General features: G+C 34.0%; 7 protein-coding genes, 1 long non-coding RNA gene and 1 pseudogene across 8 annotated transcripts; 6 read left to right on the top strand and 3 right to left on the bottom strand.

Moving 5' to 3' along the window:
• The first annotated feature begins 3025 nt into the window (after positions 1-3025).
• On the top strand, positions 3026-6645 carry LOC110729843. Its single transcript, XR_002512961.1, has 2 exons — positions 3026-3711; positions 5181-6645. It is a non-coding gene; the product is annotated as an uncharacterized LOC110729843 (long non-coding RNA).
• Positions 6646-17941: 11296 nt separating this feature from the next.
• Positions 17942-26125, top strand: LOC110729841. The gene is made up of 11 exons (XM_021909621.1): positions 17942-18306; positions 18831-18907; positions 19592-19820; positions 19929-20083; positions 20265-20310; positions 20391-20482; positions 20580-20676; positions 21093-21149; positions 21315-22508; positions 24329-24388; positions 26036-26125. The coding sequence occupies exons 1-9, from the start codon at positions 18166-18168 to the stop codon at positions 21384-21386; spliced, it is 966 nt and encodes a 321-aa protein (XP_021765313.1). The 5' UTR covers positions 17942-18165; the 3' UTR covers positions 21387-22508; positions 24329-24388; positions 26036-26125.
• Positions 22381-26847, top strand: LOC110729842 (cytochrome c oxidase assembly protein COX19-like). The gene is made up of 5 exons (XM_021909622.1): positions 22381-22508; positions 24329-24388; positions 26036-26124; positions 26257-26354; positions 26465-26847. The coding sequence occupies exons 2-5, from the start codon at positions 24379-24381 to the stop codon at positions 26553-26555; spliced, it is 288 nt and encodes a 95-aa protein (XP_021765314.1). The 5' UTR covers positions 22381-22508; positions 24329-24378; the 3' UTR covers positions 26556-26847.
• Positions 26848-28184: 1337 nt separating this feature from the next.
• LOC110729840 (VHS domain-containing protein At3g16270-like) lies at positions 28185-37152 on the bottom strand. Its single transcript, XM_021909619.1, has 5 exons — positions 36451-37152; positions 35395-36153; positions 34683-34838; positions 30448-31386; positions 28185-28615 (listed from the first exon to the last, which is right to left on the bottom strand). The coding sequence occupies exons 1-5, from the start codon at positions 36655-36657 to the stop codon at positions 28574-28576; spliced, it is 2103 nt and encodes a 700-aa protein (XP_021765311.1). The 5' UTR covers positions 36658-37152; the 3' UTR covers positions 28185-28573.
• A 1396-nt stretch (positions 37153-38548) lies between these two features.
• Positions 38549-44012, top strand: LOC110729838 (annotated as a pseudogene).
• A 47-nt stretch (positions 44013-44059) lies between these two features.
• Positions 44060-45677, top strand: LOC110729839. The gene is made up of 2 exons (XM_021909618.1): positions 44060-44852; positions 45342-45677. Exons 1-2 carry the CDS (start codon positions 44580-44582, stop codon positions 45444-45446), a joined length of 378 nt encoding a protein of 125 aa, XP_021765310.1. The 5' UTR covers positions 44060-44579; the 3' UTR covers positions 45447-45677.
• Positions 45678-46165: 488 nt separating this feature from the next.
• On the bottom strand, positions 46166-61354 carry LOC110729836 (tRNase Z TRZ3, mitochondrial-like). Its single transcript, XM_021909617.1, has 13 exons — positions 61032-61354; positions 53890-54472; positions 53391-53480; positions 51353-51397; positions 51130-51184; positions 50943-50986; positions 50444-50854; positions 50099-50367; positions 49802-49946; positions 49670-49708; positions 47909-48309; positions 47161-47797; positions 46166-46683 (listed from the first exon to the last, which is right to left on the bottom strand). The coding sequence occupies exons 2-13, from the start codon at positions 54256-54258 to the stop codon at positions 46363-46365; spliced, it is 2826 nt and encodes a 941-aa protein (XP_021765309.1). The 5' UTR covers positions 54259-54472; positions 61032-61354; the 3' UTR covers positions 46166-46362.
• A 4285-nt stretch (positions 61355-65639) lies between these two features.
• Positions 65640-67334, top strand: LOC110729809 (photosynthetic NDH subunit of subcomplex B 3, chloroplastic-like). Its single transcript, XM_021909585.1, has 6 exons — positions 65640-65988; positions 66367-66477; positions 66600-66656; positions 66814-66876; positions 66984-67046; positions 67161-67334. Exons 1-6 carry the CDS (start codon positions 65725-65727, stop codon positions 67233-67235), a joined length of 633 nt encoding a protein of 210 aa, XP_021765277.1. The 5' UTR covers positions 65640-65724; the 3' UTR covers positions 67236-67334.
• Positions 67335-68739: 1405 nt separating this feature from the next.
• Positions 68740-70436, bottom strand: LOC110729835 (aquaporin TIP2-1-like). The gene is made up of 3 exons (XM_021909616.1): positions 70227-70436; positions 69682-69932; positions 68740-69343 (listed from the first exon to the last, which is right to left on the bottom strand). The coding sequence occupies exons 1-3, from the start codon at positions 70348-70350 to the stop codon at positions 68975-68977; spliced, it is 744 nt and encodes a 247-aa protein (XP_021765308.1). The 5' UTR covers positions 70351-70436; the 3' UTR covers positions 68740-68974.
• Positions 70437-71388: the final 952 nt, after the last annotated feature.

The raw sequence follows: 71388 nt of genomic DNA, 5'->3' as shown, positions 1-71388 counted from the left end.
ATCTTCTTGATTGAATTTCCACAACTCAAGTCTACCTTTTTTTTCATCCACAAGATTCCCATCAAGACTTTGTTGACTAAGGGACAATAGTTGCTGATTTTGATCAATGTTTGGGGGGTATTCCTTACACCGCTTTATGTGGTTCTTCATGCCGGAGGTACCTTGAAGTGATGCACAACCAATTAATGTATGACAATAGATACATTCAGCCTTGTTTTCTCCATCCTTCTTTATAAAATGCTCCCAATGAGGAGAACGCCTTTTTCTAGTTTTTTTTGAAGTTTCACTTAAGGGGGCAACAACATCAGCAGCTTCAGAAGGTTGGTTTAATTGATTTTGCTGCTCAAAAGGGTCATTATTTTCCGTCATTGGACAAGGGTCATACTCCCAAGGCTCGGGAGGAGGACTTAGAATTGGAGGAGCTTGAGTTGTAGCCGATGAGTCTTCCATATCCCCACTACTTCCAGATTCTATACACTCCTACAAATGAAGAAAACAAATAAGTACAATCATGTATACACAAATAACAAGAATGAAGAGAAAATCTAGTTAGTAACCAGGCACAAAATAATGTTCACCAATGTTATCTTCTTTCTGCAAAACCAAACTAGTCTCATGCTTCAAATTCTAGTCTTTCTCCACTCTTACCTCCATCGTCTCTTCTCCTTCTTTCGAATATACTCCTGTTATCCATAACTATTTTAACCTAAGAAGGCTTCGTCTCCTCAAACTTACTAACTACAACTAAATATATTAACTCATACTTTGTATGAACTACTCATATTTAGAAGAAAATAGTCATAAGTAAGCTAACCCGAACTATACTGGAAAAAGAGCCTCCAAGCTAAAATGGCTATAGCTGAACACATTCCTTGAACTGCAACAGCTAATAAAATCTTGAAATGTATCCTTTCCTTAAAAAAATCTCCAAACATCTACTCTCTTCATATTTTAATTCATATCATATATCTGTACAACACTAGAATTTCACAATAGCGAAACTTAACCCGAAAAACAAACATGCATTAAGAAAATTTCAAACCTCCCATTTCCTAACCCCAACTAATCATACCCAAAAACAATTAGCTGTATCTCATTCAACCTAAACATCACATACTAAGTTCCATAAAATATTAAAACACATAACAAAAAAAAAAGTAACCGTGAAAATCACTATAACAGGGCTAAATTTAGATAAACGCATACATGAGAGATAGACTTAGAAGAGTGATGAATGGTCCGGCGACATTATATAGCACATTAGCAGCCAAATTTAACTCAACATCAAATTAAATTATTCTCACTTAAGAATATGGAATTGACATTTACTGATTTTATAATAATAATAAAATTACCTCAGGAGTTGCTTCGACGGAGGAGTGAAAGCTCAAAAGCCGCTTCAATGGAGAAGTCGAAGTTCGCTTCAATGGAGGAGATGAGGGGTTAAGCGACGCAGCGTAAACGTGAAAAGGCCCCAAAGTTCGAAGAACCCTAAATTGGTTATACTAACTTTTATGAATCAACTATCTGGGAAAACAAGAGTTTAGGGTTAATTGAATTCATTGCAAATAATTAGATCTGGGAAAGGGATAATTACCTGAGGTAACCGGCTAACCATTGGAAAAGAACAGACTTGGAGAATGGAGATCAGAGAACCAGATATTAGAGAAGAGGAGGAGAGATAGAGGGAGATGGAGGTTGAGTGAGTGAGTGAGAAATGAGAAAAGAACGAAGATTAGGGTTTTTTGTTTCATTAATTTTCTGTTTCAATTTTTTTTTTTAAAAACTGACATTTGAGATTTTCGGGTAATAAAAAAATTCGGGTACCCGAAACAGCGTTAACGGGTACCGGCTACCCGAACCGTTAATTTTTTATTGGTTCGGTTACCCGACCTGATTTCTTTAAACGGTTCGGGTACTCAATTTTTCGGTTCGGTCACGGTTCGGTTTTTTGGGTTTTCAGTTTTTCAGATAAGTTTGCTTAGCCCTAACTAAGACTGCCACCATTAGAACCTTGGTAGCCCTTGCGTCAATTCATGACTCAGTGGTTCACCAAATGGATGTTAAAACGGCTTTTGTTAATGGAGACTTTTGTTGATGATTTAGAGTGTTGTATGGTGCACGCTCGCGCCCTTGTTAAGCGCGGCCGCGCCAGGTAGGCGCGGCCGCGATGAGAGCGCGCCTAAACCGCGCACCTCTCTGGAAATCAGCATTTGGATGACAGCGCCACCAGGCAGCGCGCCCGCGCTTCAGGTCACGCTAAAACCGCGCCCCTTACTGTCTTCAATTTGATTTTGCAGGCTTTTTGGGAGGCGCACCCGCGCCTGTTTATGTCGCGCCCGCGCTACTTCCCAGTTCTGCAGTTATTTGCTGACGGTTGTTTCTCTTATAAAAGAGAATTTTCGTGAAAACGAAAAAAGAGACAGAACATTTATCTCATCCTCTCCAAGAAAGAATTTTCCATATTTTCTTCTCAATTTTCTTGCAAACTATTGTGGGAAAACTCTTGAAATTTAGGCTTTTTTGTGAATTTTTCGTCGTACTTCGATTCTAGTGCAAAGAACGAAGTTTTGCTGTCAATTGTATCTCAAAGAGGATTTCCGGTTTAACCCAAGCACCGTGTGGGGGAAATAAACCTCTTTAGGAAAGTGTTACACGCCTTTGACAGTGTATCAAGGTTTGAGACTCAAGTGGTCATCGTTTTTCTCATGTTCATGTTCATCTTCTTCAAGGCTTGGTGTTGAGGCAAATTTGTATTCTTTACATTAGTGTTTTCATTTGTAATTTTCTGAAATATATTGTAATTTCACTAGTAGAAAAACAGAAATAGGCAACCCCCCTATGGCAACGGTTCATGAAAACCGTTACCAACTCTACCCCTTTTTTTTAAAAAAAAAAATTGGCAACGGTTAACCGTTGCCAATTGATTAAATTATTTTTTTTAAAAAAAAGGGGTAGAGTTTGGCAACGGTTAACCGTTGCCAATTTAAAAAAAAAAAAAAAACCCCAACACTCTCCTCTCCTTCGCTCTCTTTCTCTTCTCCTTCCCCTATTCCCCCTGTTTCTCTGAATCTCCCTAACCTCTTTGAATCTCTTTCTCTTCTCCTTCCCGTTTCTCCTTCCCCTTCTGTTTCTCCTTCCCCTTATTTCTCGTCTTTCTCGCCTTTTTGGGGTAATTCAGATCCGTATTTTTTTGGGGTTTTTGGGGTACGAATTGCGGAAAGAAGGGGGCGAAATACGAGGCCAGAGGTTAAGTTAAGTTATTTTTTGTCTTTAATATTTCATTCGGTTATTAGATTTTGTCAAATAATTTTACAGTTTTTTTGGTCAAAATTGGGAAAAATCGAACAAAAAAACCCTAAATTTCGAATTTGGGAGTTTTCAATTCGGTCCATTATTCTTGAAATTGTTTGTTCCATGTTGTTATGCTATGTTTAAGGAGTGTTTTGCAACAAATTTCATGAAAAATGGTTAAGTATTAAACCTTGTATGAGCATGTCTTTGTTCGAGTTCGTTCTTTGTATAAATGGTTAGGTTTATTTGTTATTGTGGGTTGTTTGTTGAAATTCCGATGAGGCTAAGCTCAAGGTTAAATTCTATGTCCCTCCTTTCCTTCCCATCATCCCTGTTGTTGGCGACTATTGGATTCTCTTCCTCGACGACGATTATCAGTATGCCTTGATTGGCCAGCCTTCTCGCCGATATCTCTGGGTACACACACCTTTCTTAATACTATTCTTTTTTCTATTTTTTAATTGCAAATACAAAATACCTAACTACAATAGTGTTTTTTAATTGCAAATACTGGTTTCCTGTTTGCATGTAAATTGTAAAACCTCCGATCGATCAGGCTCAAATACCGAATCATTATAGCATTTCAATATCATCAGTTACTCACAATAATACGAGTATTGTACTGGCCTGGTAAATTAGCTTTAAACAATGAATTATGAATCACTTTGGCTGTTTGATCCATGAGCTTGAGCTTGAGCTTGAGCTTCAGTGGTGCAAGCCCACCCAAACCCAATTACGTGATTCAAGCTCCAATTGACTCAAGGGATGGAGAACCCGCTTTTCTGTATATCACCTTAATTAATTTGCTTGCTTGTTCAGAAAGTTGTTAGGAGTGGTTTTGGAAATTATATTAACTGTTGTACTGTAAGTTGATTAAGACTTGTTATGTGGGATTTGTTCAGCTAGCTGATTAAGATTATTATGTGGGAATTGAAAACAGTGATATATACATAAGCTGAGTCGAGTTTTGATTATAGGTAATTGTATGTAGTGTATGTGCTATTCTGCTCTCGTAATTATTTTGGGTGCATTTGTAATAGCTCTTGATAATTTAGCCAGTGACCTAGGTCACCCCTTTTAGTTCAGCCATATTTTTTCACATTTATGTGCAGTTTGGCTAAGCGATTATGTGTTACCATTCCTCAGTGTCTTCTTGTTCCTTTCTTCCGTTGTACTGATCCTGTTTTCCTAGTCCTTTTATGATTTTTTTTGTCGGCCTTAACTTATATTGTTCATTACACTAATACTATTCTCAGCATGATTATTGCTGGTTACAGCCTTACAGGTTATGGCTGTAGAACCGAACAGAGTCTGCATTCCTTTCCTACCGCTTTTAGTTCAGTAGCATACCCTCACTTAATTCCTATGTGTTCTTTTTCCTATATTGCTTGACTTCATTTTAATTTACGTTGATTCTGTAGTGTACATGATTATATCACGATTATCTATTTTCTGTTTTAGAAGGGGCTATGTCTACTTTTTTGTGTGCTGAAGTTGTTTAATTTTTGGTGTTTAATTTTTGTGTGCTTACTAGAAGTGTATATGACTATGACCTTCAGGATGGGCTACCATTAATTTGATTAATTTCTTGGATAATGTTATGCCCTTTTTTGTTCATAGTTTTTTTGTTTTTGTTTTAACCTAAAGTAGATGAAGGGCTAAGAAGTCAGGAAAGAAAAGCCAAACTGTATTTGATAGTCTTTTTATTTTCTCAGATAGTATTGTGAGCTGTCTTTCTTAGTTGACTGAGTTTTGGCTCCTTTTATCATTAAGCCTTTTAGGTGTAACAAGATTCTTGATCAGGAATATTTGTCATGTTGTAATGAGCAAACTTTTTTTAATTATCTACTCTGTATAAAAATTGATTAATTTGTTCTAAATTTCAGGCTGCCAACTATCTGAATATTAAGAGCTTGCTGGACTTGACATGTCAAACTGTTGCTGTCAAACTGTTGCTGGACTTTATTTATGTACTTTTCATTTACCTTCTCATGTCTAGGTGAATGTTAATCAGTCTTGTGTTTTGGGATCTTTGGATCCATACATGGGGTGCGAGTTGTGTGTTTGCATTGGTGAAGTCAGGTCCTGGTTCGAATGAGGGGAAAATTGACCCTCCACCGGTGACGATTTCTGAACCCTTATCTTTATTGATTATTTTTTGGTTGCATTGAGAAGGAGGTTTGTATGTACTTGTTTGGTTGCCAGTAACATTAGTTGTTGGCCAGGGGGTGTGTGAATTTTGTTGTTGGTATTTGATTTGCTAGACTAATTTGTTGTGCTTGATTTGGTTGCCAATAACATGCTTTGTGAGTACATGCTTTGTGACTCCCTGTTGGGGTTGTGGTGGTTGATTTTGCAATATAGTGAGTCCCTTTGCCGTGGTCTGATTTTGCAATATAGAGTCCCTAAGATCTCAATGATTTAATTTGAGAGATCATTCTTGTTACTAAATCTAAATGATGAAGGGACTCAGCTGATTTTGAAATGGCTTGTTTGATTTGCTCCAATTATAACATTGTTGAGGTAACAAACAGGATTTCATTTCTTGTGATCAAATTACAATCTCTCTGATGGATTTAAGATGTCACTCATGATTGGTTCAATGTGTACACAAACCTCAAGCCTTCAAAAATATGAGCTTTGTCCTTTGCCATCCGGTTCTCCATGGTTGACTGATTTCCTTTAATTTTTTATTTTTATTTTTGCTGTCAATATCCTATCTTTACTTGCTGCTACGCTTGTTCTGTCTCTGTGCTGCTGTGCTACTTTGGTGCAGCTGTATGTGACTGATGATGCTGACAGTGCTGCTGTGAGAAGCTGGTTAGGCTTGTTGGATGATTGTGCTGCTGTAATTCTGCTGCCTAGTGCCAAGAACTGATCCCTGTTAGCTGCTGCCTCTGTTTACTGCCTGCCAGGTGCTATGCTGGCTGTCTGAAGCTAAAACCCCACACCCTGCTGTGATTGGTTTTTGGTGCTGCTGCCCTACTTTTTGTCTGGTACGCAGAGGATTTGTTTGAGCTCTGGCTTTCCGGTTTGCTGTTGTCACTGCTGCTGCTGTTACTGCTATCCCTGCTGCTACTGTCCCTGCTTGCTGTCGCTGCTTTTCTTTGCCTGCTGATGCTGTCTGCTTGCTGCTGCTGCTGATTCTGGAGGTTTCTGCCCTGCTGCTGTTATTCTTTCTTTTTTTTCTGGTTTGTTGCTGTTTGTAACCTCCAAGTTTGGAGGGGTTTGTATTTTTTTCACGTAGCGTATTTATTTGTGTATGAGGACACGGTGCGGCTGTACTTTATGAGGGCTTGCCCTTTTTTCTTTTAGTAATAATATCCCTTTCTTACCTACCAAAAAAAAAAATTATTACCTCCTAAAATGTTGCCTTTGAGATTATTAGCTTTTTGCTTACTTACCAAAAAAAAAAAAAAAATTACAGGTCAATGGCAACGGTTAACCGTTGCCAATTATTTTTAAAAAAAAAATGGTCAATGGCAACGGTTAATCGTTGCCAATTATTTTTTTTTTTAAAAAAAAAAAAATGGGCAATGGCAACGGTTAACCGTTGCCAATTATTAAAAAAAAAATGGTCAATGGCAACGGTTAACCGTTGCCAATTGCTTGAATTGGCAACGGTTTTGAACCGTTGCCAATTATTTTGGGATTTGGCAACCCTCAAATACGCAACGGTTCAAAACCGTTGCCTTTGGGGGGGTTTGAACCGTTGCCAATTTGCCCTTTTCATGTAGTGTTTTTTGTGCTTGGTTGTAATACTTTGACTAGTATTTGGTTTGTTGTATAATTGGTTGTTATTATACACAATTTAGGTTTTGTTCCCACAAAATTTTAAGTAACTCTTTGTTATTTGAATTGTTGTAAAACCTAACAAGTTTGTTGAAGAAATTTATGACTTAACCGGAAGGTTTTGCGGTGAAGGGACAAGAACACAAAGTGTGTAAGCTTAGAAAGTCTCTTTATGTTCTTAAGCAAGCTCCTAAGCAATGGTTTGAAAAGTTTGATAGTAGTCTTAGGTGTTGTGGCTATGTGACTAATTCTTCGGATTCTTGTTTGTACTCTAAGGAGTTTGGTCCATTCCTCTTCCTTTTTAACTCTCCCTTAACACCCATAATCAAGTGGTGTGTGTGTAGAACGTACCGGTGATTACAATTGTGCACCCCGGTTGCGTCGGATTTCGTTTTCAAGTCAGTGATTATTATCGCGCCGCATTGAAATTTCTTTGAGTATTATTTTCTCTTCCCTTATTCATTTTGTTGATTATTTGTTTTAGACCCTCTTTATATTACAACAGGATCATGGTGTTACACAACTCAAATCTACGAGAAAATCATACCCCCGAGTGTATTAAAAATATCCCTCAAGAGGTTTATTCCTTGGAGAAAACCTCCTAAACATCTATACATGTTAAACTGTCGCTTGTAATTTCGTTGGTCTTGGTTTGTTATATTTGATTGATTAAATGATGGAGCAGTGGACATGAAGGAGGATGTGAAGGGAGATGGTTGTGTACTTGTGTTTAGGGAACCTTGGCAACCATAATTATTGGCACCTGGTTGAACATAATTTTATTGAAGAGCAACGAAGTCAAGCTAGTACTCAAAGTTGGGTGGCGTTGGACACTGAAACCATGGTTTTCAGAGGTTTGAAATAGGGGGGAATATTGTTTGGGAAGGGGGAGGATAATTAAAAAAAAAAAAAAAAACCCCAAGTGCAAGTTAACACGCCACCCTAATTACCTGTTTATCAGGTAAACATACAATTCAGACTGTTTTGAGAATGTTACCCTAATAGTTGAGATTATTCCCGGTTAAATAATAGTTGGGATTAAAATGGGAAGGTGAGCAATAGTTGGGATTATTCTCATTAAATTTTCTTTAAAAATATAAACATTTTTTATAGGGAAAAATTAATTTAATAATTTTTTTTTATATATATTCAAGTGACTTAATACCCTTCAATCTGCCACTGAGAGGGATTCCTTATCCCCCACGGCCCCACCCACTCTTACATGCTTAACCTGCTAACTCGAGTCGGATGGCCTTATGAGAGGTTCCGAACCGTTCTCCTTAATACAATTATTCATTACTTTTATAATGCATAATAATTAAAGATATCAATTATCAAATCATATTTTTTTTTTTTTTTTTGGCAGCTGAGAAACAGACAAAAGTCAGGGGCTACACGCCCTTTTTGCTAGGACATGAGCTTGCAAAAGCAAATTCAAAAAAATAAAAAATGTGAAACAAAGTGTCATTTTTGAAGCTCATTTTACTTCATTCATCATCTACCAAAATAAAGTCATCTCTCTCAACAGTGTTCTCGAATTTAATTTCTCAACCGTTCATCCATCATCAAAAGTCATTTCAATTTGATTGATTTGAAGCTTGCTCATTAAACATACATTTTTCTTTTTTTATTTATCATTTTAATGTTGACACTATATACATTCTCCACTTTGATCTTTTTAGTTAAAAAAGAAGTAAAAAAAACAGTCATATATAACTTGTTAATGTTATAGCCCTAAACCTGGCAAATGGGTTGTTCAGGTCGGATACGGATCAAGTCAATTTCGGATTAGTTAACATTTCGGTCGGGTATGAGTCGGGTCGTTTCGGGTTTCGGGTATGAGTCTGTCAGGTATCGGGTCAAGTTCGGGCTGGGTCCATTTGGGCCGGGTATGTTCGGGTCAAACCATTTTCAGGTCAAGTGTATTCAAGTCATATTTGGGTCGGTTCAAAATCAGGTCGGGTCATGTTCGGGTTGTTCCATTTATGAATCAAACTCAAATCAATTATTTTCTATTTTGTTATTGTTATAATAAGAACTATCAATTCGTTTTATAAGCTTGGTTACAGTTGAAGATGAACAATTTGAGTTACTTTTGGCACCAGACATTTTTAGTTCAATTATAAGGTAATTTTAGTTCGGGGCATTTTGGGTATCAAGTCTGTTCGGGTCAATTTCGCCTATCGGGTTTGTTCGGGTCAAACACTTCGGGTCAATTTCGGCCCGGGTTAACTTCGGGTGTCGAGTCAAGATCGGGTTAACTTCATTTTCGGGTCGGGTACGGATAGCAATGTCAATGGGGCGGGGAAGGCGGGGATGGGTCTCGGTTTGGTGGGTGGTGAGGTGGGGTGGGGTGGGGATAAAAACTATACCCGCCGTTGGTGATGGGGCGGTGCTGGATTTTTAGGTTGTACCCGACCCATCCACATATTAAAAAAGTAAAACTATATAATTTTATAATTTTAAAAAATAAAATTATATATTTCATACCTTCCTAATACCCACATCCTCATATTTTAAAAAATAAAATTATATACTTTTATACTATTTTTTTTAAAAAAATTAAGTAAAGTATAATGCCAAGTACTTTGTAATAGACATATATTATTAAAAAAAAGTGTAATATTAATAATGATTTTTTTTTTAATTTTCATCAATATTATTTGTATTTGGGAGGCAAAGATTAGACGGGTTTTAGGTGGGAATTAGGTGGGAATGGATATCCAAGTGGAGGGTGGGGCGGGGATGGTTTTGAAATTGTACCCGTCGAGGCGAGGATGGGGATGAATATTGGACCCGACGCAGGGATGGAGATGAGAATGTTAGGCGGGCATGGGGATAGGAAGGCCAACATCCGCCCCGCCCCGCCTCGCCTCATTGACATCCCTAGGTATGGGATCGGGTTTCAAGTCAATTTTGGGTCGATGTTTTTGGGTTATTGGTCGAGTCTTTCGGGTCGGGTTATCGAGTCTGGGTCTGGATTGTTAGATCTATATAGCCCTAAGAGCTACATATAAGAAGCTAAAAATGAAAAAAAAAAACAAATGAAATATAACATTAATTACACTGATTTACACTTGATTTTGTCATGCATTTTTAAATTAATACCAAATAAGGAAAGTTAATAACTGCTTATTCACATCTCTAAGGACTACATATAGCATTACCTTTAAATCTAATCTAATCTAATATATACATATATTATATAAATAAAATAGACATTTTTGGAGAGCATTCGGAGCGCCACCTAAGAAATATACTTATTTCGACCAATAAGAAGAAAGATTTGAATTTCATTTTTGAATTAAAAAATTATGTCGCCACCTAGATAAAAGTAACGAATTAGATTTGATATATCTAAAATTTTAATGCTATGTAGATTCTAATCCATGAATTAAATTATTTTAATGAAAAAAATAAAGTAAAAATATAGGAAAAGATAAATTTATTAATTCAATACTACTAGTATAAGAAATCCAAAAAAAATATACTAAGAAATATTTAAATGATAAACGCTTATAATAAAGTTTGATACCTATCATTATAAGATAAATTTTGATATTATTTATGATAAGAAATACCAATTGTTCGTTAATTATAATTAAATTAAAACTTGTGATACCTACCATTATAAATTGACACATCATACGACACAAACAAAATTTCGTATCAATTAAAAACCCTATCAAGCGAATTTTGTGTTAGTAATTTTGTGTTAATTTTTGGTCATCAATGGTCGGGTAATTTTTAGCTTAATTTTTAAAATCCTATGTTTAAATTAGTATTTTTAATTATTACTTACATTGTATTAATTTGGGATACTCAACGATTGTATGTTTATGTTTTATTTACTAAATGTTTTTTTACATGCAGATCTAACACATCATACGACACAAATAAAATTTTGTATCAATACAAAACCCCATCAAGCGAATTTTGTGTTAGTTTTAGGTCATCAATGTCCGGGTAATTTTTAAAATCTTATGTTTAAATTTATATTTGTAATTATTAGTTACATTGTATTTATTTAGGACACTTAACGATTATTTGTTTATGTAATGACATACGGTATTAGATGTTGTATACTTAATATATGGATGGCTTTGGTTATTTTTGGAGATGATGACAAAAGTCCAATGCATAGATTTGATTTTACATCGCAACAATTTTTCATTTATTGGTAAATGTATAGATTTATTTTATATAAATGTAAAGATTTAATTTATATCAATTTCAGTTTGGCTAACATTTCACAGTTCAATTTATCCATTGATGTAGTAGGTTGGTTTGGTAAAACAATGAATTAAAGATTTAAATTATTAAAAATTTATCATTTGCATTAAAGATTTTATATAACAGAAAAATATCATATTTACAATTTATTTAAATTTAATAAATTCATTATAAATTATAGTAATAAAAAAATAAATAATAAACTTTTGTAATTTTGTCTGAAATTATTAAATACAATAAATCAAATAATTAAAAATCTTAGATGAGAAAATCGTGCATCACACGGGCTTTAATCTAATTTATATAATAGTAGTAATATTTTAAAACAACATAAAGAGTAACAATAAGTAAAACTTTAGGAAATGGATTGAATAATTAATCACACAAGAATCACAACATCTAATCTAAACATCAGCAGTAGACAGTAGTCAATAAAAAATGTGCAGGTTCGTTTTCTTGGCGAATTCAACGGCCATTGCTTCGAATCTTCGATCTCGTTTTTTGGACTTGGGAGAAAATCCCAGGCTGGGATCAATGGGCTTTAGGCAAACCAAGAATATGATTGTTTGGGCCGGAATTAATTTTTAAAGTTTGATGGTATATGGCTTCCATTATGGGCTTGATAAGTTTGACAGCCCATCTTCTTTAGATCTGGGACAATCAATGGGCCGATGCTAGTGTCTGCTTGAAATTATTGTTATTTTTGAAAGACATTGCTTGAAATAGTTATCAATCTTGAACATGCTTCTCCCTCTAATTCTTTTGTTTTTACTTGCTACACTTTGACTCTATTTTAACGAATTTAATGATTGTAAATAACAAAAGATTTAGTCACGTGAAATCTTATTAAATTTATCTTATCTTATATATTATTCATAATACTCCTTACCAACCTATTGATATTTAAAGTTATAATTTATGAGTGATTGAAATAATGCACTAGCTAATGTAAAATGAAAATTGTTGTAACTAAAAAGAAATAGAGGAAGTATTACTGTGGAAATACAATCATATTTCAAACAAATCAAAAATCATATTTAAAATATTAAAACAAACATACTTGTACTACCTCTGTTTCATATTTTTTATAACTTTGAAATATTTTATATCTCACAAATAATACCTAAAAGTTGCAAAAAATATGAAACGGAGATAGTATAAATTTCCAATCAAGATAACACCCTTTGTATTTGTAGAACCTCTATTACGCATTAGAGCGCATGTAACTTATACTAATATACACCCTAGTGTATGTAAATAACTTGTAATGTACCAAGTATCTACGTGTATCAGTGCCTATAAATGAATTTTGGGTTAAAAACACATTAACACACTCACATATAATTGTAATTAGCTGGGTAAAAAAAAAAAAAAAAAAGAAATCTCATCACAGTAAGTTTATAATCATCTAGAACTCTATATTATGTTAAGTTAATTGGTTATCTATACAAATCCACTTAAAATTTTTGGTTATCTATTTGATTGGTCCAATTTAAATTTGAAATTGAAATTCCTAAACTGTTTCTTCATGAGGGTTTAATATGGAGTGGCTGAATTTCCAAATGAAACTTAAGGTATATAATGAGTAGTGAGTTTGTTTACCTAATGACTTTATATTTCTTCTTATTTAATTTTATGTTCAACTGCATAAAAAGTTAGTAAACAAGAATACCTCTTTTGTTAAGGCCTAATAATAATAATAATAATAATAATAATAATAATAATAATAATAATGTAAATAAGTCAAATAACACAAATTTAGTTATTTTTGCCACAAACTTAGTTTGGTTTGGTGGTCCATTTTCATAACTGTTTTCTCAATATATGTACTAGTTTTGTATCTCAAGCCACGAATTAAAATTGGGTCAACCCCCATTTTAGTACAAGAGTCGGTGACATTGCGTATTGCTGAATTTTCAATTTATTGTTTTTGTTAACTAAAATATATAAATAAATAAGAAACTTGTCTGCCCAAATTACAATTATATGAATCTAACATAGTACGTATGTAATTTTTATTACTTTAAAGAAGGGGAGAGGTTAGCAATCTTTCTAGTTCTTGGCATATCTTACGCCATCAATCTTTAAACAATATTATTATTTGAGGTTATATAGTTCATCAACTTTGATATAATATTTAAGTTTTACTAATTACATACGTTTACATCTGTTTTTTTTTTTTTTTTTTTTTTTTTTTAATATTGACTCAGTTACTATTTATGTAGTCAAAATAGAATAACTATGGTTGTATTTCATAATATTTATAAAAGTTTTAGCATGTGTTAGATGTGTGCTTGAATCTCTTAAAAGTTTAACCCTATTTTTTAATAAATATATTCACTTAAATGTAATTGAAAGTTTATATATATTAAAATAATATACACATTGAAAATAGTGCAACAAGTCAAATGAGTCAAGCTTTTAGAAACAAAGAAAATGTTTATTTCCTAAACTAATAACCACATATATGGATCAAAATACTACTTCCTCCTCCATTATATATTAGTTGCAACTTTAGAATCTTTTATGTCTCACAAATAATACCCTAAAGTTGCAACTAATATGTAACGAAGGAAGTAATTATTTTTATAATGTTATGAAAAGATTAATGTATTATTTCCATTATAAGTATAATGATGACTCAACACTGCAAAACGATCCCTCGCCCCTCCTCGATCCCTCCCCCTAATTAAACCCTTGTAAGGAAATTAATTTTGGCTCATGCTTAAATCAATTCCACATGGAGGAGCATCGAATATCATTCACATTTATACTTGATATAACGGGGTTACCTAGTTAGGACTTTGTGTCAATCCTGCTTTGTTTTCTCACCTTATTTTCACTCATTCGGAATGTATAACTTCAATCTGAAAATTCAAATAAATGAAAATCTAATTTCGATCAAGGGAGTATATTGCATGTAACTATACAATAGTACGGATAATACATAGTCTAAGGATTGGAGTATTCCCAACACTTGTTGCTTTGAATATAACATTCATTTCTTTATATTAAAAGTGAGGAACTCTTTTGATGATCTAGTAAATGTTGCTTATTTCCGACCATATGTTTCATGAATTTCGTATTTGCGTGGATTTGTCTCATATTTTTCAAGTAAATGATGTACAATTAGTTAGAAAAAAATAAAAGAGAAAGCGATTTTGTTATACGTGACAACTTCATTCAAGTGCATCTATCCTACAAACATGGTTCACCATCTTTGTATGTTTGATTTCTAAAATTTATTAACTATTACTAAAACAAAACGTTGCTGACATCATCACTGTCCACATGTCACTCACATAATAAATTTTTTTCCGCCTAAATACAAGGTGAGTCATTTTTATTTATTTATTTATTTTTGGAGCTATCATATTTGACAATTTTAAAATTTGAATATTAGAAGCTTCTACATTACAAATACAACCTATCAATTTATCTTTAAAAAATAAAACAGTAGTAAATAGCACACTAATAAATGGATTGCTACATTAAAATATGTATTAGGCGACGTTGAATAGGTATTATATCATAATTTTGATGAAAATCTAAAACTATAAAATTACAAATATTTTTCTACAAGATGCATAATTCTTATTTATATTTATTCATTTTTTTTAAAAATGTACAAATTATAAAAATAGATTTTATATAAATCGTGCATGCACGGGTTCTAACCTAGTAACAACATAATTAAATTAACAAAAGTTTGGTAGTTTTATTATTATTTTTTTAATTAAGTAGAGTTTACCGCTTCTAAGCATAGCAAGTTAATTATTGGATAATATCTAATTAAATTGAATGGGTCAACGTGTATAGGATTCTATTGGATTAGATTATCAGAATATCTTTACATGTTGCTATAAAATAATTGAGCATCAACGGCTAGAACTATACAAGTTATTATTTTTGGACGAGCATAAAATGAAAAATATTTAGTGTGAAGGATATACACTATAAGTTAAAAAAGAATAATGAAGTCGGTAATGAAAATAATATGGATGCCACAAGATATGTTTACAATAACGTTACAATATTTTTTTTTAATGGAAGGAAAAAAGAACAATAGACGACCCTTTTTATGGGAGAAAAAATATGTTACAATAACGTACAATATTTGTATGTTGAAAACTAATTACATGCTTCATATAAATTCATCCACTTTTACAAGTTTTGCACCAACTACAATTTATATGTTTTTTTTTTTAAATATATTGTCATCACAATTGGTGAGATATTAATATTATATCATATCACGTCATATATCACTAATAGATAAAGTCGGTCTCGCAGCCACACCACGAGACAACGACACTTGTCATTCCAGTTTTTCGCCAAGTGTTGCGCCACGTAGGCAACAATAGGTTTTATTGTGCAACATATGATGCTAAAAAAGCGAATTTTAGATAACTTTTTTCAGATAAAATTATTGTATAGAGTTTTATTATCGATATACATCTAATATTTCATATATACAAAATTAATCATAATTTTAATAAATATCCTATAACTCAATTCTATTTTCATCATAAAATTCGTTTAAACAGTTCTTTAAAATAAGATCCATTTATAATATATTTAATTTATTTAAAAAATTAATCGTGAATATTGGTAAAAAAATACTTTCCGTTCAGTAAAAGTAATTTAAGTTCAATAAAAATAATTTCAAGTTAACAATAACATAATTTAAGTTCAGTAAAAAATAATTTTAGTTAGCTAAAAATACTTTCAGTTCAGTAAAAATAATTTAAGTTCAATATAAATAATTCAAGTCAATAATAACATATATATATATATATATATATATATATATATATATATATATATATATATATATATATATATATATCTATTTACAAGCAAAACTACAAAAAAGTACACTACTATATAAGTTATCGATCAAAAGGGATTATATGACCGTATTTAATATTCACACCAAAAGTTTATCTTAAATCTTATATACCATCTGGGATAAACAGGCACTAAACTAGTCACTAATAAATAAAGCCGGTCTCGCAGCCAGGCCACGAGACTGCAACACTTGGCATTCCAGTTTTTCGCCAAGTGTCGCGCCATGTATGAGATAATAGTATTATTAAGTAATCGATTTTTGGATAAATTTTTTAAGATAAAATTGTTGTATAGAGTTTTATTATCGAAAGAATTCTAATATTCATGTATACAAAATTAATCATAACTTTTAATAAATATCCTATAGCTTGATTCTATTTTCATCATCATATTCATTTTAAAAAGTTCTTTAAAATAAGATCCATTTGTAATATATTCAAAATAGTAGAGAATTAGTAAAAATAAGTTTGACTGGTAAAAATACTTTTAAAAATAATTTGAGTATGATATCGTTGTCTAAATATCCTGCAATATCAAAAGTAATTATATGACCGTATTTAACATTCAAGCCAAAAGGTTTATCAAAAAGTTCAATAAACAACCTGGGCATCGCCCAGGCACAAAACTAGTCATTAATAATTAAAGTCGGTCTCGCAGCCAGACTACGAGACAATGACACTTGGCATTCCAGTTTTTCGCCAAGTGTCGAGCCAAGGAAAATGCCAAGTGTCGAGCCAAGGAAGAGAATTTTGGATAGATTTTTTAGGATAAAAATGTTTTATTATTGATATATTTCTAATATTTCACATATACAAAATTAATCATAACTTTTAATAAATAAATATCCTATAACTCAGTTCTAATTCCATCATAAAATTTGTTTTAAAAAGTTCTGTTTTAAAAAGTTCTTTAATATATTATATATTTAATTTATTTTTAAAAATAATAGAGAATCAATAAAAATAAGTTTTAATTAGCAAAAATAATTTTAGTTTAGCAATTAAATACTTTCAATTCAGTAAAAATAATCAAAGTTCAATAAAAATAATTTCAAGTCAATATAACATCAAAAACTATTTTCAAACAAAACTACAAAAGTACAATTATTATATAAATAAGAAATATGATATTGTATGTCTAAATATCTAGCATTATCAGAAGAGATTATAAGACCGTTTTTAACATTCAAACCAAAAAATTTATCAACAATCTAGGCATCGCCCAGACACAAAACTAGTATATATTAATCTCCACCCTAAGAAAACTCGATCTTTCGGTAATTCTAAGAAAAGAAACTAATAGAGTATAACGTCAATACTGAGTGATAGATATTATAGTTATGATAATATTTGTCGCAGAGTAGGATAATATTTGTATATATTTTGTATCCTTATCGTACTAGGTTTTCCGAAATCTAACACTGAGCTTCAACTATCCGCTTAAACTTTTGGTTAAGTTGGCTCTTTAACATAGTATAGCGCGTAGCGTATATAAACCAACTCTGAGCTTCAATCACCCGCTTAAGCTTTGGGTTGAATTGGACTTTTAACGAAAACTAACCAAAATTATATCTCTCAAAACGTGTCTCAAAACAAAAGTCAATCCCACATACTAATTTCCAAAAATTTCACAAACAAATACACATCGACATAAACAAGATACACTAATTTAATACGAGTATCGATTTCATGACGAAATGCCTCAAAAGTCATAAAACAATGTTCCAAATCCTTGTACAATATGGTTAGTTGAAGGTGGAGTTGATGCACCTATTTAAGGGACACTACTACAACATGTCTGCAAGTCATACCAATCTTTAATTAACAAGACGTGACTCCCTCCTTTTTTTATAGTGCCTTACACAATCCTTTTTCTTTCCCTAATCCATTTCAAATACAAGTCGTACTTAACAAATTATACACTTGTATTTATATTAATCCCAAATTCTCTTTCATTTGTACGGAGTTGGAAAACTTTGTAATATTGCAAATTCAAATGCATCAAGTTAGCAATATGTCTTGGGGTGTTAATGAATCATATCGTCCTCTTCCTTCTCTTTATTTTACTTTGTCTTCCGTTTGGTTTGTTTCTTGTCTTTCCTGGGCTTTTCTCACCTGGCGAAACCGCCATCTTCAGGTTCTTTTCTTGTATTTTTTGTTGCATTTGATTTTACGTGTTCACGGCAGAGCTGTCAAATTGGGTGTTCGGGTTGGGTCATGAACTCATGTTTAATCGAGTCATGTTGGGATGGTTGTTAGTTATGTCGTCATGTCAAGTCAGATTAGTTTGGTTCAGTTTTTGATATCTCTAATTGGCGGGTTTGTTTTGGACCGACCCACTTCATGTTTTTTTATTGACTAAATTATAAAGATGTTTAAATATGGGGAAAAAAAATTCCAGTATTGGTTCTTAGGAAGTTAATTAAATTTCTAATTTTTTTGCTGGTTGTATTTTGTTTTATTTGGTGTTATTGTTGAATTTATTTTAAACGGAAAAAGTCATGCAATATGGATTGTTTTGAGTTTTGGGATAGAGTAGTTGAAGCTTAATTAATCATGTGGGAGGGATTTTATTTTTAAAATTTTAATTTTTTTTGTACGTTATTTAGTTTCTTTTTATTTGTCTGATATTTATTTTTTTCTGGATTATGACAATAACAGAATAATAATCTGCAATGGACGTTGGCATCAGTTCCGTTAATTAAAACATTGCAGCTTATGCTATCATTCCTCTTTTGGTATGTTTCAATCCGTTTCTTAGGATTTTCATTTAATTTAGTTTTATTTTCTGATTATAATTTTCCTCAACATATTACTTAGATAATGTTTCTGATTGTAATTTTCTTTTCTGATTATATTTCTGGATTAATAAATTTCTATATACAGATTATAAACATCTATTGAATACACAAATAGATTATAAGGTAAAATATGAGCACCTAGGTCTTTTCACTTGGTATAATAACCAAGCAAATGTTAATATGTTATCGGTACCGATGATTTAATGGACTAATGCATATACCATGGTGATTTGCTATAAGAATTAATGAATGTATAAACTCTCTAGTTGCGAAATTGTTGCTACTAAAATGATTCCCAAAGGATTAAACTGATGAAAGTTATAAGAAGTTTGCATCTTCCTGGCCTACTCCTTGTGGAATTGTATGCACAAGTTGTTAATAATTTACTGTGGTAAATTATGAGCTTTTAATATATGAACTTTGAGTATTGATAAACAGAAACCACCACTAAGTGCATGAGGCTCCTGCCTAATGTGGGAAGTTTGATTAGATTCAAGGAACTTTACGCGCAAAATGGATGCCACAAAGTTTTCTGGATCATTTTTGCATAACTGCAGGTCTGCAGTACTGTACTATTATTGATGATCACACATTTCATCCGAATTATTTATGTATATGCAGGTATTCTTGCTTTTATTCCGAAGTATGTTCCCTATGGATGTCCTTTGGGGTGTATGTAACCGGAGTCCTTTTTCAGACAGCTTCTTTTGTGTCCTTCCTGCTCATTGCTCATGGTTACTGCATCCTTTGCGAGCATCTGTCATCATATGAGAGACGAACTACAGCTGCACTTGGGTGTATATTTTACCTGACTCTTGTTGGTTATAGAGCTTCTGTACCATATTTTACTGTAAGTACATTATTTATAACATCTTGATTTGCATTGTTTTTGTAAATGATTCTAGATAGGTTTTTTTAAACTACAATTTGATGATGAATTGTTGACTTGATGGTTCAGGCCCTTTTGCTGCTCAACTACTTCATTTCATTTTCGGTGATCTTCCACCACATATCTCAGAACTTGATGTCTCTGAGAGAGCAGCTCAGTGTTATAGAAGATGATGATGTTCGTGCTATGCATGATGCAGTGCGTTCAAAATATGTCATGTTTAAGTATGTGGCTATAACTCTGTAACTTCCTTCGTCCCTACATAATAGGCCCCATCATCACCATAGTGATGTTTCTTTCGTTGCATTTCTTAGTGAAGAGTGTATCATTATTTTCTATCATAAAGCATTCTGCCAGTAGTTTGCTTCCTTTATTTAACTGGTTGCTGTATGTTTTGCATTACAGGAAATTTCGGGTGGCAATGCAGCTGGTAGCTTTAGCAGAAGCAGCGGTATGTCTTCTTGACCCTGTGATTTTTAGAACTTTGAAGTCTGTGTACGTATGAGTAAATTAATTATTTTGTCATTTCAGATATACATAAATGTGGATGATTCTCCAGAGACTTACTGGATCAGGCTGTTGGTTCGAGAATGGGCGCAATATTGCATTTTCTTATACATAGGGTATGAATCAACTTTCTTATTCTGAAAAAGGTGCATTTTTGGTTTTCATGGATAACTTAATGTTTGTAAAGGAAAATCTCACCAATGCCTTCTGCAGGTGGACATTCCGCTCACAAGATTTGGCTCCACGCTTTTCTGTTATACCGACAGAGAAGTCTCAAGGAGGACTAACAGTTCCTCCAATTTATACTGTTGTAAGCTCTCTGCTACCAAACTGATTTCTAAATTGTTTGTATATCAGCAAAATTGTGGTCTTCACAAATTTTGATTGGTTTCGCAACTATAGTTTGATGTCAGCAAAGTGAAATTGACAAGACCTAGTACCAAAAATCAAATACTTCATATTAAATCAAATTTCATTGGTTATTCTTAGAAAAGTTGACATTTGATAATCCTAAGTTTTCAGCCATCTCTTCAAAGAAGTCCCACCTTATGATTATCCGAGAATATTCCCAAGTTTTTGGGGCACGCTACTTTCTCGAAATCGTCTATATTCCCCTATATAATCCACAATGAAACCACTTTGTTCTTATTGAAATTAAGTCCCCACATTTCCACCAAGTATTTGGTCTTTATAGTAACAAGTCTCTAAATCTTTTGTTTTTTGCAGGTGATGGATGCTTCAACCTACAACGATTTTTGCGATCAAAAATGGCACATTGGAGTGGTAAGTACTTAGTAATTACTATGATGAGTATTATTTTACTGTTTGCTAAAATGCAACAACTTGCTCCAAATCATTCACCTTTATACAACAAATTCAATTTTTTTGCTTTTCTCCTAGTGAGTTTTACTTACCTATCTTACTGTTTTTGTCGTTCTTTTGGTTTAGGCAACTTCTCTCCCCAACGGAAGAAGCGCCAAGAAATCTACTATGATTATAGTTCAACAACCCAAGTGTTAGAGTCAAACTTTTAACCAGGATTATTGCACAAGCAAAGACGAGTGCTTTTGGTTTTTCTGAGACAAGCTTACCATTCAGATTCAACAACGTGAAGCTACTAAACTTCTTGCGTGCAGAACAATTGCGTAATTGCAGTGAAGAACAACATATAAACCAAACACGAATCATACTTCTTTTTATACTTTTATTAAGATTTGTATAGAACTATAGATATAATAGAGTGTAAGTATAGGTAAATTAATAGGAGCACCAGCATAGTCAGTTCTGATTCTCCTGAAAATCAGGAGGAATGTTGATTTTAAGGAGGTAGATAACATTTGATCATGTAGCCAATTTTGTCCATGTATCTAAAGTTCTTGATAAATTGTTCATAGACATATTGTATTTATAAACCCTGAAGGTTGGAAGTTGGAACCCAAGGTTTCACTTGAATGCTTTTTTTTTTTTTTTTTTTTTTTGAAGTGCTTTCCCATCACTTTTCCTATAATTGGGCTTTATACATAGTTATTATAAAGATTATTCTTAGAAATTTAGACTAAAAAGCACGAACTCTTGGTCTAATATCTAAAAATGTATACTGTTTAATACTCCCTTTGTTTTTTTTTTTTCTTGCATCACTTCTCTTTTATGGGTGTTTTTTTTAAATGCATCACTTTTATATTTGTTAAATTTATACTACTCGGTTACGGGTGGCAAAAATTTGACCCGACCTGAAAACCCGACCCGAAAAGAGCGGGTTAGGGTTGAGATTTTCGACACGAAAACTTAAATGGGTTGACACGAACCCGACCCAAAATTATTTTTGGGTCAAAATCTGGTCGGGTCAACCTGTAAACCCAAACCCAACCCCGACCCCAACCTTAAAAAAAAAAAAAAAAAAAAAAAAAGTAATCAAACATTCGGAATTTCGGATTAAGCAAAGAGAAAACCTAGCACTCCCCCTCCAAAGCAAGTTCAAAGTATAAAAATCAAAAAACAAACGTGGCTTGGGAAACAAGTAGCGATGCTAATTAAGCAAATTACCTAACTAGTAACCCAAACTATTGAAACTCTTCATCTATTCTTTCTTGACGATCGCCAGAATATTTCAAGCTCATTGCCTACAATTCATGCACCCACTTGGTAATTTTTAATACTTTTTCTTCTTTTCCCCCCTTAATTTCTTTTTCTATACTTTATTTTCTTTAATCATCAATTGAAATTTTACTAATAAAGGTTCAATCGTGTTTTGATATGCTATTTTTTCTTTTTCTAGAGTTTTTATGTGTGAAGTTTGGTATGTGTTTAGAACTTTAAATGTTTTGCATTTTAAACCATTTATTATCTTAAATTAAGTCGACCATTCAAATGGGTATTTTTCAAATTCATTTGCTTTGGTTAAATGTGTTCAAAGTTGCTGTCTTTTTTGGTAATTTGTAAATAGTGGCTTGCTTCTTGTATTACAACTGGTTATTGTTGATGTTTCCGATGTAATTGATGGAAGTGGAGAAAGAAAAATTAGGTTTTGGAGTTTGAGTTGTATTTGAATAATACAATTAGAGTTGGTGTAGGATCAAATTGAGTTATTCTCGGTGGCGGGTCAATGGGGAGATTAATTTCTGTTTTGGTGGATGATCAGATTAGGTTGGTTGATGTGGGATTGTGAGTTTGGAAGAAATAGGGAGATGGTGGCAGTGTTGATGCGATGCCGGTGCTGGTGCCGTGATGGTGTTGGTTTGTTGGATAGTGAGAATATACTCAATATAGGGAATGAGTTGGAGAAGATAGAGAAATTAGGGGGTGCTTGGTTCGCGGAATATAGATATGAGGTATGGGTTTAGAATGACTAAAACCCATACCATATGTTTGGTTGTCAAAAGTATGAATTTTAAACCCATACCTTAGACCCATGAAGTATGGGGTTTAGAAACCTTGGGGGGGGGGGGCGGAGGTGGGTTTGGCTCATTCCATTCCCTTAGGTATGAAATAAAAGGAGGGAATAGTGAGAGATTTTATTCCATAATTGAACCAAACACATGGTATTAAGTATCAAGTTCCAACCCGATACCACCTTGACCCCATTCCTGATTCCAAACTCATACCACTCTGTGAACCAAATGCCCCCTTAATCTAAACTTTGCCTTAGGTTTAGGTCCGAAATGTGGGTTTAAACTATTATTATAACTTAGATTCTTAGATATGTACTTGTATATTAACTGTTGTTAAAAAATTAGAAGTGTCTTGTTCTTGTAAGTGGGATTATTGCATAGTTTGAGTTAAAGGTGCTTTAAAAAGCAACACTTCTTGAATTGTTGTTGCCATGTTGGATTAAGGAGTCTTTTTTTTTCCCAAAACTTTTAGTTGATTGAAAAAGTTTTGGGCCGTTTGATTGCAATTGTCATTCTGAATTAGCAAGTGTGCTAATGTTGATTGTCAGTTGGGTAATTGGTTTTGAAAGTATGATAATTAATCTTGATTGTATTGTTAGTTTATTAGCTTTCATTCTGTATTCATTTAGTCTTTAATTTGTGTAGAAATAATAAGGACAAAAAAAAAAGTTTGTGAACCCTTCACAATTAAAATTTTTGACTAGAAAACTTTGAGTTCTGTACACTTTTGCCATCTGTGAGAGTCGGTGACCCTAGTTAATAGATTTGGATTTCTTAGTGTATATTTTGAGGTGTGATTATTAGCATATTATTGTGTCATGTGAAATGTGATGGCTTATGTCATGAATTGTAAATCGTTATACAACTGTTTAAGAAAAGTAAAATTAACCTAATTTGAACTATGAATCATGCTTTTCATCATGGGGATATTGAAGTATAAAGGCATTCTGAGTTAACATTACGTTGTGTTGTGGTTCACTTCTCTGTTCATTTAATTTCCTCTGTTTTTATTATTTAAATTATTATCAGTCCCTCATTTGTAATTTTGTCACTGTTCATTGCGAGGACTTTCAGACTAGAAGGGGGACACATTTCGGTCGGTTGCAGAACAACAAGAGAATAAGATGAGCGCTGGTACAAATCACTTTGCTTTTCCTTTCCTTGTTACTTGTTGGTACAAGTTCTTTATTTTGCATGGCTTATTAACTTCTTTTGTTTTTGCAAATTCAGAGAGATGAAATGAAAACCTGATATACACTTCACTTTCTTCTAATTTCCCCTATAGTCTATTCAGTAGCATGTTATTTGTTTGCCTAAACTAGGGTATATGAATGATAATGGGATGCAGGTACTGATAAAAATTAAAAAAAAAAAAATAATTGTGGTGCTATGTGCTGGTTTTTAGTTTTTCCTTTTAGGCCTTGGTCTTGAAAGGCATGCAGGTATCGATAAAAAAATTTCTGGTAGTATGTGCTGGTTTTTAGTTTTGCCTTTTAGGTGTTGGTCTAGAAAGGCTTGCACCATTTATATTTCAGAAGGAGCTGAAAGAAATTGAAGGGGAATCAGAAAACTAGAAATAATTTCTGCTTCTTTCAGAAAAAAAATAAATAAATAATTACTGCATTGTATTTTTCAACTTGAAGATTCAACAATTTTTTTTTTTTTCCCCTCTGGCAGGTGGAGATGCCTTTCTCTTTTCTTTTGTGGGTGAATTCAGTTATTGATGTTGACATTTTGAAATTAATTAGAGATGGGGAAATTGTAAAGTTTCACTTTAATAGGTAATTCAAGATTCAGAGCAATGTTCTGTTTCGCTAGGGTCAGTATGAATAGGTTTTGATAGGTTCGGATGATATAGAACACTATGACAAGCCTATAAATGGGGGATAAGGGGATAGAGACATTGGACTCTCAAGAGTTGAGTACCTGTAAAGCTGTATAGTCATTGTGCATATGACTAAGAACTCTATAGTATTTTAAAGATAAGATGGTTAAAAATTGAAATAAAATTAAATAACCCTTTTCTTTTAGGAGGTTTTCTGACCTTGTTTTTCATTTTTTTTTCCTATTGTCAAAGAGAAAATATAGGAACCCAAGTTTGTGAAGCTGGACAACAAATATGAGATTAACTCTTCTTCGGCCTACTCAGCTGTGATTCACTTGCCAAAATTTAAGGAATTATCAATGATGATTAAAATTGAACTGGCATATGTCCACAGAGCTCCTCAGAAGAAAACAGTGTCTTCAGAATTTGCATAATCAGCTTGTTTATCAGAATTTCTAGTTTCCTGTTTTCTTGATCCGATATTTTGTTGTGCACTGTTACATATCTGATATGCCAACCATTTTTTTTTAAATTGACCAGAAATCTTCCAATAAGGCATTCCTAATTACAAATAATTTACTGCATGTAATGATAGAAGATGGACGGATATGAATTGGCAACTGTTGTCTGTTACTCTCACAATGAAATGAACTATTAATCTAACGAATCTTTGGTTCTATTAAGAGTGATTGGAGTGCCGATTAGCTTTTGAATGTCAAAAAAACTTAAATGACTCTTTGAATAGCCCTCCTGGTTCTTTTTAATTGTGATCTGAGATTTAGTGAGCATGTGTACCAGATCAAAGGTAGATCCTGATGTATATTGTTATGGACCTATGCAATAATATCAATTTATGTTATAGGAGAAATTTTAATCCTCTTACAACCTTCCTTATTGGATGGGGAAGGAGGAAGAAGTTTTTCTATTTATGAAACAGTACTAGTTGTTCTACACAGGTGGTTCATTTGGTGGGTCAAGAGGTGCAAGACCAGTTCCTCCGGAAAAAGGAGTATTTCCTTTGGATCATGATCATGAATGCGACGTGGTACTTCCCTTTGATTGTCTGTTTCAAGCCTATTCTACTTAGAGGGCCTTACTTTTCTATCTATTGTACTCCTTATAATAGAGAGCTATCTTGTGTTGGCTTAATTAATTCATGTTTGGGATGTAATTGCAGGAGAAAAAAGAGTATCTTAATTGTCTAAAAGTTGCAGGCCATAACTCAGGAAAATGTAGAGAGTTTTCAAAGAAATATTTGCAATGCCGCATGGAGAAGTGAGTTTCTTGTCTTCCTGCTTTTTTCTCTCTCCCCCCCCCCCCCTCCTCTCTCTCTCTCTTTCCTTTTCCTTTGAAATTTGCTGAGGAATGTGACTGGGGCTATGCAGGAACCTAATGGCAAAGCAAGAATTGTCTGAGCTTGGGTTTCGCAAAGAACAAGAAACAGAAAATTCTGAAGGAAAGGAGAACGGCAAATAGATCTGTACTTGAGACTCATTGTTGCCAATTTTGAGGATCCATGTTGGCAGTCAAGTGATGTGGAAACCAATCCTTGGAAGTTCAGAAATTTACTATGACCAATCACTGGTGTATTTTTGCTCTATTACATAAGCTGGGCTATTGTTGAACCCCTCTGAGATTGTTTAGTTAGATCGATGCTCCTAGAATTTGATTTAGAAGGCCAAAACAAGACCATGTAATGTAACCTCTTGCCAAAATAATGGATTTTATTTCTATTGTTGGGATACATCCAACATAACAATTTACTCGAGATCCCTCCCGGTCTTTATTTAGTTTTTGACCCCTTCTGAATTACAGGTTTTGGGTGCATCCAGTTGCACTCATAGCTAACTGTATTCTTCCCTTGTCACTCTAAGTTGTGCTGGAGATTTTCACAGCCGAAGTTATTCTAAGTTTCCCACCCAAATTTTGTAAAGTACAGTGTACAAAAGACCATGGTTTCGCTTATACTACATGTGAGTACTTGTCAAATCCCTTCATACACCTTTGATATTGCTGGAGCTTTCTGACATTAATGAGGAAACCGGAAACCTTGGATTCTACGAGCATAATTATGCATTTGATTCTTCACAAGCGGAACTAGTGAATACACACGGTTTTTGTTTCTTATTAGTTAACACAATTTGACTTTAATACCATTAATATAAGTTACTTTGACTTGTTTGTGATTTATACTCAGAGAAATATAGTCCTGTATATTACTCTCTCCGTCCCATAATTTCGTGTCTATATTCCTTTTTGGGTGTCCCAAAATGTTGTGCATGTTTTTAAAAATAACACATAATCATTACTTACTTTTTATCTTTCTCGTACAAAATACATATATACCAAAAATATTATTACTTAATTTTCCTCTTTTTTCATACAATATTCTCTAATTTTTATCTTTCCAATATAATATTCCCCTACTTCCACCATTCTCCCTAATTATCGTGTTTTTGAGAAATAGGCGCAAAATTATGGGATAGAGGGAGTACATTCGTCTCAAACTTTCAAGGTTTATTTTCTAAATATCAACTTTCCTAAACTTTTGTCTATTGAAATGAAGGTATTGATGAGTGATATGTGTTTTGATAATCGAAGATATCGATTTTTGAAATCATTTATTAATGAACATGCCTAAAATAACATATCAACAAATATAAAACATCTTACGAAATTTCCTTACAAAAAAAAAAAAAAAAAAAAAAAAAAAACATTAAGTCTTGTGTAAGGTAGGGTGTACGTTACTTTTATTGTAAGACTATCAGTTTAAGAGTAACTTTATCTATTTTTATGATAACTTTAACCCCTTAAAGGGTTACTTTTAATTTGTCGTTGGTTTGTAATTCTTTATAAATTCAAAATTACATACTATAAAGGCTAATATGATTAATCTAATACATTATAAGTTTTTTTGTAAGATAAAATTTATTATTTGAAAAATAATAACTTTTGTGGTATAAAGGGTAACTTTAAATAATTTAAAGAAACTTTAATTCGTCTTACAATAAATAAATATACACTCGTCTTTTTAGAGAATTTGTGAAAAAAAAAAAAAAAAAATCTTACGAAGGAGTTACAATCGTCCATCGTCACGGTGCAAAATTAAGCAAGAAATCCTGTACTGGTATTTCAAACTCCAAATAAAAAAAGGCAGTATAATTATTGGAAGATCTACATGAATTTTTCTTTGAAAAAATACACAAGTATTATAAACTGAAGCTAGCATCAAAAAAGTTCGAACAGTGAATATAGCTAACTGCACAACACACCCTCATCCTTTCTAAACTTACAAATTCTGCACAAAGACAAGGGATCCTTCTATCCCGCGCTTTTAAGATTGTCTTGCTCTTATGACTTCTACAACACGTCACAGTAAATTCTTGACATTATCAAGTTCATCTCACTGCTAGTTTATCACGAAAAAAATTTATCTGGATTCCAACATTGTTTTGTCTGAATGAATCCAGTAGTCTTCCCTTTGAATCAGCAAACTACACTACCCTCTTAGGATCACGCGCTTGTGTCAAATGATCCTGTCATATGAAGCAACACAAATTGATCAATTTGATGCACAAAATGACCAAATCTAAGTAAAGAAAATAAATCCACAAAACATTTAATTTCAAATGCGAAGTGTAATGACAACTATTCTTGTAACAGTAAAAAATCTTCAATCTCCATAGGGGCTTTAAATTACCCACACAATCAATTAATATACGGAGTATTACAGAGAAAGGGTATATAGTACCAACAAACATAAAAATCCTATAATGAATGGTCTTGAAAATGTGACTTGAATTATGAAAGCCAATGGAGATAGTCTAAAACAGAATAAGGCAACAAGTTGAGCATAGGATAGTGTTCACGCTTGCCAATGCATAAATTTCTCTAATTATAAATAAATACTCCCTCTGTCCAATTTTTTTTTGCCCCATTTGACTGTGCACGGTCTCCAAGACGCGTATTAAAATTTCTATATCTTTATTTGCATACACGTAAAATTATAAAAACGTGATATTAATAAAATATACAATGAGACGAATCTAACAAGACCACTCATGACTATATTATCTTTTATACATTAACGGTAATTTATGGTCAAAATTTTCAAAGTTAGACCCTAAAAATGGCAATGGGGCAAAAATAAAGGGACGGAGGGGGTAAAAAATATGTAAATTTGATGTTGTGGTCAAAATTATACATTAACGGTAATTTATGGTCAAAATTTTACTATTATCTTTTATAAATTGAGACGAATCTAACAAGATCTCATAAGAATATTTTGCCCAAGATATAAATCAACAAAGGTGGTCAAATGAGAGAACATGAATAGTGCAATTTGCCAAACGTTGCAACTAAAATAGTGGAGGAAGTGCAATAGTAAAATTGGAGCAGCCCTAGAATAATGTATTGGCTATTCTGTGTCATCCACTTTATCTTCCAAAAGTCAGACGTTAAAGACTCAATAGAATACAAAGATTGACTATAACAAAAATATTTGAACTCTAATCAGAAAACCTTATTAAAACGTACCCTGTAATATTGGATTGTAGATGACAGATGTCCAAGTAATGACACTTAGTATTCTATACTCTATAGGCATCCTGGTTTATAAATTAATGTTAAATATAATGTCTATGCTCTAGAACACTTGAGAGGACATTGTGTTGGTAAACTGGAAAATGAAAAGGTCTATGTAAAGGCTACAACAATATCTCGTAATGTTTCACTAGTCACAATATTTACTTCTCACATTTGTTCCCAAATTTCTGGCATTCAATTTAACAGCTATCTATGGATATGCAAATCATGCAACACTTATTACAAACCTGTTCTAAATAAAGCAGCTCAAAGAAATCAGACAAGGAGGGCTAAAAGGGTAACCTTAGCTTGGCTGGTTTTAAAGCCCTCTGTTCCATTATTAGAATTTTCCAGGCTAAGGCTCTAGGTCTTAGAGAGAGGTCTAAAAGGCTAGTTTTCTTGGTATAAAAGAAAATAGTTGTGGAACAAGTGAACTTGTGCACTATTTTCACAAGCTCCTATTAAAAGGGTGTGTAACAATATTATATGTGGTGAAGAGATGAATTTGCAAGGTTTGACTCTTTTTTCATCCATCACTGTTTTTGGGAGGTTGACCAAATGGCAGAATTTACAGTAAATGTTGGGCATAACAACCCTACTCTTTCTTATCTCTCATCATCCAAAAGGATGAATTATGTTGATCTTCAGAGGTAAATAATGTAATATAAACACACTGAATCTTAAAAAGAGGTATACATAGAAACAGAGAGAAAAGGTAGAAACCAAAGCACAAGGAACAGGACAAAATTAATGACATATAAAAACAAAATAAAATTATTCTTACTGTGATGAAATCAAATGCTTTTGTCTCTTCTTTCGGAGCATTCATTGTGACAGTAGATGCTTGAGCAGGCATGTTTGCGTTGAATATATCAGGAAGAGCGGAAGCATCTCCTCCCAATGTTCCAGCCAAATTACCACCAGCAAGATTATTGGGATTCATGTTGCCTATAGACTGCAAGTTGGCCATAGCTGCCATAAACTGCTGCTGAGCAAGGAACCCACCCATGGCACCATAATTAACTTGAGCTGCAGGATAGAACTGATTATATAACATTCCAGGAGGCATATTGTATGGGATAGATCCCATAGGAAGGGTATTTGCATTAGCGGTAGCTTTCAGGGGATCAAACCCACTGCTAAGTGAATCATTTAGCCCTTGGGAAGCAGGATTCAAATTTGAACCGGGATATGTTGATTCAGCAAATGCTGTGGAATAGATTGTTTTCTCATTTGTCACTGAGCCATTTCCACTAATGGATAATCCCGCCATTAGGTTGTTAACGTTGTCTGTGTGACTTCCTTGCACCTGCAGAGGTTCTGAGGACCCAAATATATCAAAAAGATCAGGACCACCATTCCTTGGTGCTTCAACAGTACTAGAAGTTTCTCCAACAGTCATCCCAGCAAAGAGGTCGCTTCCCTGGTCTTTGTCCTCACCCGTATGAAAAGAGACATCAGCAAATGGATCATCGTCAGTTCTTAGATCACTCTTACTCAAATCGTTGCCTGTACTATCCCCAAATAAATCATCAATTAAGAGAGAGGATGACAATGGCTTGCTTGCAACAAATTGCTCATTTTGGCTCTCCTTGGGTTCTTCTCCAAGCAAATCACCATACCCCGTATCTATCAGGTCAGGCATCTCAACCACTGTTCTCTCGACTTTTGTAGGCTTTTCTGAAGAGTTTCCAGTCTGCTCTCCACCAATGAGACTTAAGACCTATAATTTCAAGAATTTAATCAGACATCAAATGTATGAATATTGAATGTATAAATTTCGGAACATTAATTTGAAACATACCGAATAAAAAGGAGTATATTAAAGATAAACAAGTACTGATGTACATAAGCTTATACTATGGAAAAAGAGGGGGGGGGGGGGGGCAGGGCAGTTGGGATTTCAGAATTGGTTCTTGATTCTTCACATTTTAGTTGTTTGGTTGATATGTTCTGTTATCAAATTCCCAGGTGACATAAAGGAATCCCCAATTGTGAATTCCAAAATACTATGGAAATTTTAGTTTTAAAGACCAATAAGAACCATTTAACCCAGTGACAATCGAAGATCAATATGCACAAGAGCCACATTTCATTCATGCCCTCCCCTACCTTGCTCCAGCTAAATTCCAAGGTAAAAGCGACAGCAATATCCCCCGAATCAGGAAAGGGAAAAAAAAAGACCCCCATTGAGAGAACTTGGTTCAGCTGATCTGGACGTTGAGCATTACTTGAGTGAAAAGTTTGTGAGCTTTTTTTCCCTAATTTCTCTTCTTTTAGTCACGTATCAATGATACGGTTAATCAGGTGTTAACAAGGATGAAATAAGGCTGGGTCTTTTATGATAGTTGCAATAGAATCCAAGGGAATGAGAAGTTGAGAACTCATGTTGGAGAAAAAAAAAATATATATATATGATTTTTGTATGTATGTACAAGCTGTGGAGACAGGATCATAAAGGTGAAGAAAAGGAGGAAATGAGTCTAGCAGAGGTCAAGAGTATGATCTCCAAGTGGTACAAGAAGACCCTAATCCCTATATTTTCTCGAGGAACAGAAAAGAGAGAGAGACAAGTCAACAAAAGGACTACTATCATCTGTGTCTCCCTTAACTTTAGACCCAAGACTTGTACTGCATAGGAAATAGATGTGAGCTAAAGATACAGTGAAATTTTACTGAACTAACATCAAATTACGACAGAAAGTGACAAAACATGCACCAAGCCACAAAGAGGTTTTTCATTATTCAGTTATGCCAACTTCTGTTAGGGTCAGTATGGACAAAATCATTTTATTAGAAAATCTGGATAGGCACAAATAACCTGTTTGGAAATCCATATCAAAATATGTTTCGGAATTGGGTGAATTCCATGCAGTCATTAGAATGGCTGAAGGGCCATCACCAAGAATTTCAAATTCTCTTCAAACAGCTGTCATTTCCCAATCCCAATTCTCTCTCAATATACAACTCTAACCCCACAACTTCAATCTCTACCATTTCTCCACACCATTGATGGGAAGATGGTCATGAACGATGGGACTTTCTTCCCTCTCTAACTGCTCCTTACTTCATTAAATCCTCTCATTTTTTCCTCTCTCTATTTCTCTAATCTATTAAATTTCTCAGAATCCACCATGATGGGCTATTTTTCAAACATTAATCTTGTCATTTAACCATCACCTTCAACCCTGCTTCTTTCTCATTTTCCTCAAACAATTTGTTCTCTATTGCTCAAGCGGCAATAGCTTGTCAACATGCAACTCAGTACATGCTCTCTTGATAAATTGCTTAATGTTCCTCCTCTGAGTTTCTTAATATTTATCAAATGCTGAATGTTTCCCCAATTTAGAATTGCTTACACTAAAGTATAGAATTACTACAAATTTACAATGAATCCCAGGAGTTCCATTAATCAATGGTAACATGCAATATTGTCTTGCATGCTTAACAATGCTCAATATGGCCATCTGGAATGTAAAGATGATAACATCGTCCCTTGATATAATTCAAGATCCAGTAGCATCCACATGGCCAACCAAGTGGGAAAAAAAAAATAGAACACTTATTGCCAGTAAAAAAACTAATGGTCCAGGCAAGCTTGCAAGCTTGATAAAATACTTTATGCTTAACACTCATAAAGTCATAAACATGATTAAAGTTTGTGATCTATTTATTTCACAAAATTTATATACTCCCTCTTTCCCATAATACTTTTGACACTAATCATGACAAAGTTTTAGACAATAAGTAGTTGTATGGCTATCGGTTGTTATTTGATCGAAAAAAGTATATTTGATTATTGAATGAGTGAGGGTGTGGGACTTTTTTTTTTAGTAGTGGAAAGAGAGATTTTCAAAAACTAGCGAGATCATTTCTAAAATGGAAGTGTAAGGACATTAAAGAGTATTCTAGAACCGAAGAAAAAGGAAAGTACAAAGTGTATTCTGGGACAGGAGTAATACCTAAACTATGTAGCACAGATTAGAGAGCAAGAACAAGAACTTAACAGGAACGAGAATGGAGAAACAGCAAAGCCAAGAAACAGGGAATCGTTGAATAGGTTAAAAGTTGTTGCCCATAGCCCATATATGAACACTACGATTATACCTATTGCCTCTAGCCCATTGTGGACTTTTTAGGGGTCTTTTGGTTGGATTATTTGGAATGGAGTTAGAATCCATTTCATCTAGATTTTTGTTTGGTTAAGTTTTTTAGTAATGGAATCTCATACCCAAGGGGTTCTAATTCTCCCCCATACCTATGAAATTCCATACCCACCTCTTCCCCTAAGATTCACAATTCCTTCTATTAATGAAGTATAGAATCCATTCCAACTATAAAACCAAACAACTTTGGACTAGTATGGGTTTTAGAATCCATACCTCTCAACTATGACATTTCATACCAATCATTCCAATTTGATGAACCAAACACCCCCTAAATAGAATCCCAATGGTTCAGTATTCATACAAAGGCCCAGACTATCTACAGACTCTACCCCCTGAGATGTGCTAGGCAAGGGCCATAGAGTGTGAGAGGGAGAAATTTCTAGTGAGATACTTGGTTAGCTCAAATCTAAGCTTTATATTCCTTTGAGCCAAAAGCAGGTTGGAAATTATGAAAAGCCAAAACATTTCACCTTCCAGGCAGCACTTTAGATGCATTTCGTTCCAGTGATAAGCACATCAAAACATGTACACTATACCTTTTCAGCAAAGCCAAAGATGTTTTGTGCTTCAACAATCACATGAGTAATGGACTAAAAAAGTAACAAGGATTGTTAGGGGGGAAATGATACATAGACAAGTTCATCCATTTGTGGAAACGCTCAATAGGGTGAACTGTTGTAACGAGATTGCATAACATATCTAATGAACAAGGAAAATGATCTTCTCTAATTTTGCATTAGGGGTTTTCTAAATTGCCATTAATGATAAGACAAACAACAATAACATTAAAAGTAAAAATCTCGAGTCAAGCAAAAATGATAGCTAATAATTTGGAAATTTAAAAACTTACTCTGTTTGCCTTCTCTCTCAATGAAGATTGAGGGGACTCGGAACATTTGATTACTAGATCTACGTGTTCAGTAAAGTAATAGGCAATAATAGCAAAATGCTCATCATCTTTTTTTCTCAAAATTGCTTCAACGACACAAACTGCTTTCATTCGAACCTGAAAAAGATAGTAAAACCCATTAAAAATAACGTCTTAGAGATCAAACCATAAATCTATCCTTCACCATTCAAAATCAGTCCATTGTCTTTTAGTATTACACAAATTCATCCATCTTTGAGCAATAGAGGAAAAATTTGACAGCTAGATGAATCAAGAGTCTGGTTCACAGTGTTTGGCAAGAGCATAATTAAATACAGGTAGTACTATGATCCCAAGACGGCATAAAACATCACATAACAGAACATAACAATCAAATTCGAGCAGGCCATTTAATGCATCTTATAACTAAGGGCAAAAGGAAACGGTCTCCCAGCAATTTCTAAAAATAGCTTCATATTCCTACCTTTGCCCCTCCCCCACACCCAACAAAAAAAATATATAGAAAGGAGGATGCGTAGAGCCATGTCACCATATTGATGGTTTGGCTAGCCCTGATCAACAGATCACTTAAAAATACAAAGTGTGTCATGTTTAACCAAATCAAGATACATACTACAAAATAAAAATTTTAAACAGAATATCCAGACTGAGAACATGAAAATAAAGAAAATACCTGCCAATTAGGAGACTGAAGTTTCGATTCAAGTGCTCGACTTAAAGCCAATGCATCCATCTTAGAGGCCTCTACCAAGAAAGCTTGCAAAACATCACGTGTAGGCTGCAGCCGCACACCACCAGATGTCACAATTGTCTCTAGAAACCTCTCTTCCCGTGTCTTACTCTCACCATAACTTGAATTAGAATCCACATTGGTCGCTTCTGAGGCAACAGTCCTTGAATCTTGTCCCCAAGGTCCAGACGTCGCATTCCTTGAAATAGACGAACTACTCTGACCACCACCATGATAGCTCATTTTATCATACCTGTCTGAGTGGTCCGATTCTACGGTCAATGATCTATTCAGTGTTGGACCCCTATAACTGCCAGTATCATTCTTTTTGAATGACTGAGAATGCGCCTGAGCCAAGGTACTCAGTCCTTGCTTCAACGAAGCACTTCCAATACCAACCACCTCACTAATAAATGACTTCTTCTCTTCTGGTGGCATCACATAATTCGTATTCCCAAAACCTTCCATTCTCTTATGGGTTACCTCACTCGCAGCAGCCGGTTTGTTGTCATCTGTCGAAAATATGGCCGAAAGAGCATCTTGAGCTGTTTCCCTCACAGCTTTGTTCAAAGCATCCCCTTTCAGAGGATCAGGTTTCCCCTTATAATGAAGTAGCTGTTTCACAGCCACGGAATGCCTTTGCATTTCTCTCCTGAATTCTGCACCCGACTTCCCAACTGAATATTTTATCAGCCTTAAAGCCTATAGATAACATCAATAACAGATAAAATTACCATCACCAAATAGGAATACACTCAAATCAACCAAACAAAATCTCATTCATGAAATTAATATCATTAATTCTAACCCTAAATTGGACCTTATTTCATGATCCCTTTGTTCAAAATAATCACCAAAATCGCACCGTCGACAAAAACAGCAGAATCAAAACAAAACAAAACAAAGGTTCAACACAAATCATGAACTTAAAACAAACAATTTCACATAACTAGATCTACCTAAATGCCAATCAAACAAAAATTGATGCATAAATTATACCTTCTGTTTAACAATAGGGTTCTTGTGATCAAGCCTTTTTAACAAAAATTCAGAGACTTCCTTCACTATACCAGAGGGAGAAGATCTTAGCAGCTCACAAATCTCTTCCAATTTGTAAACTGGTGTGACCTTATCTTCATCAGAGGTAGCAGCATCGATCATCCGAGACCTCCAGTATGATTCCACTGCTCTTCTGCTCGTATCCATCTTCTTCTTGCCCTCTTTCAATTCCTCAATCAACCCTAAAAACACCAAATTAACAAGAAAAATCCAAAATTTTCCAATACCCAGTTCGAAATTTGACTTAAATTTCTCAAAATCAACGAACCCACAAAGAAAAAAGATTGAAATTGGTTGAAATTTCTTTTTTTTGGGAAGGAAAGAGTGATGAGATTAGGAGTGAAGAGGAGAAATTGATGATACCCAGAAAAATTGGAGATTGACCCAAGTGTAGAAATAGGGAGAATTGAATGAAAAGTGATTTGATTAAGGTGATCTTGAAATTGTGATGGAATTGATTGAAATTTTGGACGATAGAAAAGCGAGGAGAGAGAAAATTTGCAGGGAAAGAAAGCGGAGGAGTTGGAGTAAGGTACGGTGGTTGACGTTTTTGGAGGTTTTCCACTCAGCTGGGTTCCTGCGAAATCAATGCAATTCAACCATACGTACTCCCTCGATAAAATTAAACAAACCAAAACAAATTAGATGAATGGCAAATTGGCAATTTGGTGTAATTTATCATTGTACTAACAATTAAATGAATTTACCAAAATACCCTTACACCGACGACACCACCACTAATGACGAGCTTATGTGGATGCACGATCAAATGATGCTAACTTGGTTTTTCGATGTTATATAAATGTTCGGATGGTTGTGGTAGCTAGATAAGTGTGGTGGTTGGTGATGGTGGTGAAATGAGCGATATTAGTGGTAGCGAGAAAAAGAGGAAGAGGAGACAGAGAAGGGAAGGGTAATATTGTCCAAAGAGTGGTCGACTTATGGTTGCTATAAACGAGCCTTCTATTTAGAAGTATGATATTTTGGTTAAATACTTTTTGGTGTTTAGAGAGTCACAAGGGGGGATGATGAAAATCGATCTCAAAATTTTTGGGAATCGGGAGGGAAGTTTTAACAACTTGAGCTATCCCTCACTCTCATATTTTGGTTAAATACTGATCATCAATCTTAACTTTTGTTCCATAGTATTAGTATATATATTCCATGGCACTAAAGATTGAACTCCTAATCTCAAAATTAGAAGCTTTGGTCATTACCCCTACGACCTTATGTCAAGCTTAACTTGGTTGGATTGCATTTGAAATGGCTACAAATTGAATAGTCTCATTTAGGGGTTGAATCTGAAATGGCTACATAGTGGTTTAGTGAATAGTCTCCCACTCTCTTGTAGTGAGTAAGATATTATAAGAAGATGCAAGCTTATAAGCTAGATTAACTTGGTATGTGTATCAATTGGTATATTGGTTTTTTAGAGGGAACCCAAGTTAAACAAATTCCGTTTATCAAGTGGTAAAACTGTAAATAAATCAACAAAAATGTCTAGTTAATATGACATTTATCGCTTTATTTATCAAGGTGATTTATTTACAGTTTTGCCTCTTTATTTAATGATAAACTTGTATTTTCTCATCTTTTATGCTAAACATTTGAATTATTTGAAATTTTTGAAAGAAAACATTTTGGGGTATTTCATATCATAATCGCTTTTTGTGCGAATTTTTAATCTCTAAATATGATTAATTCTATATTGAAAAAAAAATTGTAATATATAAATTACGTATTGATTTAGTCAAATCAAACCATAAATTCAAATCAGATAAAATAAATTCATATCAGATCTTCTCGAATAAGTCGTATCAAACAAAAACAAGGTGGGCCCTTAAAGGTTAAAACCATAGCCTTGGTACAAGTAAATCGATGAGTCTGGACTCTGGAGCAGCAATCGACTGTAATCGGAGGCGTCGGTGTTTAGACGGTTAGGGTGGTGGTCGGAAACTAGTACCAGCCGTTTCTGTAATCTTTACACTCAGTCAACTGTATTGAAATCCAGGTAAGTCACCCTCATACTTTATCATACAAATTTCTACCTATACATAAATTTCATCACAGAATTTCCCAGCAACTTTGGTATCATCCCACAAAAATTTCCAATCAACAAAATATCAGAGCACTTCCCAATTTCTCCAAGACTGAAGCTTTCTATTACATATTTACAATTCTTCTCTAGAAAGTCCCAATTCTGTAAAATAGTGGTCAAGCTCATTTTACCTCAATTTTAACGATATTCATTTATCATTTAATACAATCCTGAAGGAATTGCTGTTTTGGTAAATCTCGATTTTCATTTTATGGGTTTCAATTGAAGGGTGCTTTTCAAGTTTCAATGCATCTATTTGATTGTTATAATTTAGTGGGCGTGCTTAATTTTTGATTTTCCTAGGATTTTTTTGTGAATTTTTCGATGGTAATTAGTGGGTTGTTTTTAATTTTTATTTTTTTGCTTGATTAATCATCACAGATTGAGAAAGAAGCAAATGGGTAATGCTCCATCTATCAACGCTTACCCAATATGATATTGAAGAAGTTCAAGAACACTGCAATAAATTGTGTATGGGGTTTATTTTGATTTTCTCTTTTATTTTGTAGAATGCTAAATTATGTCATGATTCAATGAAATATGATATATGCTATTGTTTTAATATAGTCAATCAGCAAGAGATAGTTTCTTTGTATCAAAGATTTTGTCAACTTGATCGGACTGCCAAAGGTTTTATTTCATCCGATGAATTTATGTCTGTGCCGGAGTTCGCAATGAACCCTCTAGCTCAGGTATTGAGTGTCTAGATTTTGAGATCATACTCGTGTTGCCTGTTATGAATTAACTGTTGATTAGGATTTTTTCGCGGAATTGATGTTATGAATTTGTGGTGTGTCTTTATGCAGAGGTTGCTGAAGATGGTTGATGGTTTAAATTTTAAGGATTTTGTTGCATTCTTATCTGCATTTAGTGCCAAAGCAAGCATTGAGCAGAAAGCTGCCCGTAAGTTTTCGATTTTGATCTGATAGATTTATGTATATCGGGGATTGCTAATGGTTATCTCAATTAGTTGCTGTCTTCATCTTCTAGGCAAGAGTGCTACCTCATAATTTTGATTCTTCTGCTGCTTGAGTAATATCTCAGTCTTTGTAAATGGAATAAGGTCCGGTCAACATTATGGCTAGTAGAACAGCCTATCCTGTTTTATTGAGTTAATTTTAAAAACCTGATGGGCTGTATGACTGTATCCTTCCTGTTTTTGTTTACTTTAGGATTGCATATGGATTGAAATATTGTTTTCTGAGAAGAAGGATTTTATTTTTGGGGGCCAACATATCATAGGGGTTTTCTAAGTTGACTAGTGATTTTCATCGTCAAGATATTATACATAATTAGAATGACACCAAGTGAATACCATGGCTTCCACCCATGGCTGAGGTGACAATCTCGCACCCTTTGTATAAATTTTTAGACAATAAATCTTTAAGAGCTAAGAGCCAAAGACTCAATTAACATTATTGCTTCCTGGAACCAGCTTCTATTTACTTTGCCTCTGTGAGGCCAAGCATTTGTGGCACGTTAGTAGACCTCAAATTTTGAAAGTTGTTGTAGACCCCAAATGATGCAATTAAAATGTACTGAGGAAGTAAAAGAGAAGTAGTAAAAAGAAAGATAAATCCTTTTTGTTTATAGATGTGTAGTTAAGTATTTGAGAATCTGGTTATATTTATTGTCAGCTTAGTATCAGTCATTGAGTTAATTAGTGACTATCACCTTATCTTAATGTGTGATTATTTTGTAGATTCTCTCTCCCTCTTCTCCTTTAAATCCTTTAAAGGAATGATTATTAACTCTTCTGTGGTACTTGTATTAATGCCCCTTTCAACATAACAATTTGTTAAATGACACCTGTGTAAGCTCCAAGTTTCAGTGAGTAGCTATAGTAAACAAATTCTCTTGTCTCTTTTGCAGTTATTTTCAGGGTTTATGACTTGGATGGCAATGGGAAGGTGACTTTCAATGACATTATAGAAGTGCTCATGATATGACTGGTTCATTCATGACTGCTGAGCAAAGAGAGGTATGGGCAGTTTTACAACTACATTCATTCTTTGCTTTTTATAGAGAGTTCATGTGGTTTGATACAGATGCCATGACCTGTATAAAATTTCCAATGGTGAAAACTACTAAAGATAGTTGGCTTAATTTAACAGAACTTTTTTTTCTGTTTTATTTTTTACCAGTTACTTTCCATTGCACGATGACCATTCTAGTTCAACAGAAATATTTAAAAAGTCACTGATGAATGACATTGGTTGAGCTGGGTAACAACTCCCCTTCCTCCCCTTCTCTCAAGTCTTGATATAGTGATAAGATGTCAAGCAAGCACTAAGTATACCAGAATATAGGAAAAATATTTTGTAAATAAAGAATTCATAATGTTGCCTTATGTCTGTAATGGCGGAAGGACCTTATCTGAGATGGGTAAAGAATAGGTTGTTTGTTGCTTTGCAACAAATAAAAGTAGAACATGTTTATATTACGTCATTTGATTTAGTTGATAGATTGCTCAATAGTAACGCTTTTGATTTAATTAAGCAAGGACAAGAAAGACGTCATTGATCTAGACAAAATATTATATTAGCATTGTTGTTGCTTTTCCATCTTTTTGGATCATCCATGAGAATTTAATGACTTCAGAAGTCATTCTGTACAAAACCTGCTTTCTAAAATGTTTTATTTTGCTTGGTTTTGTCCAGTTTGTGGCCCCAAAATTTAGGCGCAATAATCCTTTCAGCATTAATTTTTGCCCTTTTTCTGCACCTAAAAGTTTTCCCTTCAACTCTTAAATTTCAAGGTGCCAAATACCAATTATAGCTCTTTTTCATGATCCATCACAACAATGAAATTAGGAAAGAGGCAATTTGGGGGGGGGGGGGGGGGGGGGTTCTTTAACTTTGGCATGGGCGTTAATCCTCATCTCTTGCCTAATATGTGACTAAAGAAAAATTAGAGCAGTTTCTGCTTCATTTAATTGATATGGCCATACCGGCATTACTTCTGCCTATTATTAGCCTCATTTTTTACTTAGGCATTACTTGGTGCCATCTTTGACATTGTCAATGTTAAATGAGCTGTTTGTGTATGGCCTTTTGTGCCAGAATTGAGCCGTGTGTGTATGGCCTTTTGTGCCAGAATTGATGTCCATCTGATGTGTTCATAGTGTACGGTCAAATTTCTATAGATGTAAATATTTATTAAACCACAATATGCTGTTATTACGTATTGCAGTTTTCAAATTTTCGTAAAGTATTGAATATACATGGTTTTTTTTTTTTTTTTTTTTTTTTTTTTTTTTTTTTTTTTTTTTTTTTTTTTTTGTGTGTGTGTGTGTAACAGGACTCAAACATGAAAAGTGTGTTATTCTTACAAAAACTGCGAAGGTTTTTGTAACACCAGTTGTGATAATATTTTGGGATGAAAAAAAAAACTATTTGCTGCATCATTAATGGTCACTCTTATAATGTAAAATTTTCTTATATAGCATATGGCTGATAATCTCTTGGACTCTTCGTCAAAAAGATAATCTCATGGACTCTATTTTATGATTTTATCCCTTTGTATAAGATTCGTGTATGTGGGCTTTGCTATGCGTGTGTAAGTGGAATATATAAAGTGCAGCATCGTTCAGTCTCTAATTGTCTGTATTCTGTGCCATAGGCGGTGTTGATGCAATTGTTGCAGGAAGCTGGCTACACAAGGGAGTCTTATTTGATGCTGGATGATTTTGTGAAGGTATCATTCAAAAATATAAACCTGAGACAACGATTTGTTAGTTCAGCTTTATTGCTGTTTCTCATCTCAAAGTTGCCTCTATATTATATTTCATGTATCCCCAATCCACATCATATCATAATAACTCGTGAATTGATATCTTATCTCCAGTGTGCTTCAAGGTGATAAGAAATTTTATGAGTTGCTGATCAGATAATCATTTTTTAAATTGTTGGTATATGGCAACATCTAGAGTTATGCATGACAGCCTCCATGATCTTCTGTTTTATAATGTCAAAAATAGAGTGCCAAAAAAAAAAAAAAAGAAAAAATAGAGAAACCATACAAAACTGTTTGATGGCTTGCTATGTACGGAATTTTGTGCTGATTAAACTATAAAATTAGTCTTCTCATAATGTATAGGCCTACCTTTGTTATGTTCTTTCTTACCATGATTTAGCCAGTTAGCCCCATGCTGTTTTCAGTTTGTGCTATGTTGCCTGTCTATCATCCTTGACATTGTAGGCATCAATTCTTTTAGGGCAGCTTTAACCTCTAAAAGTAGGAAGCTTCTTTTCAAAGATATTTTGTATTGGATAATCTTTTCAAGAGTTCACAAATGAAGTTTTTTTTCAAGTAATTATGTTTGATCCTTTTCTGTCCATGATAAGTTCTACTGATAACTGCTGAATATGAACTCTGAAACTTGACAAAAAGCATTCTAAATATGCATCCTCTGTTTTCTTGAGTTGGGAAGTTCAACTTCCTCTCCGACACCTAGTGTTTGTCTTGGATAGTGCTGAACATTCCAAACACCGAGCAATGCAAAGTTGATGTATTTCCATGTAATGGTATCTGCCCGTGTTTGCTTGTGAAATGCAAATAGGTGGGAGCTACAAATTGATTGCTTGGAAGGAAATATAGAATAATTGGAATTTGAGTGTTACTGTTTATATGTAGTATTAATATTAAATGTTTGTGCTGATGACTTGGAAGTTTTTGTATTTGTTGTCACTTGTGAGCAGCTTTTGATGCAACTTTAGAATATATTTTTGAGTTACTCCATGCTGATTTAGGTGAGTATATTTGTAAAAACACTTGTATAGATTTCTGGAGCTCGTGTTTCTTTGCATCATATGGACCGTCTTCAGTGATTTCACGAGCACCTATTTGCTATTGAATTCTGTGTGATTGTGCCTCTTAAACCTCTTTGCACAGTTCTTTATCCAAACCTGACAGAATTTTCTGGTCATACTCAGATTTTTGCAAATTCGGGCATGAAGATGGATGTAGAGATTCCAGTAGATTAAGCATGCACTTGAAAGAAGGCACTTATTAATAATCAGAAACAGATGTTGCTAGAATGTGTTGTGGAGCAACTGTGAACTGTATATTAATATGGACACACTATATCATGCAACAGCAAACGGATAAGCAACCAATCAGTGTTTCTGATTAGTTGCTTCATTGAATTGGGTTTAGATTTTTTTTTTCTTTTTAAAAAAAAAAAAAAATATATCGTGAAGCTGTTAATTTCTTTCTCTAGTGCGAAGTGCATCATTAGTTATTAGCTAACAACCTTCAGGGCAGTATCCTCATAGCATACACTGGGTACATGCACATTTACAGTTTCTGTCTTTAGATTATCTTGTCTGATGTATCGATCATACATACACACGTCTGTTTATTTTAAGAGTTGCAATATTACCTTTTCTTTTCCTTCAAAGAAGTTTTACCTCATATGAAGTACATGTTCTTACTATTCCAAAAAAAAAAAGAAAAAAAAGTACATGTTTTTGGCCAATTTAGCCAATCTTCCATTTTTCATATTTTTCTCGAGTACAATTGATCGGATAGCTGATGTTGGTTATTTAGTTTGTATACTTGTATAGATTTTCATACTTATCTCAACGATTACATTTTCAATCATCGAGGAAAAATTTGGCGAAGTACTGGTTAGAACTTTGAAAGGGTAAAATTTCAAAGCTGCTGTTATTTCACATATCAAATGAAGCCAAAACTTCTGCTGAAATACAGCCAAACTTTGCACCTTCTCAAGTAGGTGAAGGTGCCAGTCAGCAAATAGAGCCGCAAAGCTTGCAGCTTTCAAATTAGCATATAGACAATATTCCTCTGATCAACTCCTATGCAGTGCAGTTCTAGTAACATCTACCTTATACCACCGCTATTCTACATCCTGGATTCTTGTAACATGCTTTCTCGTACTCAAGGTTGTTTCTCCTAAACAAGAGTTAAGGAGAGGCGATAACATGAATCAACGACAGGGTCCTTAATAATGGATGAAAAATCTACCGCGAATTTTCCTGAGAGTGCTGAAGGTAGTAGTAGCAGTGGCAGCAGCGACAGCAATAGAAATATTGTAGCACCCGTGGAAATCTTGAATAACAGACTGGACGTACTTGAACAAGAAGCTGAAAACATGAAGAAGATGTTGCTTGTTTCCATGAATGAGAGGAGAAAGACTATCACTGAGATTCTGCAGCTGTTCCAGACTCTATGCAGACATTTATATGGTTCAGAAGCCAAGCATCCCCTCAGTTTTCACGAGGTAAGCTACCTTAGGATGCAAGTGTTCATAATATTTGATATGGTTTAAAATCTGTGGAAAGTTATGAATTCATGATGGCCTTTTATAGTTATGATAAGTTTCATACAAATTTTCGTAATAATGTATTTTTCTACGCGAATATATATTGGCAATTAGCATTACCAATATTAATGAAAATTTGTGAAGGAAAGGGTAGACAAACCATGAATTATAATTTTCTTACAGTATTATACTTCTTATATAAACCCTACTTTATAAACTTGTGATTATTATTGACATTATTACTGCCTATAAAATGACCGAACAAGTCATGAGTTATATAGAGGATAATACTTCAATCTACATGAACATGACATTACCCTTCATACTCTTCATACCCCTCTGCACACAATACTAATACACAACACTGGAGCTGTATACCTTCGTCCTACATGTTGAAAGATGAATGCCCTGACTAATGATCATTGCGTTATTTGGTTATTATCGCAGCAGGAGACAAGGCACCAGAATATCGGTCTACTACAAGTTTTGTGTGAAGATTCCAATCCATTCCTGGTCTTGCGGAATTCTACCAAGACAAGTAGCCTTTGCTAGTTTTATAAGAAATAGTGTGTTGAAGCTACATGATTCTAGATGGTTATAATATGTACTCTTCCACTTCGAGTCATTACATTATCTACTTTCTAGAACTTAGGCGTTTCAAAATCATATACTTATGTTTTCAAACTCGAGTTGATTATATGTTCCTGTCAAGTGCTTTGATCAACATCCTGCTAACGACAAATCTCAAGCATTTGGGTATTTGGGGTGGCGCCGACGCTATGGTTTAGGGCGGAGCGCCGGCGAGGGGTGGTTAGGGTGGGGGGCAGGTGGCTGGCTGGGGAGTTGTGGGTGGTTGGGTTTATTTTTTATAATTATAATTAAATAACTTTAATTTTTATTAATTAAAAGAAATATAGACTAACAGAGTTAATGTCCGTTACTAATTTGGGTATTTGGTGATATTGTTGTTAAACTCAAATATACATGGTGTATTTGAAAGATGAAATAACCGTTGTTTTAATCCGCATGACCAAGGGTCTCTGAATTCTGGTAATGGTCAACACCGATACACTTTGACTGAATCTAAGTCAACATATTTTTTTTTTTTCTTTTTTCAGTTAAGTAGTGTTATACTTGGACACTGACAGAAGTGAGTTCCATTCAAAACATTCATTTCTCTTCGACAAAAGTATGACCTATAAGAAGATAAAAAACATTCATGATGCAGTAAATTAGCTAATACTACGTATAAAATAGCACTAAGTACTTGATTTCATATATTTTATATTTTCATTCATTCCAATTATAAAAGAATATATATCTAGAACAGAAATGGCAGCACATACTAATATCCCACAGCAAAAAGAGGCTGTACAATTTGTGGAACAATTTACAAGTTCACGGGCGATGTAAAAATTACCCCCCCCCCCTTTTAGTCAGCAAGACATTGCCGGAAGAAAAAATGCGACTAAGAAGCTGCACTAACTGCCTCAGGAAGAAGATCATCTGCTTCATCAACACCCATTTCAGTTCTGAAGAGAAGTCTGAGGTGAGGAAGAATCCTAGGAAGAACAGGCAAGTCTGCCATGTTGATGCTCATCATGTCAAAGCCTATACACGTATTATGCATGTGGGCATCTTCGAACACAGGAATCTTTGGGTACCGTTGGCTGAAGTGTGTAAGAATTATGCGATATACACCAGCTGCTTCACCCACTTCAATGGCTTCTTTTGTAGTGCTATGGTTTCTAGCCACAGCCTCATCCATCAAGGCGTCCTCAAAGGTTGCCTGCAAAAATCATACTTTGTCAGTTTGTCAATTTCTTAAATCTTTGTACTCCTATCAGAATGAAAAATGATCCGTTTTTCCTTGGGGTAAAAAATCCTTAAATAATCTGAAAATGAGTGGGAATGATAAGTAGCATCAATTAACTTAAGTTTAATTAGCTGAAATAATTTAATCCAATTTTACTGAAATCCAAATCTGTCTACCATGTACGATAACATCAAATAACTTTTCATCTGAGCTAGAAGCTTTTCAATTTACCATCTTTCAGCTACTTTTTTCAAACATATCCTCCAAATAAAGTTCAGAATATCACACTGGTTAACACCGAGTGCAATAAGATCTGTCCTTTCCAATGGGGCTATAAGATTTATGATGCTAGGCTTTAGACTATACTGGACTAAATCCCAACTGATTGAATAAGTAAACACATTCCAAAGCAAAATGACAGAATGAACTGCAATTTTGTTATAGATCTACCTCATGTATTAGGACGGTAGCGCCATGAGATGCTTCTATCAGCTCCTGACAGGGCCTTGTGTCCCCAGAGTACACCACTTTCCATCCTGGTATCACTTCACCAACATTGTTGATTCTGTCACCAGCCTTCAGGACAATGCCAAAAGCTTGTGGGCAGTGCACAACAGGAAAACTTATCAAGGTCTCTAGCCCCGCATCTTGCAGCACTTTACCCAAGTGCGAAAGTCTTTCCATGGAAGCAGCATTTCCAACTGGGCTACTAGGTCTCTTCCAATAGCTTTGCATTGGGCTTCCTTTAATAAAGAGTGTAGAATCAACATTAATTCCAAAATTAGTAGGAGATGATGATCCTTGATCTGAGTTGAGAGAACTGGCAAAAGCATCCCAAGAGGCTTGAGTTGTATGCCTGCAATCAAGAAATTGCATATCTAGCTCTTCAAGTTTTTGATATGCATTTAGAAATCTCATCAGCTGTCCTGGGCCCACAACTAACAAAGGTTCATGAGGAACTCCTTTCAATAAATCACGACGTAGAGCAAGAATTCTTGCTAGTCCTGTATGATGGTCAGCATGAATATGAGAAATCCATATACACCTCAAATTTCTCACAGCATTATCTGCACCTTCTACACCAAATCTGCTCAAGAGGGAGCGAAAAGAATGTCAGACAAGTAAATGTCAGATTAGAGAAAAAAAAAAAAAAAAGTATTCTCTAAATACCAGGGAAAAAGAAGACAAGTAATCACACCTTCTCTTCAACTGACCCAATGTGCCTTCACCACAATCAAAAAGCAAACTCCCTTTTGAGAAAAGATTGATGAAGATAGAGCTCACGTTACGGTACTTGGAAGGCTGGGATGATCCAGTGCCCAGAAGGACAATCTCCATATCCTCTCGGGTTATATCTTGCAAACAACTGGGCAGACCAAGCTCATCAAACCATGGCTCTTCCACAACAGAATTGTTATTTTCTAATGACATTTCTCCGTTAACTTCCACAGGACTATTCCACAATTGCCTAACTTGCTGCACTGTATTGTCAATCTCAGGAATTTCGGCGCGTAAGTCATCCAAAACTTGAGCAGGTCCAGTATAAGCAGGGACTGATGATCTGTCCAAACCGAGGTTTGCATATGGACGCAAATTGAACTGTATCACAAAATAACAATAAAACTCATTATAATTACAGAATTATATAATAAGGGCAGCATTACGCATATAATATTGACGCTAATTATCCCACATTTCAGTGATCTCATATTGGTCTGAACTTATACATTAGTCCGAACTTATAATTAACTCAATATAATCCCACCTTTTGTATCCATATACTTAATATGGACCCTTATGGAAAATGAATGAATACAGCAAGTTATAATCCTACGTGGCCAGTTGACAAACCAAGAAAATCCAACGTGACCTATGTGGAACTCCAACCCCTTTCTCTCTCTCATCGGTAAAAGAAAAACACATAACCCCTTTGATTTCTCTCCTGTAATAAAAATTTGAAACTTCTCTCCATTCCCCACATGTTATTCCACTATGGTGGTCGAAAGTCATAGGCCAGGGTGTGGCTTCTGTTAGCAGTTTAGGTTTTTTTTTTTTTTTTTTTTTTTTTTTTTTTTTTTTTTTTTGTGTGTGTGTGTCAGTGGGTGGTGGGGGGGGGGGGGACAAGAGATGTGAGAGAGAGGGGGCAGAGGGACACCAGTGGAGTCGCAAGAAAGGGGCAGTGTGCAGGTGGACGGGTCAGTTGTCAGGAGGTCTGGGTGTTGGGTGCAAATGTGGGTAGAAGCAAAAGAGCTGCTCTAGTTGTTGCATGAGAAAACAGAGGCATAGACAGGCTCCTACATTGGTTTCGTTATTAAGATTGTTGCCTAATTGACAAAGGCACGAAAATAGTCAGCCACATTCACAGTGACATGCAACAAAATTGGTTTAGTATCCTTTCATTATTCAATCTTTGAACTTTGAAGTTGGACCTTGGACCCAATTTTCCATGGATGTGAATTTATGGTAGCTATGGGTTTAACAAAATCAAAGTTGATGTAGGGCTCTGTCTCTTTTTTGGTTGCAAGAGAGAGAAGAGGAGGAGAGATAAAGAGGATGAAAGGGAAGAAGAAAATAGGAAGAGAAGGGTATTTGCAGGCTTAGCCTGCCACATGGATTTTTAATTTTAATTAAAAAAAACTGCCACTTGGGAATTTAACCTTTTATAACTGATTAACCGGTATTTTTTCATGACGGTCCATGTTTAAGAAGATGGATACAAATGTGAGATTAAATTGAGTTACTTGAAAGTTTGGACCAATATGAGAAGATTGCTAAACTAAAAGGTAGAATGTAAGCCACAGCTCCTCAGCATAGAAGTTGCCTGTCTTTGTGGCTGAATATTAAGTGATAATACCAGTGATGATCATATGAAAAGGAACAAGGGAAAACAGACAATCAAGGTGCACCCCACTGCTTGAATGCCCATTGACCTTGTCAATATCCTAACCAGTAGCCATACCTTAAGAAGATTCTCAGCAGCAATGGTGGTTTGAGGGTCCTGTAAGAAAGAGAAGCCAGTTACTCTTGCATTAAATGTCCATCATGTTGAGATAAAGTCTTAGGGATACATAATGGAAAAGGTAAAACAAACCTTTGTTGAAAAAGTAGAGTTTAATGAAATATTGTCTGTGTCAAGAGACCAAAACCCAGGAGCAGGGAAGAACCGAGGACACAAGTAATTAAGTCTTGCTGCAATCTTAGCACTTGATTTTAGAACTGGTATTTCAGCATTTTTCCTGCGAAGACGAGCATAAATTTCATAACTACAAGCTTCCTGAGACCATCACAGTTAGCAAACCCTGGAGGAAAAAGGCCATAGAAAATGTAGAGGGACAGAAGCACAAGATTTAAGAAGAATTCTTAAAAAGAAAAGATAAAACTAACACACCGTTCATGTCCAGCCATGATGTGCTGGGCATCGCCAAATCTCTTCATCCAATTTTGATAAGCAGGACTACTAGCAACAGATGATGGACTTAAATGAATTACACAAGCCACTGCCCTGGTATTTTCAGACAAATTACCAGAGAAATCTGTGTAGAACTTATTGAGAAAATCCACTGACAATAAATTCTGTAAATGAGAAGCTGTTGGACAATCAACAAGAAGTACAATAGGTCCAGGAATAGGAGGATCCATCACGTCAGTAGGATGAACCTGTGAAGAATGAATATGTAAGGGACTTTACACAAAAAAAAAAATCAGGCAGGTTTATTGAATTTATCAGCTTTACCATAATATCACGATGATCTGATTTCACTGATTTTCCTTGCTGCAGTTCCCGATACTTTGGTCCAGCTCTCAGTCCAAGTGCCTTAGCCCTTTCAGGATCAAACTTTCCCTGAATTTCGGGTAGCTCACAAATATAGACTACGGAAAGATCTCTAGGTTTTATAGATGTTTCTGATTCATTGTTTATACTTTCCTTATCCTCGTTTGGTTGCAAGAGTATAGCTGATAATTTAACAACCTCATCACTGATAAGTAAAATGGGTCCTGAAAATTTAGACAAATCAGACACTGCTATCTCATCAGGGCCATGCAAGGGACCAAAGCTATGAGTGTGGACCATGGCAGCATTTGGAATGAAAGCCTTCATCGCCGCAACCAATTGCTTGAGATTTGAAGGGCCCCACATGTTGACCTTCATGTCAATAACAAAAGTAACATTCTATAAGACTCACAAGCTTCATTTCAATGGAACAAATCTACCAACAGAAGATGATACATACACATATTCCTTCTTCCCCTATTCCAGCCAAAGTCAACAAAAGACCTGCATAAACAACATTCATCTTATGAGCCTCTTAATCATCTTCTACGTCACAAACATTATCTTAGATTCAATTACTTCATCTAAGAAACAGCATATAGCTTGTGCTTCATGCATCGAGTACTAATAGGAGCAAAAATGGACACCTGGAAGTCCTCCAGCAGTTTCTGAGCAGACTCGAGACAGAAATATGTGATCTATCTGAGAAAAAATGCACCGTTAGAGCAACAATTTTCACAATATCTAGAATAGTGACATATTAAATTTCCCCACTACAACATGTTAGGTTACAGCCTATTTGCAAAGTCAGTTTAAAAACTCTGACCATGAGCTTCTGTGTGAGTGAGTCAATGATAGAAGGGGATTGACCTTTGACAGCTTAATCCTGTGCTCTGTGCAATAACGCTGCAAACCCTGAGCAAAGCAATGAATTACTAAAATTAATATCTCAATCCTGCTTTAGAAATTGATAGCATGCATATAAGATAAAGGCACAAAATATAGTAGCCAAAAGCATAAGGGGGAATGACAAGAATTCACTTAAGATTTAAAGAATGGAATACATTATGTTCCCATGCATACAACAGCTAAATCAGTGTTTCCCTCACCTGGGAAAACAATTATAACAAAATGCAAAACAAAGGGCTAGTTGATTAACGTCTTAAGTCTTAACAGTGGACTCTAGAGAAGGCAAGACACTATAGAGGCACTTTCCATTTTAACAATAAAATAACCTTCTCAATATTCTCTACCAAAGCCAAGAAAATTAGTTCGGCAGGAGTACATAAAATACAGGACTAGCAATAAAGACATGCCAAAACTTCAAATACTTATCTGCAGTTCAATAGGTAACTTGAGTTCATCAACACAAAACCCAGAGAAAAATTATGAGCCTATATTGAGAACATCCAACAACTGGGGGCTCGCTCAGTGAATCCTTCAAGGGGAAAAAATAGAGACACATGCTCTTCAGGGAGAATACGACTCAACTGGCTAAATTGTCCTTCACATTATTGTTGTGCTATAAACAGTCAAACTTGTTTACTACAATTCTTTAGAAATATAACCTTAAATCAGTCTTAATCAGTACCAAACCAGACTGCAGCTGAAACATAATTAGAAAAGGACAGATTTTTGGAGCCAACCTTTAATTTCCTTTTCTCTAACATTATTTTAGAACCAACCCAAGTCCTGTCCTCAAGAATAAGCTTCAGATGGGAAAGAAAATATATACCCAATGCCTGAGCTAGTGTCTGACATCAAATCGTCGAGCTGCCTCTGCCATCTCATAATATGGGAAACAGACTATGCATTTGGAAAATTTTCCTTTTGACAGAGCCTTGACTTCAAATTTGGGTACACACCCATCTGCACCCAAGGCCGAATGCTCAAAGTTTCCTCTTTCAAGTTCTTTTCTTTTTCTGGTCAAACGGATACACTCCTAGCCACTTTATAATTTTTTATGGGGTGAATCCCCTGAGATATACTTAGGAGTGTGGTTTGTTAGGAAGACATATGGTTTCTCCATTCTACTGAGTACAGTTACTTCCTAAACAGAAGATTAAAGAAGCTGTACTCGAGGAATTTAAGAGCTAGAATCAGATATTGGATAGATATTTGGAACAGAAAAGTTTCTGGGTTCCATTTTATGATCAACTGACAAATAATACAGGAATAACTTTATGCACACCAACCAAAAATTCAATTTTCAGCCATCTCTTTCACAGATAAGATTTCCTACAGCAAAGGTTTTCGGCAATCCTGCATATGTGTTGAATGGCATCTACATTGTAATTATAAACACGAATCTTTTGGACTTAAGAAAGCCATTTAGAACCATAGTGTGTAATTATGGGAGTTTCTGTAAATGATCCAAATCCATCTGCATATTTGGTCACAACAAATTGTTCACCTTGAGAGCACTATCTTGAAAGAAAAGATGCAACAAGAAAATACATATCTTATTGAAATACAAAGGGAACCCTGGCATCTTCACAACCAACGATCTACATACTACATTGAAATTAAAATAATTGTATGTATTTTCATATAAACACTTCTGACCAAGATGTGAAAGTAAGCACTGAATTATTAATCTTGAATTATACCACAAGATGGGTAACTAATATAGACCAAGAAGGCAAGAACCATGCACCCAAAGGATATGGTAAACTAAAACATGTTTTGTTTTGGTATGTATCTTCAAACTATTTGTTATCAGTTAACACTATCATTGCAACAGAATGCAAATAATTGTATTACATGACAAAATAGGTGAAGCGTGGCTGATTAGCTATAAGACAATAAAAGGTATTGAAATCCATGGATTTGCAGTGAGTGCAGTTCAATAGAATCCTTTCCAACTGATAAACATGAGAGTGCAAGTCTAGAATAATCCCATTGTTACCTCTCCGGCATTAAAGATAAACCTTTGCTTGTCAAAGAAAAGCAAGACTGAAGGAGATGTATCTTGAGTATCCATTCCAGTACCCAGAATCTGTAATTCACAAACCCGGCATTACACAATTTGCAGTATCAAACCAACCTTAAATTAAATAACATTTCATTTTGCAATGCAGTATCTTTCAGCATCACCTAAAATCAATTTGATAAACCTTTGACAATCCAATTAATTCATTCAAAACCAACCAATCTTTCCAACATAATTTTATCAATCATACCGAATTTATCAACCCAAAACCATTATATCCTGAACATTGTCATAATATCACATCCCATAAACCCTATATCAAGTTTCAATAACTACAATAAACAACCCTAACCAAAAACACAAAAAACCCTCAAATACCCAAATGATGAACAATTGAAAATTTCAATTTCCATTATTGAAAATGCCCAAAATCAACAACAATTAATAATTTAAAAAAATCCAATACAATTCATACCTGAACATAGCAGATAGTATTAACAGGATTAAGTTTTCTAACTTTGAGTTGAAGATTCTTGGGCTTATCATCTTTATCTTTGCCCATTGCCCTCCTCTTATTAAACCCAGAAGACTCAGTTTCCGCCATTTTTGCACCTTCTTCTCCCTTCTTTTTCTCAGCCAAAGAACTCTTATATCTGCTCTTGTACTTGAGGGGTTTTGCAGGAGAAGATTGCAAATTTGTTTGCTTCTTGGGTAATGAAGAAAAGGTAGTGAGGAGAGAGAAACGCCTGATTGGAAGATGAAGATTTCTGGGTTTGAAGAAAAGAGGTGAGAAAATTGGAGGAGAATGGTTAATTAGGAGGCGGAGAGTTGTGATTTGGGACATTGTATTTGTATTTTATTGGGTAGTTCTTCTACCCAAAAACAAGGGTTTAAGGATTACAAGAAATGTTCTATTGCTTAAACCCCAATTTCATGGTCTTCTTGGTTGACGGGACCCATACATGATACATCATTGCAGATTTCGAACCGTACTCTCACTTTGAGCGGATAGTTATGACTTGTGGTAAAATAAGATGATATTTTATTAATTTATCAACCTAACACAAAGATGGGAATGAGTGTATATACAGCAAAATTAAACCTATAATGTTCTAATGAGTTCCAAAAGTCATTCACTTGACTCTCATTATTGAGTTTGAGTCTTAAAATTACAAAAGTAAAGGTAAATAAACATATTATGTGTTATGTCCTTAATTATACAAGGTATTACAAAAATGAGAACGAACACAGTCACATAGGAAAAAAATAAGATGTGTATTAATGAAATGAACTTTACTACACCATTACTTGACCTATATATAAGTAAAAGTTTATGTCTTACAAACATGAAACTTAAAGGTAAATAATTTGTTCTCTTTCAATGGTCCACTTTGACTTTTATGGTCTCAAATGCACATCTTTGACCACGAATATCTTCGATATAATTTGAATAAAAATTCTATACAAAAATGATATTTGATAATTTATTATAAGATGAATCCAACAATTAACATCCCACATGATGATATGCTTTTAATCTTTATAATACTAGTAGTATACTAGATTTAAACCCATGCGATGTATTAATATATAATCAAAATAACAAAATATTAATACATAATATTACTATTTTTTTTAATCTTATACAATTAAGGTTCACACATATACAAACAAATTTTAAATCTTCCAAGCTTCCATCATCCTTTGTAAATCAATCGTTAATCATGCCAGTTGATAAGTTGCGTAATTAAACCCGCCCCCTTGAATTGCAAAATTAACATCCTTGCAAAATTAATACTTATGAGTTATGACTGACTTTTTAATTATGATCACTGTTCATCGCATTCAAGAAATTCATGGTGTTCAAATTCTAAAATATGTTTCATTACCTGCAAAAGTTTTACGTTTGTTTATGTGGAACATTAGATGATTTTTATAGGATTGAAAAATATTGGATTTAAAGTGGTGATAAAGTTTATTATATATGATAAGTTTTATTAACATAGAACTTAATCTTTTAGCCGAATAAATGATAAATGATGAATATTTTTTTTGCTGAAAAAAGAGAAAGGATATATTTTTAGTTTCAATGATTTTTTCTTATTTTTTGTATCTAATTCAAAACTGATATTTTTTATCGGTAGTTTTTTTTTAAAAAAATTATTATTATCACTTCTCATATTTCATTATTTCATTATTTAATCCAAATTTTAAAAAAAAATCAATTAAACGTGAATTTCATTTTTGTAAAGTTTAATAGTATTTTTGTATAATAAAAAATAAATTAAATTGTTTATTTTCTCTTAGATAAAATTTTCAATTTTAAAAGATAATATTTTATTTTTATAATAAATTTAAACCTTTAATTTTAATCCTACGTGGCGCTTTAAAATAATAATCCTACGCGGCATAATCCTATACGTAATGCTCTACAAAGACTAATCCTACATGGCGCTTTATTAATTTTTAAAAAATTAAAATCCTACGTGGCTCTCTAAAATCTTGGAAAAAAAACTCCCCTTTATATATATATATATATATATATATATATATATATATATGAAAATTCATGGGAATAATCCCACCTTTGGGCCGTTCGTTTTTAATAATCCCACCTTTGGATTATTTTTTAATAATCCCACCTTTACCCCTCGATCTTTTTTAGTGGTCCCAATCGGTCATGTAACCTGTTATAATAGGTTACATGACACATGGCGGCCTGTGATTGGTCTAAAAAAAATAACTAAAAAAAGGGGAAGATTCCCTCCCGAAAACCACCCTATCCCCTGACACCCACCACACAAAACACCTTCCGATCCCTTCGTCACTGACCCCTTTATTCCCCTCCCTGAGCGCCGAAAACCGAACTCTCTTCCCCTCCCTAAACGCCGACCACGACCAACCCTAATCCACGCAGAAGTCCCAAAACCCACCTAAACCACCTCACCTTGAAACTCTATTCTACAGATTCCCTCCCGAAAACCACTACACACCTCGAATCCCCACCCAAACTACCAAATACCCACCTCGAAACCCAACAATACCCATCTCAAAACCCAACACCCCCCACATTGTTATTGTTATGCGGATTTGTGACTTTGATTGTGTGGGACGTTTAGGAATTGAAGTGGGTTTTAGGAATGGGTTTCAGGGAACTCGAGGCGAGTTTGGGGGTGGTTGTTGCGAGGGTAAAGGCGGCTAAGGTGAGGGGTGGGGGGAGGAGAAGCGACAGCGACAAGGGTGAGGCAAGGGAGGAGGAGCGGCGGCGACAAGGGTGAGGGGAGGGGGAGGAACGACAGGGGTGGGGTGATGGGAGGAGGAGGAGCAGCAGGGGTGGTAGGGGAAGATCCGATGGGTGGGTTCAGGGTAGGGGTTTTTTTTTAATTTTGGACAAATCAAATTGTGACACGTGTAAATTAATCTTTTTTTTAAAAAAAAAAATTACCTACTCAACCGGTTTCTGGTAAAATGGGACCATTAAAAAAGATCGGGGGTAAAGGTGGGATTAGTAAAAAATAATCCAAAGGTGGGATTATTATAAACGAACGGCCCAAAGGTGGGATTATTATAAATGAACGGCCCAAAGGTGGGATTATTCCCATGAATTTTTCATATATATATGTATATAGTAGATTTTTATAGTCATGTTTTTGAATGACCTCTAAAGTCAAAATCATAACATAGAAAAGAAACAGAGAAAGTAGTAAATGAAGAGATTATTATATATACCCGGGTGCGCCGTACACCCATGAGTATTTTGTTCTCATTTTGATGATGATTGTTTTTCATTTAATCATCAAATGAAGAGCAAAAACTAACCTTGGATTAGTTGGGTGTACAGTGCACCCGGTGTATATAACAAATTCCTTAGTAAATATTAGTCCATTAGTTAGGTTAACCATTTTTAAAATGGAAACTATACTTGTCATTATTGAAAGCCTTGAACTTACTCGATAACTCAAATTAGTGGCTACGGTTTCGAGGGTGTGGGGAGGGGCGGGTGGCATTTTCGCAGGGAGGGGGAGGAGGATTATAGGGTTTGGGGGGTGGGGGGGGAAGGGTAGCTTTTCCGGTGGTTCAGGGGAAAGGGAGAGGCAGCAAGTGTGGGGGAAGCGCGACAAAGGGAGGCGATGGGGTGGCTAGGTGTTCTAGTGGTTGGGGTAAGGTAGCTAGGTGCTTGGGTAGGAGGGGGAGTAGGGTGGTGGCTAAGGATAGAAAATTGGCACACCTAGTATGGTGGTGAATCAATTTAGAAGAGTTTGGGGGAATGGAGAAGGTACAACAATAAAGGAACTAAAAATTAAAAAAGGGGCTAACAAACAATATCAACGGGAATAAAGGCAATTGATTTTCTCGCCTTTTAAGGAATATCCCCAACCAAACGCTCCCTCAATATTTTGATTAAATACAATGACACTAATCAAACAACATTTTATATTACATAATACACTTAACATTTACCTTTTGGTATTTTAATAAAAAAAAAAATACACTAGTAAAAATTTTGTGCAAAATTGATGGGACTTAATTTCATATTACTTTTTCACTTTTGCTTTTGAGAGTGAAAACAAACAAGCATTTTTTTTAGTTGACACGCGTCTTTAGTCACGTTTGCCAATGTACAAATTCAATCATTAATATTTTTAATTAACGATAAGCAAAACTTATAAAAAAAATGATTTTTTAAAGATATATATCATGACATATCTAACAAGACTCACATGACTATATTTTTCATTAGGTATAAATCACAAAACATGGTCAAAGAGATGTGTGTTAATAGTGATAAAGTCAAAATGTATCAACTAAAAAAAAAGGATGGAGTACTTTATGATTTCGTATACACATTCCCAAAACTAATTTGTTAAAAAATAATAAAAAAAATTAATTAGGGGTTATGTTAAACGTCGCCCTCATTTTACATACTAACGCCCATATTTTGTCTTGAACGGACTATTATGCCCCTCTCCTTCTCACATCATCCATGGAGCCACCTACTCTTAAATTTCCATGAAAGTGGCTAAACAACTTTCTCCTCCACTGCAACAGCTTTGGAGCTTTCTCACCATTGAAGCAACACCATCTCCCCCACCAACCACTAGTACCACCGCCATCACCACCACAAACACCACCAGGCCACCACAACCAGTAGCAACTTTTTTTTTTTTTTTTTTAAAAAAAAAAATTAAAGAAAACGCCCAAATATTGCGTAACCCATAGGTGGAAAGGCCGGAATTTTTCGTTCCCACCTACGGGTTATGAAATCTTTAGGCGATTCCAACAAAACGCTACAAGTGAAAACGAAAAATTTAGGCGTTTCCACCCGCGGGTTACGACATTTTGAGGCGTTTCCCGACTACATTCCTTCCCTAAACATGTTGATTTTTGCTACCCATTTATGCCTCGTGAAGAATTGATTATTCTAATCCCAATTTAATTATTTGTTAATTTTGTTGTGCTTAAGGATTTCTTTATAATTACATTTTTTGTATAGTATGCGAAAATAATCTGCAGTTTAAGTTTTTTGCAAATATCAATCATATACAGTACTATGTTAAAATTTGGGATTAGTGTATTGGACTGATTGTGTGTTCGATTTTAGGATTTGCAATGTGTTGTGTGTATTACCAATATTACACTTAGGTTGTGTTAGAGAATCCATAAATTGTTTGAAATGAAGGATGTTTCAATGGAGGAGAAAGTCCATAAGCTAATTTTAATGAAGAGTTCAGAGTAGGAGGTTCAACGGATAAAAGTGAGAAGGAGAGTTGTTTTTATTGTTTTTGTTATTATTGTTGGTGTTGTTGGTATTGTTATTGAGAAAATAGAAGTTTCTCATGGTATGTTTCTCAATTGGGTATTTTCGTCTTTTGAGACTAACGGAAGCTTAACAGCGTTAACCCACAAATAACATACCCATCTCTCCTCAACAATGAAGTTTGAGAATCCTTCACTAATAAAGGTCGAAATTTTCTACGACAATGAAGAAATCACTCACAAATAACGACAAATACCTACCATTTAGGGTTAACCATGCCCTTAATTTACATATTTTTTTTTAGGATTTTTCGTTATATATGGCGGCGAAGCCGCCGGAATCGATGTGTTGGGGTCGGGATTTGGGGATGAATCCACATTGTTGATGAGAAAGGAATAAGGAAGGAAGATGGAAGGATGAAGACTACGGAGATAACGAAGGAAAAACTTCTGTCATCTCATCACATGCTATCTTCTCACACAATCACCAAAGAGGCCTGCTACAATGTTTAAATAATTGCAAAAATGCCATTTGAAAAACAAACTTAGTATCTCAATTGAGAAACTGAGGCTTGCTCATTGTTGTTGTTGTTGTTATTATTATTATTATTATTATTATTATTATTATTATTATTATTATTATTATTATTATTATAGTTGTTCTTATTGTGTTAATTTTGTTGCTATTATTATTTTATTATCAAATTTTTGTGGACGGTGAAGGTGGTAAGTTGAGGTAAACTTAAATTTTTTTATAACAAGGGTAAGAACGTAATTTCAGATTATAAATGCGGGCATTAGCTGGAGATTCGAGGGCGTCCTTAAAATCCCCATCATACTTATCGTAATAGCAGCCCCACATGTCAGTTGCTAAAAGTCACTTTTTGCCAGTTGCTAATAGTGTTTTTTCCACTAGTGTGTTTTGTTACATTAGCAAGGTTATCAATCTTTTGAAACCAGTAACAAGAGGGGCAACCCCTTAATACTTTAAAACAAGATAGGCAATTTGACCTTGTTGGTAAAGAACACTATTTGACTCAACAATATTCTAGGAACCTGACAATTGCATAAGAAAGAGTAGTGTTAGATAAAGATCTTAATATAAGGATCATATGGCCAAATTTTTCACAAAATTATCAACATTCATAAACTAACAAAATTATCAATCGGATACGGAGGAAGGACATGTATAGGCCAACTTTTTTTCATATAAAATAATCATCGTTCTTAACCTCGCAAATATAATCATCAGAAATAATGTTGTGCCAAAGTATCCGATTCGATTAGAAAATTCGGGTGATTTGACCTAATTAAAATATTGGCTATTCAATTTTACATTTGCAAATGAACATTTGAATTAAGAAATTCTGATTTTCAATTCAAACGTTGTTCGGATTTTTTTCAAAAATTATGACCTTATCTGAAAATCCGATTATCCAATTTGAAAACTTGATGATAAACTTTGAAAAACTGGCTATACAAAAAAATGTCAAATTGAACAAGCATCACATTTTTTTTCCATATGAAATTTTAGATATCATAAGATTATTACCATTATTAGATCACACACTTCCGGCTAGATTTAGGCTTGTCTATTTCTAAGTTCAATTCCCTCCCTTTATTCTTGGGCGAATTTGCTACTTTTTGGAAAAGAAACAACAAAACAATTTTATCAATAAATCTAAAACTAAGATATTTTTAAAAATCTATAAACGTCAAATTTAGTTATTTTTTTTAAAAAATAAATTTTATTTTTGGGAAAATTATGAGAATGTCCAGATTATTTTGATATATGAGCATAAAGTAAAAAATTCGATAATCAATGTTTACATTTTAAGAGAAAATCAAGATTAAACTTACATTCAGGTAATTTACTGATTTGATCGTTAGGCTATGAAGCTTTAGCCTTAATTTTGATTTTCTTCCATAAGATTGATCTTTTCTTGAATCAAGGCGCATATAAATGCACATTGTAGCATATGTACCTAAGAAGTGAATTGGATATATATGATGAGATTTATCTGTGAGAGATGGTACAAGAGCTAGATGCATGACTTGATGAAATGTAGTTTTGTTAATAGCAAAATACAAATAAAAATAATTTGCTATGAAGGGAGGGAATTTAGAAAATAAAGTTTGTTAGGAAGGGAAGGAGGAGGTTGCTGGTGACTATGTTGAAGTGGTAGACACACAAATATATTTTAGAAGTATTTACAGTGTTGAAGCCTCTTGAAAGCCTAGCCTTCTATCTTATCCCCGCCTCCCTAAAACCCTAAACTCTAACCTAATGGTTAAAGAAACCGCTGCCAGATTTGTCAATGCAAATAAGTCCTAATATTTATTGTATATCTCTCACGTATATTCAGTAATGTACTCCCTCCTTTCCTTTTTGTCTTCCCATTTGGAATCTTGACAAAATTCATAAGATGATAGATTCTTCATACTTACTCTTTATATATACAACATAACATAACCAAGTTGGGTCTTTTTGATTCGTCTTAATGTGTACGAGTAGTTCATCAAGATTTAATTATCAAATATTTTTTTAACTAATGTGCAGCTAATATATTTATGGTCAAAGTCTTATATTGGAAAACACACACAATCAAAATGGGAAGAATTTTTCGAAACGGATGGAGTACTATATTTGATAGTTTAAAATTCTAACCAAAATTAAATTTTAGACTATTCATATAAAAGTAAAAAAATTTACTATACTTACAAATAAACAAAAATTGGATATTATTATTAAAAATTTACTCGTAGTAACTTAAGTTAATGTATATTTTTTGTTCAAAAAAAATAAAAATAAAAATAATGTATCTTTTCATAATTTTTTTTTCTTTCTAATTTTTACCGATTCATAAATATTAATTTTTTTTCAATGTGATTGTGCACGTAATTGTATTCATTTGATTCTTTAAGTTACCTTTTATATATTTAGAAAAATAGCGAACACTTATGGACATAAATCAAGCATTTTAGGACACTTGAAAATGATTATTTTTACCTCTTTTGACATTTATTTCAACCTTATCCCTTTTTTATTTATTTATTTTTTATTTTTTTATGAGGAAGAACAATTTCATTATTAATTAGTCATACGACATCTGCAATAATAGTATATATCTGTAATTTAAACCACATATTTAGAGAACTATACATAATTTTTACAATTAAAATCATAATTTTTTTACATATTAGCTTGACGCGAGCAATGATTTTTGATATAGTCATATCTTTCAAATAGAGGCCTAGTCTTCACAATCTGCGCTAATGTTCTGATTGTAGAGTTGATGATAGTCATGTCGCACCTAATAAAAATAATACATACCTAACTAATCCTCCTAAATTCTGTACTAAGGTAAGTCAGGGTTGATCCCACATAGAGAAGATTGTTTAACAATCAAGTTTTACCAATGACAAAACTAAATAAGAGATAAAATGATGAATTAAATAACTACGACTACTCAAATATCAAATACGAATCAAATAATAATATAAACATCTAGAATTAAGTATCACCACTAGCATACTCACTACAAGACAAATTCCTACTCCAACCAATTAATTATATGTTCACAAGGAAAGGTATGCCCTATAAAATACCAAAAACCTCTCCCGAGTTGTCAATGACTTCCCTAATTAACAATCAAACCTACTTCCATGGAATCATGCAAATTAAAGACATTAAGTCCGACACCCTAACTTCCTAACAATCCATTCTACCTACTTTCATATCCTTAATTGAAATAATTAAATTCGTCAAAACTCAACTCTGGTTGCAATCAAGACAATAGAATAATTAAAATACCAATTATCCCTAATCTAGTGTTGGCATAAGCACAATCAATTAAGCATGAACACATAAACATTAATTGGGAATTTAAAAGAATAAATCAAGTATCAATTATGGCTAGGGTTCAACCTAATCCTAGATAAGAATCTGCTCTAGCATAATAAAAGATTGAAATAAACATAAAAGAAAGAGAATAAGAAAAAATAATACTTGAATTAAATAAAATAAAACTAGAGAGAAAACTAGGGTTCTAAAGTAATGGGTAATGGGGTTCTGAAATAATAAAGCTATAGAGTATTTATAATAAAGCTAGAAGTTTAAATTAGGGGTGAGCATGGGTTGAGCACCTGTACCGTTAACACTATCGGTTCGGGCAATCGATAACCAATAACACTAAAAATGATATCCATGAACCGAACCGATAAGTTCGGGTACCCAGATTTTTGGATCGCTTATTGGATACCCAATATGATATCCAATAATGAAAATATAGACTTTATAATTTAATTATTAAGATATCATTCAACACTAATTAACAACAATACCACATGATCTTGACCAAATTCCTAATAATATCACTAATCATTCAAATTATGGAGTGATTATGAAGTAAAGTAAGAGTTCAGATTTTGGATAAATAAATTTAAGTAGGAAAAAAAAAGAAAAACTTGATTATCAGATCGGATTGGATTGGGTAATCGTTAATTTTAAAATGATATCCAATAACCGTACCCGATAAGAATTTATCGGATCGAGTACCTGAACCGTTATGGTTATCGGATCGGGTACCCTAATTTTCGGATCGGTTACAATTCGAATTTTCGGGTTTTTATTTTTCGGATAATTGTGCTCAGCCCTAGTTTAGATAGAATTAGAAAACTAATCTGGGCTAAATCGTCCAAGAATCTTCTAGGCACGGACGTGCCTCAATTCACTCGCTAGAGCGTGGACTGCGCGCGTAGCTTATCTTAAAACGGTCATAACTTGAGATCCAGAGCTTTGTTTGAGGCGCGTAATATATCATAGGAAAGATCTTGAAGTCTACTTTCCAATGCAATTTGAATCACTATTATCATTTTTACATCAAAAGTTATGAGCAAAATAGTGGACGAGACTCATATTCGTCAAGTCTTTCATTGGCACTTTGCTTCATTCTAGCTCATTTTTGCCTCAAAGACATGGATATAAGTTGAGATCCTTGAGCGAGATAGCTTCATACTCCATAATATTATACTCAAGATTATCAAACCACAATCCATTTGCATCTAAATCACCTGAAATTCATCAAAACACACAAATGGAGAGTAGTAGAGCATAACCTAATTAAGCAGATAATGTAAATATACACCTTAGACCTCTAAATATATAAGCAATTGAGTGTAGATAAGCACCTAAATTGTGTACAAAGATGACAAGACTTAAACCCATATGAATTCTGATCACCTTCCCAATTATTAAAACTTTGAAAATATAATTCTCATTCATAGATGATGATCAACAACCCAAAATGTTGGGAAAAACTCAGAAAATTGAAAAAAGACTCTTAGCTCATAGATGGAGAGAACAAAGCAAAAATAAATAAAAAAAAAAGAAGAAAAAAAGAATTGAATTTAAAAGTAAAAGGGTTGGAAATTAGGAAATAGTTCAATTTCTTCGACCTAAATGGCCATCAAGAAAACTAAAATCCTAAAAGAGGAGAGAGAAGAGATAAAAAGGGAGAAAAAGTTATTATTTCAACCTTTAGTTATTAGTTAGGAGGAAGCTCAAGTTAATCTCTGATATTAACATCCCAATTTATCTCCTCTCACAATTTTATACATTTGTTCCCATGCCACTTTATTAAAAAATTTATAATTTAAAAAAATATAAAAATTACATTGTGAGGGAAAATATGTTTACAGGTTTATCTCAGATATAAACTTTGATTTTCTCATTAGTTAATGATGAAATATATGTATTGAGACTATTGACAAATGTGTAAAATCAAGCCAAGAGCATAATCAGGAAACGAAGTAAGGCCCTGTTCTCTTAACCATAAAAAAATATTCGGTAAAAATAACTTAAAGTTCAGTAAAATTAATTATTTCAGTTTACAATAGAGAATCAGCTACACTATTTGGATAAAAGGAAATGAAAGGAAAAGAAGGGAAGAGAAAAAGAGGGGAACAAACTCTCTTATTTAGGTAAAGGATTAGGAGAAGGAAGGGAAAGGAGAGGGAGAGGTCCATTTTCCCTCTCTCTTTAATATAAGCACAATCACTCCAAAATTGGAGAGATTTGAAGGGAGAATTGAGCTCACCTCCCCCTCCCTTTCTTTTCCCTTCCCTTCCTCTTCTTTCCTTCTTTTCCTTTCTTTCCTTAATTAATTACTATCCAAACAAAGCGTTAAACTAAATTCAATTTAATAAAAATAATTTAAGTTCAGCAAAAATAAGGTAAAAAAAACATAGCCTAAGTATTATCTAATTGCTCCACAACACATGAACTATTGCTCGATCCTCCAACTTTATACTAGCTTTTAAGTCCTAAACCTCGGAGGCAAAGCTATGATTGCCATCAAGCAACCATATCATGAGATTCTTTACCTATTATCACAAAACCAAAGATAAGATACATATGAACCACACATCAACCATGTTATAAACAAAACTATAACCGTTTAAATAGATATACTCACTATATTTTTGACCCACAAAAACAAAACTAAAAAGCAAGAAAAACTATTCCACTTTAATTTATGACATATCAAAAATAATGATGGGCAGTACTGCTCTTTACTTGAACACTCCTTACAGTTTATCTTCAAGTTTCTTATCTTCTAACAACTTTAAACACTACATTACAACAAAATACACTATTAGAACAATTAGTACCAAAAATCTAACTAGCTTTAATAACAATAATAGAAGGCAAATTAGAGCTATTGGAATTGTTCCGGAGAAAGATCAAGCTAATGAAACAAGTGATCAATCAGAGGAAGAACTCGAACAGCCTTATGTTGGGTTTGCATTTGTCAGTGTAAGTACATCTCAAACATAATTTCTTTATTTTTTTTTTTGTTAGCATGTTTTATGTAATTTGCAAGAGAGAAAAAAAAATTGCGTGAGATGGTAACATTTAAAATTCATACCCGCCTCACCACCCTGTATAGGTATGATTTTTTCTCCATGTTAACACCAACCCGTACCTAGGGGGAGGTATCCACAAAACTCGTCCCATTTGTCACTCTATTATTGTTGTTACTAGTGTAGTAAAGTTGTGCACCTTTGTAGACGGGAACCTTATTAAGACATGCATTAAGAGTAATTGTATGATAAGTTGTACAATATAAATTATTTTCTTAATTTCTCTGTTCTCTGTTTTCTTAATCCGATTTTTGGGTTTCTGATTAATCAGTCAGTATTACTCCCGGATGGAACGCCCGATTTACATTTGCGATCAGCAACGGGTGGACAAAAGCTAAGGGATATAATGTTGGATAATGATATTGACCTTTATGGACCATATGTAAGCTCTTAATTAAGCGCTTCGCTTCATCAATTGTTAATTTAATGAAGTACATTGCTTATATGAAACTAATGAAATGAAATTAACGTTGCTTTATATTTTGTCGAATTTGAATTTTTCAGGCAAGACCACTATTAAACTGCGCGGGTGGTGGAACATGTGGATCCTGCATGGTGGAGGTGATCGATCTCACACATATGAATATAATTATCAAATTTCGCTAGGATATGATCCCCTAACCATTATTATAACTTCAACTCTAATCAAATGCGAAGTAATAATTAAATTAGGATGAATGCGATACTAATTTGATCAAGAACTTGGTTATTTGATTAGGTGATTGAAGGCAAGGAGCTTCTAAACCCCAGAACTGAAAAAGAGAAAGAACATCTTAAAAAGGTAATATATATCAATATTACACTCCCCTGTTACAAACTTCTACAAACTTACATTTATGTGAACTTATTATAAGTATGTTTAATGGGAAATTAATTAAATTTGAGCAGAAACCAAAGAATTGGAGACTTGCTTGTCAAACTACAGTTGGTACACCAGATTCAAGAGGAATGGTCAGTAGAACCTTCTTCTTAATGAATTAACCTCGATTAATTATATCATTACAACATTAATTTTGATATAATAACAATATTATCTTAATGTTTTCATATGATTTGTATATGCAGGTTGTCATCCAGCAACTACCAGAATGGAAAGCACATGAATGGAATTATGAGAAAGATTTCCCTAGTGTTTCTTGATAGTTAGTTACATACTTTCAAAGATTTTGTATATTATCGATATAAATTTAAAATACGAATGAAATTCAAATAAAGTTTTAGTCCTTTACTCTTCATAAATTGGAGTTTTCACTTTTAACATGAGTAGCTTGTGAGTTTTGTGCCAAGAGTTAATAATATAGTGAATTAGTGATACATTTTTGGACTAGTTTAACATAATTAGGCAGCAGATTGTGACATTGTGTTCCCTTAGAGTATGTTTGGATAAAGAAAGCGGAAGGAAAAGAAGGGGAGGGAGGAGAACAGGACGGGAGGGAAGAATGGTGAGTTTTCCTTCCAAATCTCTCCATTGTTGGAGGGTCAATTTCCTATAAATTAATCCCTTAATTTCTCTCCTCTCTAATTCCCTTCCTTTCTCACTTGTTATCCAAATGAAAGATACTCCATCTCTCTATTTCCCTTCCCTTCCTTTCCCTCCATTTTCTTCAATCCAATCACACTGTTAGCCAATTTTCATACCAAATAATAATACCGTAACTTCGGTAATAGTGGTTATTACAAGTAATTACATACCTCAAGATTTAAGCAAGTTAAAGAATAATACTCAAACTAAGTTTTACAATTGGTCTTGAAATGTTCATGGATGCTAGTGTTCTTTTTTACATGAGTAGCCAAGAGTTTAGCATGGGTTAGGCTAAAACAAGAGTTGATCAGACACAACATCAAAATGGCCCAACTAGCAAGTTCAAAAGACACACTGATATATTTGGGCCGTGCATGAACATCATTTTTAAAATTTACACAAGCTAGATGAGAACGACAAACTAGCTTGCATTGGGGCTAGCTTGCACGACACGTTAGCTAGGTTGTACATGACTACATGAACTCTCTTTAATAAAGATCATTACAAGCTTGATACAACACATGTTTTCTTGGCTCATTCCAAGCACAACCCACTTGAACATGATGAGCTCCACTGGCACAACACATGAGCTTGCATGACCTAATATGTGATCATGAGTTGTGAGCTTATGATGACTAGTAGAGCCAAAGTATAGTGTTACACAGCTTACACTGGTATGTGCAAACTGGTGATACACCCTTGGATTAGCTTAACGATTTAACCAAAAACATATTTCTCTAGCCCATTCCACATGCCAAAGCATATTGCATTATTGTCATTACTGCGATAGGTTTAGGTGATTATTGGTTGTGTGATAAACTGAAGTGAGTAGTGTACTCCGATCCATATGTATTAGAACTGATATTAGTGCTTCTCAAAATTTTATTTTTACAAAATTTAAACCTTTTTTTATACTTGAAAATACTCCTTGATGATCTTGAACTGTTACTTCTTTGGTCATCTTATACATCAATGAGGTCTTGGCCCAGTGGTTAAAATTTACGTTTTGTGTATGTAACCTTTGTACATATTTACTTCATATGAATTCAAGATCTTGCATTCAATGGATTTTTAATATTGATTTGCAATATTTTGGATTGCAACATGAAAAACAAAGATAAATAAAAAATAAAAGAAGATTTATATTCCGCAAAATGCAAAACTTGAATTGATTAGAACATCGGATTTACAAGAACAAACCAAACAAACTACCAAATCAAGATTTTAAAAAATGGGAATAAACAAGGCAATTACAGCAAACAAATTCTTGCAATTTCCACCCTTAATATCCCAATAACAAATTGGATTAATTCCAAAAAAAACACACAAATAAATTATTTAAAAGAAAAACTCAAACTTAGTATTCATTGGTAAGAGGGGCATGTTCCTCACCCATGAACACATTACCATAGATAAGACCAGCCAAACCACCACCAACAAGGGGTCCAACCCAGTAGACCCAGTGGTCCTGGAAGTCAACACTGGCGACAGCGGGACCGAAAGAGCGAGCCGGGTTCATTGATCCACCAGAGAATGGACCGGCGGCGAGGATATTGGCACCAACAATGAATCCAATAGCAATAGGTGCAATGGTACCAATGGAACCCTTCTTAGGGTCAACTGCTGTTGCATAGACAGTGTATACCAATGCAAATGTTATAATAATTTCCATTACTACTGCTTCAATTGATCCTACTCCTGCTGCTACACTGTGGATTGGAGTTGTCTGCAGGAACAAAATAACAATTTATTAGTTAACTTTCCATGTTATAATATGTAAAAATTAATCTGTATCTCATCATATAAACCATATTTCTATTCTTAGTTAGCACAGATTTCAAAAACAAGATCATATTGTCACATTGGTCGGCACAGTTTTCAATATATTACCTCTGTTTCATAATGACGGTAACAATTTACATCTTTTTTTTCACGTTTGTTAATAGAAAACTTTAATCATTAATTGAGTATATATTAAAAGTTAGTATATATTGAGACGAATCTAATACTGTAGCAGTACTCAGGACGAGAAATAATGATTGACAAAGAGATAAAAGTACTAACCAAGCCACCAGTGGAGGCCTTAAGGAGGAAACAAGCAGCAACGGAACCAGCACACTGGGCAATCCAGTAGAAGATACCGGTAAGGATGGTGATCTGACCACCGAGGGCCAATCCGAAGGTGACGGCGGGGTTGACATGTCCACCAGAGATGTTAGCACCAACTGCAACTGCAACAAATAGGGCAAATGCATGGCACACTGCTACTGCTACTAACCCTGCTGGGCTTAGGGCTGCATCTTCTGTCAACTTGCCTGAAATAACAAAATACAAAGTCAAGATTAATAAATATAGTCACTCAATTCTATGAATCAATCGATTTTTGTTTTCAGTCTACATGGAGTCACGAAAGATAATGATGTATTTGATAGACGATACATAAGACTTAGGTCATGTTGTCTAGAAAATAGAACACAATGATTGGGAAGTAATGGCATGCCTACTATTTTGTGCGCTAGCTACATAATACGTGTTACTATAATAGGAGTATGTGATTAAGATGAGCAAAATGTAGCAAAATTCAAGTAGTTAATGGAAAGAGTACTAACTGAAAGCAATGCAAGATCCAACTCCAGCAAAAACAAAGAGCAAAGTAGAGATAAACTCAGCAATGTAAGCCTTAATAGAGGCCCAACTGAAAGAATCATCAAATCTTCCAAAAGCAATTGCCATGACTCTTAATTAGCTTAATTAAACTAAAGAAAGAAATAAAGAGAGAAGATGAGAAATTGGATTTCAAGATTGTGTAATTGCCTTTCCACATCACTCCTTTATATAGAAAGTATGGTGTAATATTATACTCATAATAATTATTATTATTCTTTTTTTATTGTATACCTTTATCATGAGAGTGATTTTTTTTTTCTTTTAAAAAAAATAAAAATAATGTCCCTCTTTTTGGGTATACTTGTATGTAAGGTCATTTATGCCAATTCAATAATGTGTAGAAAAAAGATTCCTACTAGGAAATATAGAAAGTCCTAGAAGAAGTACCAAGAAGTCTTGAACATATTTATCACTTCATTATTAGGAGTTAACTAAAAAAAAAAAACCATTCTCCAAATTTTAGCTTTTGTTGCACAATTTTAGCAAAAAAGACAAACTTGGAGAAACAATTGACAAAATTAGGAATTATAACATGAGCTTGATATGTGACAAAATATAAACCTTTGATACGAACTTAATAGTCATTCGACTCTCATGGTTAAGGATTATGATACACTTTGTAATAAATAACTATGATACTTGTATTGATTTCGTTTGCTATATACTTTCATGACTTGATAAAATAATAATTTATATATGACACGTAAAATGACTAGCAAATTGATATGGGTGTACATAACATAATTGTATGTAAATTTACTTGTTATATATACATCTGACATTATTTACTATGATGATCATGTATACCCTTTGTTCTATAAATAAAGAATTTTCCACTTTATATTACTTTATTTATGATAACTGGTTTGTGGATTTACAATAAGTGGAAGAACTTTGTGAAACAAGTTAACGAGGATTTATGATAGTAATATGCAGTAGCTAGCCATTTTTTTATTGGATAAACAAGACAAAACTATATTGCAAAATACACCAAATTATTGCATATGATGATGATAACTTTTGATTACTTTTTAGTACTTTATGATTATGTTTGCTACAATTCATATTGCAAGAGATAAACTTCTTACTAAAGGGTTTATATAT

Source organism: Chenopodium quinoa, unplaced genomic scaffold (genome assembly GCF_001683475.1).
Source record: "Chenopodium quinoa cultivar QQ74 unplaced genomic scaffold, ASM168347v1, whole genome shotgun sequence".
Lineage (NCBI taxonomy): Eukaryota > Viridiplantae > Streptophyta > Magnoliopsida > Caryophyllales > Amaranthaceae > Chenopodium > Chenopodium quinoa.
Note: the sequence above shows the minus strand (reverse complement) of the source record. Positions and strands in the feature narration are given on the sequence as shown.

Bases quoted from the DNA above. Each gene is read 5' to 3' on its own strand.
- LOC110729809 (XM_021909585.1), top strand. From the start codon at position 65,725: ATGATGGGCAGTACTGCTCTTTACTTGAACACTCCTTACAGTTTATCT. The intron at 66,478-66,599 runs GTAAGCTCTTAA...TGAATTTTTCAG, and splicing joins TTGACCTTTATGGACCATAT to GCAAGACCACTATTAAACTG. The intron at 67,047-67,160 runs GTCAGTAGAACC...TTGTATATGCAG, and splicing joins CACCAGATTCAAGAGGAATG to GTTGTCATCCAGCAACTACC.
- LOC110729841 (XM_021909621.1), top strand. From the start codon at position 18,166: ATGCATCAAGTTAGCAATATGTCTTGGGGTGTTAATGAATCATATCGT. The intron at 18,307-18,830 runs GTTCTTTTCTTG...TGACAATAACAG, and splicing joins GGCGAAACCGCCATCTTCAG to AATAATAATCTGCAATGGAC. The intron at 20,084-20,264 runs GTATGTGGCTAT...TTTGCATTACAG, and splicing joins TCAAAATATGTCATGTTTAA to GAAATTTCGGGTGGCAATGC.
- LOC110729836 (XM_021909617.1), bottom strand. From the start codon at position 54,258: ATGTCCCAAATCACAACTCTCCGCCTCCTAATTAACCATTCTCCTCCA. The intron at 51,185-51,352 runs GTCAATCCCCTT...ATTTTTTCTCAG, and splicing joins ACAGGATTAAGCTGTCAAAG to ATAGATCACATATTTCTGTC. The intron at 49,709-49,801 runs GTTTGTTTTACC...TCTTTCTTACAG, and splicing joins ACTCTACTTTTTCAACAAAG to GACCCTCAAACCACCATTGC.
- LOC110729835 (XM_021909616.1), bottom strand. From the start codon at position 70,350: ATGGCAATTGCTTTTGGAAGATTTGATGATTCTTTCAGTTGGGCCTCT. The intron at 69,933-70,226 runs GTTAGTACTCTT...TTGTTATTTCAG, and splicing joins TGGATCTTGCATTGCTTTCA to GCAAGTTGACAGAAGATGCA. The intron at 69,344-69,681 runs GTTAGTACTTTT...TTGTTCCTGCAG, and splicing joins AGGCCTCCACTGGTGGCTTG to ACAACTCCAATCCACAGTGT.
- LOC110729842 (XM_021909622.1), top strand. The intron at 26,125-26,256 runs GTACTTCCCTTT...ATGTAATTGCAG, and splicing joins ATGATCATGAATGCGACGTG to GAGAAAAAAGAGTATCTTAA. The intron at 26,355-26,464 runs GTGAGTTTCTTG...GGGGCTATGCAG, and splicing joins TTGCAATGCCGCATGGAGAA to GAACCTAATGGCAAAGCAAG.
- LOC110729839 (XM_021909618.1), top strand. From the start codon at position 44,580: ATGGATGAAAAATCTACCGCGAATTTTCCTGAGAGTGCTGAAGGTAGT. The intron at 44,853-45,341 runs GTAAGCTACCTT...TTATTATCGCAG, and splicing joins ATCCCCTCAGTTTTCACGAG to CAGGAGACAAGGCACCAGAA.
- LOC110729840 (XM_021909619.1), bottom strand. From the start codon at position 36,657: ATGGATACGAGCAGAAGAGCAGTGGAATCATACTGGAGGTCTCGGATG. The intron at 36,154-36,450 runs GTATAATTTATG...TGTTATCTATAG, and splicing joins ACCCTATTGTTAAACAGAAG to GCTTTAAGGCTGATAAAATA. The intron at 28,616-30,447 runs GTAAGAATAATT...TTCATATGACAG, and splicing joins AAGCATTTGATTTCATCACA to GATCATTTGACACAAGCGCG.